At 48.0% G+C, this 71,597-nt stretch overlaps 2 protein-coding genes and 1 pseudogene across 2 annotated transcripts; 2 read left to right on the forward strand and 1 right to left on the reverse strand.

Annotated features, from left to right (window-relative positions):
* Positions 1-699: 699 nt before the first annotated feature.
* Positions 700-3,291, reverse strand: LOC149360705 (uncharacterized; annotated as a pseudogene).
* A 2,498-nt stretch (positions 3,292-5,789) lies between these two features.
* Positions 5,790-24,475, forward strand: LOC149360706 (neprilysin-1-like). The gene is made up of 7 exons (XM_089567897.1): positions 5,790-5,837; positions 6,679-6,780; positions 9,585-9,863; positions 13,482-13,663; positions 16,387-16,953; positions 17,368-17,444; positions 23,334-24,475. The coding sequence occupies exons 1-7, from the start codon at positions 5,790-5,792 to the stop codon at positions 24,473-24,475; spliced, it is 2,397 nt and encodes a 798-aa protein (XP_089424023.1).
* A 16,990-nt stretch (positions 24,476-41,465) lies between these two features.
* On the forward strand, positions 41,466-59,128 carry LOC149360707 (2-acylglycerol O-acyltransferase 2-like). The gene is made up of 6 exons (XM_089567898.1): positions 41,466-42,080; positions 44,051-44,309; positions 48,603-48,835; positions 54,375-54,549; positions 56,068-56,267; positions 58,977-59,128. The coding sequence occupies exons 1-6, from the start codon at positions 42,041-42,043 to the stop codon at positions 59,126-59,128; spliced, it is 1,059 nt and encodes a 352-aa protein (XP_089424024.1). The 5' UTR covers positions 41,466-42,040.
* Positions 59,129-71,597: the final 12,469 nt, after the last annotated feature.

Below are 71,597 nucleotides of genomic sequence, written 5' to 3' on the forward strand. Positions count from 1 at the left end.
AACTCTATTTTCTGCTTCACACTGTTTCGTCTTTCATATTCTGCATCAGTAAACGTGGTTGTGCTCTTCTTTGGTGCATACAACCATTAAGGGGAGAGGCTCCTCGAAAACACTTTTTCTTTAATATTGTAACCATGGTTATGAAAATATGTTCACTGATAAGAGTTTTTGATGCTGATTCCAAATATGCTTTTAGTTTGTATGTAGCTTTATTAGTTTTTGTGTAAGAAAGTCCTCAAACTACAATCTAGGGCTTTTTGTGCACACTTTTTGATAAGTAAATATATGTTTACAGCCGCTTGCAATAGCTCATTTTGCTGCTATATTAATGCAGTATGTTCAAATCTATTTCAAATGTATTCATATTATCCCATAATTGTAAAAAAAATTAGGAACATCAAAGTGTATATTTTGAGTCTAACATTCTGAATATTTTCAAAAATGTAGAAGAGATGTTGAAAATTCACATAGATATAAACATTTTGCACACTTTGAGGAGACTGTGTGCAAATTTTCATTCAGATCTGACTAGTATAAGTAGCTAAATTTGTTGCACAAAACGCAAAAAATGCTGAAAGCAACAAACTGAGAAAATTGCATTTGAAAGTTTCAAACGTGTTTATTTTTCAGAAAGAGGACAAAAACACTTGAAACTTCTTGCCAAAATAGAGAAATATGTCCCAAACATATCCAAGTTAATCAGATCTGACCTGGCCCATAGGTTGGCCCCTCAACATTTTCTCGAATAGAGTCAGTCAGACGCGCTCTCTTCACCATATTACGGCGCTGCGTTCGGGCTTCAGCGGTTTGGCGAAACGACATTTTTTCACCCTTCTCTAGTCCCGGGGGTTACCCAGGAGAACATGCTCTTCTGGTGGCAGCACACCAAGCTCCTCAAGCACTTATTCAAAGCTTACATATCCCTTGTTATACCAAAGAACAGCAATGGCAGTTGGTGTTTCCACAGCAGTCCTGGAAGCGAACTAATACCCCTGTCACACGGGCAAGTTTAGTGACACTTTAACGAAGTGCACTTCTCCAGAACGAGTGACACTTTCGGGGCGTGCTGCTACACGGAAAAATAAAGTGTCATTCGGAATTGATGGTGGTGACGATGGCTTTTCAAGTAAGGCACAAAAAATATTACTTTTCACGCTTCAAAGCTTTAATGTACAGCTAATGTACAGTAGATTGCAAACTGCAAGCACTTTTTTATGATTATCAAGGAGCTTTGTGCAATATTGTGACTTTTGCACCGTCACACCGAAACGGTTGCAGATGGTTGCTACCATGGTTGCTACGGTCGCCACGCTAGCCGCCATAGCCATACCGCTGCGGCTTCCTAAAAGTTATTGCAGCTGAAAACAAGAATGTCGGAATTTGTGCAGTATATATATTTAATAGCAACACAAATAAGTTTACATGAACAAGAGGGCAAAAAAAAATTAGCTGCGTTCAATAAAACGCCATTTTTATTGCCGACGTTGTATTCTAATTTCGAAACGCTGCTACCGACGCTATACACTTCGCCCCTCGGCAAAAGTGAAGTGAGTTCCCCAAACTCACTTCTTGCCGAATGCGTTCAGCAACGAGTGTCATTAAAGTTCATCGTGTGACACGATGCGAATGACACTACGGGCGAGTGTCACTCGTTGAAAATGACACTAAACTTGCTCGTCTGACAGGGGTATTAGTCTTTGGGCATAGCAGCCAGTTTTTGCTGTTGAGGGACTCTGCTGCATTCTGTGTCTTCCCCTGCAAGCAGCGGGCGAGGAGCTTTTGTTCGGTGAGGCGCTTGTATATAGGCAGCAGAGCTATATAGCCCCTGTGCCTTTGTCAGAAGCGGGGTGTGGTCCGGTGCAGGCCCTCCCAGTGCTTCGGCCTGTCGGTGCTTGCACCATGATTCCGCTCCTTCCGGGCCGAACTTGTGGCTCTTAGCATCATTTGTAGAGCATGAATGAAAGCATGATGCCGAAATGTCACGATACATTTTCTGAACATCGCCCCTGTTGCTTGTGATCGCTATCCGGTAGTAGCTTTGCAACTTCTGTATCTGCCCATCCTTCAACTTCTCACCACGTGGAAGAGGCGTCTTGAGTTTTGCGAAGTGCAGTGCCTAGGCGCCTGGCCACTTGGTTGGTACAATTCTCCTTCTCGATGGAGGTTTCACCGTACACTTTTGCCTGAGAAACAGCAGTAAAAGCCTTGCTGTCCCCGTCACTTAGAAATTTGGTGAAGCGCAATGCTGGCTTCTGTGACGGGGTCCACATCCATATGTGCACTGCTGCCTCCGTTTCCATAGCGTGAGAAGAGCATTCAGTGTTTTTCTCACAAACAGGTCCATGGTACGCTTGCCATATTTCCTCTTCTTCGGTCCCAAGGTCTCTGTTCCGACTGCATGCAAGGCAGAACTTTGACAGAACCTCAAAATCGAGGCATAAACCACTGTCTACAGACACAGCTGTGCCAATGCCGTTATAGCTTTGTGGCCCCGTTTTTGCAACGTGCCGTCAAACATAACGACAACATCGGTGTCACCTACCATCTCTTGTGTGAAAAGCCTTGCTTTCTCCATGTTTTCTGCCACGGCTTTCATGGGCGCGACATGAACTTTCTTACCGATTGCAGTAAAGTTCTTGTGATGTAACGGCGTTGACGAGCCGAGAATGGCACAGAATCGTGAGAGCTGTTCGTGACCGATGCCAATTGCGGGCGCAGTCACCACCACCTTCACGTTGACGGCAAAGCTGTCGCGAGAGCTCCCAATCTGATAGTCCCGACTACCGCTGGCGCCATCCGCTAGTTCACTGGGCACAACACGGCTCGAGGTGTGCACAGCAGAACGTAACGATGCTGGACACTCACTATTCGCACAGTGCAGCCCAAGGAAAGCCGAAAGCCCCTTCCGTTTTTCCGCCGGTTCGCGTACTCCAAGAGTACAGGCGCGGCACCTTGGGCACGCAGCATTGCTCACCAGCACCGTAAACGTGCTGATTTCACATATCGCAGCACTCGTAGAATGTCGGCCGCATGCTGCTCTATCTTTATCGAACAGTCCAATCTTCACTTCCGAGGCGCTAACAAAGTTCACCGCGGCGTCGTTTTCGTCCGAGTCGCCGTTGGCCTGGTTAGGGCTAACTGGCGTCGGGTGACTGCTTTCCGTTGTCGCCTTCCGGTGAAATTCGCGACGGCGTCCTCGGTACGGGTTCTTCGTTCGAGACTTCCGAGCTCGGAAATCACGCTCCTGCAGGTCATTCATCGCAAATTAGTTCAAAACAATTCAGCGGGCACTTCGGCTCGCTAAAGTGCTGCAAGGCGAAAGCTTTTCCTGGCGCCCTGTTCGTTTTTTATTTTATATTTTTCATGTTATTTTTATTTTTGTTTCTTTTCCTATATTTATTGTTTTTTTATATTTTATTTTCATTCTGTTTTATTTTTTTATTTTCTTACTTTGTTTTTTGTTTGCTTTATTTTTCATATTTTATTTTTTGTTTTATTTCCAACTTTTATTCCTTTTATTTCATTTATATAACCCATGCATTTACTAGATGCGCCTTTATTCATGTTTAATCCTTCAGCCTTCGTGCCGGAGTGGTGGCGTCTCCGCTTCAAACGCCAAAGGGCTTGGTTCGATTTCCAGCCTCGACGCAGTTTTCTTTTTAAGTAGTGATGCCGAAACGTGGACAAATCTGCCCACACGGCTGCTAACGAAAGTATGAGGAATTGAAGGCTATCGCCTTAAAATGCTGATAGTGGTGAAAGGCCGCAGAGCTCGAACCAGGCTCCGTAAAATCCGATAGCAGAAGAGAGCAGGAGTTGGGCTTCGCCTCAGCATGTTATCAGCCTGGGCCAATGGCGGCCTCGCTAGAGCCACACGTGATTTAAAAGTCCAGTAGCAACGCTCGAGACGCGCATCAAAAACGTGCTTTTTTAATTATTTTTAGCCAAAATACGAAACGGCGGGAGATGCGGTCTGCAAGAAAAAGGCTTACTCAACCTCCCCAGCAAACGGCAATGGCGGGCAGCGCCCCATTCTCGAGATGCACACGCTCGAAAGTTGACGATGTGCGCTGAAAATATCACTTATCTGGAACCACCATGGTTGAATAAAATTTACTTTTTACTAACTTCGGGTTCGAATTCTGCCTTGATATTTTGGAAAGTTGTAGCTGAATGCCCAAAGATAATTTTACAGGCAATAACTCAAAGCTGAAAAATTACTCGGAAAACTCGCTTTTTCGACGCGCATCTTCCCCATGGGGACCAACAACCAGACTCCTGTATAAATAAGCAACACCTTGAACTCTCGCTAAAGGCTCGCAATGCTATTAGATTCCTCTAGCAGAGTGTACTTCTAAGCTGCGGAAAGTTTCAAGCACAAAACACGTAATTTATCACAGTGAGTAAATAAAGAGCGGAGACACCAAACCTTTGAGCGCACAGAAAGCTTTCCGAAAACTTTCTGCGCGTTTCGAAGAAATGTAAAAGCAACTGCCAATGACACCGAATGCCTATAACACATTTTAGGTTGGGTTTTTGATACGCACGGCCGAGTTTGGCCTTCAGAGCCTATCGTAAACGGCAAAAGTATGGAGGCTTAAAAGAGAGTTTGAAAACGTCCTTCAGGGTAATGTCCCCTGTGCACGTGTGTACGGCGTCATAAGGGAAAAGAACGCCTCCTGAATTTCATTACTAGCCTAATCCGCTGGTTCAGACAAATAGCGTCCTTCTACTACAGTTCCTTACGGTCTCCTGCAGGGCGAGTCAAGATCTCGCGCTACAACATAAACTGCTGCTTCCCATCAATGGCGCCCTTTACTACGGTGTCCCTCATAGCCTGAGTCGCTTTAGGGGGTTAAACCCCTATACACCAAACTAAACCAACAAGGGCTCTACAGCGCGAAAAGCAAACGTACAAGGACGTCCAAATTGTTCCCACCGCGAGCGAAAGAATGATATGGCTGGCGGACAAGTATAGGACTCGGCCGTCAAGTCAGTGCGAGATGAAAAGCGTCATTTTTGCTTCTTCGCTAAAATGAAGTGATGCTCAGTTCGCGACAGACAAAAATCCAACGGTAAGCTTCTGCGTCACAAATGCGTCATATTAAGGCGAAAGCCTTTAATGGCTCATGCTCGCGGTGTCCGTCCATGCTCGCGGCGTTCGTCCGTGCTCTGGAATTGTGCCAACTGTGGCCCCTCCGCGCAGCGGCGCAACCTCCTCCCCTCCTTAGCAACCGGCGCGCCAGTGGGGGGGCGCAACAGTGCATAGCAACCGTGACGTCATACAGTAGCTGTAGAACGAAGGTAGAAAGAGCGCGCGCGCGTCGGCGGTGGCAGCTGCACCGCCGCTCCTTCGCCAGACGTCTCGTTGCAGTCGAGTGAGTGAGACGCATGCCTCCGACGCGTACCAGTGTTTCCGCGCCAAGCGGTTCGGGGAATAGGCAGTGGGTTGACCACAAGGCTTTCGCCAAGCACACTTTACAATTTACAAAGTTTCTTCGGTAATTTTTAAATCCTGAGTTGAAATGGCGAATAATATACCGGCTTCTGGAGCTGCTTACTCCATACGAAATACTTAGTGAAAAAAAAATTAGGTTAATACATTTAATTCCTTTTTTTTTAACTGAAACTGGGAACATTCGTAGACGATAGACAGCTGAAAAAGCGTTCTCATTGAGGTGGTGTGGTAACGGATGCCACTACAGGCTCAGTATTCTGTTTCGCAACATTTTTAGATCGAGAGCACTACTCCTCGGGGTACAACTTCCGATTTCGATGTGGATGAGACAATGACCCTCAATTCCTCACAAGGCCAAACCAAACTTAACTGCCTGGCGGTATGGGTCAAGTTATGGTAGCATGACTACGTGATCATATGACTGTGACCAGTGGGTACCTGCCCTTAACCTTTGACCTTGACCTTGACATATGATTTGAGACAGGGGTGACCTTGCTTAACACAGCTTTGGCTCGTATATCTAGCTTCAAGCCACATCGAACCCGAGCCATATTTTATCGAATCTTTAAAAGATTCAATCTTGAAATTAACCCTTGTTCATGTACAAGTTACGATAACTTTCCTGCCACATACACTTCAAGTAATAAATTTTATAATTTGGTCTCTACCCCGCTTTTAAACCATAAACCCCCGTTTTTGCACTCACATCATCTGCGAACGCAATTCCATTACCATCGACATCCCTGAGTCAGCCTCGAAAGTATTGGCTCTGCTTGAACGGACATTTGGAGGGATACTACACCATTATAACAAAATCCGTTCAATTTCCTCTTCAGATTTACCTCTAGCAACACTCTTTAGATTTACACGTATACACACACTGGGCTACAACGACGCTCCGCTGTTTTATTAGAGCTTGTAGCGTCGACAATTCATGGTTGTATGACATGCAGTGGAGTGAAAAATAATATTAAACTAATCCATGGCAAATTAAAATAAAAAAGAAATAACAACATCCCACTGTCATTCAAACTGTCGAAATGTCATCATAGAGTAGTAAATAGACTTTTTTTTTCCTTTTAATCTCGTTAAACGCTGGAATAAAACCTAGCCACATGCGATGTGGATCACTGTCTCCACAGGAGGTTATAGCGTGACAAGACAGTGTAGCCCACATCCTAAGAGTGTTGTCCTTTTTCCTCTCACATCGGTCGACCCAGAGAGCGACGTTCGGTGGGGCAGCTCCCGCTCCGACTCCACACCGCGACTCGTCTCCACTGACGTTCTCCCGCACCCAAGATGATGCTCAGGCAATGGAAAAGGTGAGAGAAGTTGCACCACGCCATATAGGTGTAGGCGCTCTGCCGAATATCGCTACGCAAGTGTGTTCTCTATTTAAACTTTTATCCCCAGCACTTCCCAATCCAAACCTATGAAAAAGCGGTGAATAGCAATCCATATACTCTGTCTCCTTGCCTGACCTCCTTCTTGCCTGGTAGGATTGTGCTATGCTTTTTACTGTATTTTGGACCGTTGTGCTTTTTTGTCTGGTGACTCACTCCTGATGAGCCTGTAGAGGCTTACAGTATTTTTAAATAAATAATAAAATTAATAATAAATGTATACAAGTGCTAATGCTTACACCGCACATGCTATTTTCTTTCTGTCAAGTAGTTTTTGCCAGGACCTTTGTCACCGGACACTGTGAAAGTATCCGTCATGAACGATAAAGCCTTCGTCGTGAAAGATAAAGCCTCCGTCGTGAAAGATAAAGCCTCCGTCGTGAACGATAAAGCCTCCGTCGTGAAAGACAAAGCCTCGAGCTCACCGAAAGCTCACACGGTAAGCAAAGTGAACACTCGTGTCGTTTCGATGGCAGCTCAAGCTTTCTTCTAGGTACGGAGCGCGGTGGATGCAGAAAATAAAAAACAGATATTTTCTGGGTGCAGATAACCCAGAATTACCTATGCGTACGACACGCATAACAAATGACGCGACTACCTGAGCTCTTGGACAGGCGCCACTTACGCCGCCTCAGCATTAACGTTTAAGTGTAAGGTCCGGTTCTCAAGCGTGGCTATTACTTTGGTTTGGTTTATGGGGTTTAACGTCCCAAAGCGACTAAGGCTATGAGAGACGCCGTAGTGGAGGGCTCCGGAAATTTCGACCACCTGGGGTTCTTTAACGTGCACTGACATCGCACAGTACACGGGCCTCTAGAATTTCTCCTCCAAAGAAATTCAACCGCCGCGGCCGGGATCGAACCCGCGTCTTTCGGGTCAGCAGCCGAGCACCATAACCACTGAGCCACCGCGGCGGCTGGGCTGTTACTTTCACTAACGCTTCAGGGACTACCAAAAGTTTGGCATTCAACACGCGCGGTAAGAGCCACTTCCCTTCGCGGTCAACGTCGCCGGTGCTGCTAGTTCTTGCTGGCTTCTGAGTTTTTCAGACTGAGTCGAAGAACCACTCACAAGTGTTTTCTGCCCGCGCTGGTTGCGTGGAAATGATGTGATTCTTACAGAGGGACTGATAAGCTTTCAATTAAGCACTGCCGCGGGGTTTTATGAAATTAAGCTACGAAGCCTGCACTTGGATAAGCATACGTCTCGCCGTTCGATCCACTCAATTTGAAGAAATTTCCATGCATAGCGAGTGTGTAAACAGACTTTGTCGAGGTCGGAGGCCCGACATCACGCACAGAAAATGTATATAGATTACAATAGCCATTTTTTCTTGTTTGGGTCTTTTCGACTAACATTTTTAGTAAACTAGGGCTCTTTTTAATATTTTTCTAGATAATTTGCACGTAGCAAAAGGGCCAGTTTGAAACAAAGTTAGTTTAATAGGGGTTCTTTTTCAGGGATTTCACGATCGGCGCGTGCTTCAAAGTAGTCGCGTCGCTCATTCTTAAACCCCGCTGCGGCCGGGGTTCGATCCCGGCCGCGGCGGTTGAATTTCTTTGGAGGAGAAATTCTAGAGGCCCGTGTACTGTGCGATGTCAGTGCACGTTAAAGAACCCCAGGTGGTCTAAATTTCCGGAGCCCTCCACTACGGCATCTCTCATAGCCTTAGTCGCTTTGGGACGTTAAACTCCATAAACCAAACCAAACCAATCCAAACCAAACCAAAGGGCTCAAAGAACTGCTCAAATGCTGCATGCGCTAACGACAGCGACGCAATGTACATGAGATGAGGACACTTCGGAAGCGTACTAGGTCCTCTACAGGTTTTATACTAATTGTCACTGTATGCAGAGTGTAACGTCTCGAAGCTGCTGATTGGGTAGAGAGACGCCTTCCTGAGGTGCTTCGAAGACGTTCACCTGAGGTTGTTTACCGCGCACTCACATAGCGCAGCACAAAGGCATGTTAGCATTTCGCTCCAACCAGCATGCGTCTGTCACGGGCAGGACTTGGGCCCGGGATTTTGGGGTCAGCTGCCGAACGCCATAGCCAGTGAGCCATCGCGGCCGTTGCATTTCAGAGTGACTCTAATGCATGTAAACAATTGGGACAAGCAATAAGGGAGTAATTACTCATTGACATCCACCCGAGCGCAGCCATACGGCTGCAAAGGAAAGCTATACAGCTTTCTCAGTAACTACGCAGTTAAAGAAAAATTCGTCCTGGTCCGGGTTTCGAACCCGGGACCACCGCTTCACCTGAGCAGTCGCTCTACCAATTAAGCTAACAGGGACGGCAAGCTTATGGTAGGGCGAGAGCGAATTGATCAATAACTCCAAGTGGGAACTGTGTTGGTCAAATGTTTAGGGGAATCCCCTAAGGTGGAGTAGATTTGTAATAAGGGAGTAATTACTCATTGAGTAATTATTGATCAATTCGCTCTCACCCTACCATCAGCTTGCCGTCCCGGTTAGCTCAATTGGTAGAGCGACTGTTCCGGTGAAGCGGTGGTCCCGGGTTCGAACAGCGGACCAGGACGAATTTTTTCTTTACCTACGAAATTTCTGCGAAAGCTGTATAGCTTTCCTTTGTAGCCGTATGGCTGTGCTCGGGCGGACGTCAGTGAGTAATTACTCCCTTATTACAAATCTACTCCACCTTGGGGGATTCCCCTAAACATTTGACCAACTGGGACAAGCGTTTCCCCCTCGGGATTTCAGCAGCCCATCCCTCCGAGGAAAAAGAGCACACCGTACGTGAACCAGGAGGGCCTTCAGGACTTGCTGACGAGCCTCCCCAGCATCCTCAGCTCATCGTCCGTGGGGCACCCTTCGAGGAGCACCCCGCTGCTACCGGGAGCGCTGCAACAGCGCCTCCTGACGGCGCTGGAATGCGCCTCCTGCTGCATCTTCATCGCCATGCTGTACTTCTTCTTCTTCTATGGCATCTCCAAGACGTGGTCTCTGTGCAGCTCCAACGCGTGCGTTTCCTACGCAAAGGTGCGCCAACGAAGAGGTGGCACTTCGCCGCAGCAAGACTCTGCTCTTTCTCAGCTTTCGTTAACCCAGTGTGGGACAGCTGGTTATGAACGACCTTTCGGCTATCTTAGCTTCCGCAAAGCTTGTGCGCGTTTTGGAATGACGTAAATAAAGTAAGTGCAGGTTCCTGAGTCGCCTGTACCTCAGTCCTCATAAGAATGCGTTCAGCAAGACCTGAGGCACTGCAGCTCTCTTCATTGTTACAAAACAATCAAAGAAATCATTGTGAGTAGAGTACCGCATACTTGTGAGAAGTGTGTGGAAGATGCTTATGACAGCCATGAAGCTCAATCGCTATGCAAATAAAGTACTGTGTTTCGCGTTTAGTACTTTGCTAGTCCAGGTATGCCTTCTCGTTAAAGTCCAAGTCGCGAGTCTACGGGAACAGTGGAAGAACTGTCCATCAGCGCCATCTGATGGCGTGTGCCTGTTGTCGAGACATGCGCAGTGCGCCCTACGTGACTCATTAAAGACCTGTTTTAACGGTTCGAGTGTGCTAACTCGATCGCTTGGAGAGTCTGTCACCGGAGAAGCGAAGAATAGTCCTTGGTGGCTTTTCTGCCGGAAAAGCCGTTTCCACCAGTTTCCGCCAGATCAGATTTTAACTTGGTTAAAGCGATTACAGTGCGCAAGCACAAGCTTTTCGCCTTACTTGATGGCTATGTTTTGCCTTGACTTAATTGCTATTTTTACACGATACTTGCCTTATTCTTTTACACTTTTTCCCAACGCACTCAATGAACCGGTTCATCATTTTTATTTTGAATGGCCAATACATCAACTTTGGTCCAAATCGGCCGAGGTCAAGTTTTGGTGGCTGGAGTGGACCAAATTTTGGAAATTCACTGGGCCAAACTAGGAGGCCACCATCGTGTTAGACACAGTCAAATTAGGTTGGACATCAATTGTGCTGCACATTGGCCAAGGTAAAATTCGCGGTGGGGTTTGCCAGATTTTGAGGGTTACCCGGACAAAACTTGAAGCTCACCATCGTGATGGATACAGTCCAGTTAGGCTGGTCGTCAGTTTTGCTGCAAATCAGCCAAACTCAAATTTTCAGGGTGGACCGGGCCAAATTCAGAGGCCACCATCGTGATGAGTACAGTCGTATTAGGCCGAACATCGATTTTGCTGAAAATCGGCCTTAGTCAAATTTTCGGAGTGGACCGGGCCAAATTCAGAGGCCACCATCGTGATGAGCACAGTCATATTAGGCTGGTCATCGATTTTGCTGAAAATCGGCCAAAGTGAAATTTTCGGATTGAACCGGGCCAAATTCCGAGGCCACCATCGTGGTGAGTACAGTCGTATTAGGCCGGACATCGATTTTGCTGAAAATCGGCCAAAGTCAAATTTTGGAGGGGGCCCGGGCCAAATTTCGAGGCCAACATCCTGCTGGGCACAGTCAGTTGGGGGTTGCCTGGGCCAAATCTGGAGGTAACTATTTTAATGCTTAATTAACGTGGCGCCGCTGTTGCTAGGCAACGGCTCAAAACCATAAGATTGGTTGGCAAGGCTCATGGTCGGCGTTAGTGAGAGTATCAGTGCTTTCGCACTAATAGTGTGCGAACGAGCCAATGCATTAGGGAGGGCGTGCTGCGCATGTCTCAACATGCACGCGTCGTCAGATAGCGCTGACAAGTAATTCTGCCTACAGTTACTGTAGTTACTGTAGTTACTGTAGTACTCTACTTTTGCTAACGACTGTGCGTACTAGTCGCGGCTGTCTTGTCTTGGCTGTCAGCGCGAAAAAGACAAGGACGCAGAGAAGAGACGCACACAGCAGCGCTGGCTTAGAATTATTTATTGCGAATAAGCGCACTGTTATACAAAAAAAAATTGATAGAAATCACACAAGGAGGAAAAAGAGTAATAAACCCTATCATCATGAAAATTTCGTTTCTTAGCCAAAAAAAACATCATTTCTTTGTCGGATATCAGCACTGATGCCGCGCTAACACACGTGTACTTATTTCATAATATGGCGTAGCCTCCTCAATCACTTCTCTAGTGAGCTGATCAGCATGCTAACCTATGACATCAGAGTTCTCGAAATCTGGATGACACTTACTGCATATTTTTCAGTGGGCGGCTAGACGGCCTTTCACACCATTATTTTCAGTATTTTTGTGCTTTATTGCTCGGTGCAAAGCTCTACCCTTATCACTATTTAAGGTAATCCTAAGTTCAAAATAAAACTATCGGGTGTCTACTTGCGCTCAGAAGACGCAAAGTTCGCTCTGGAGAGCATTAATATCCGTCGGTGCCATCAAGAGTTTTGCTGCCCGCAAGACGCTCACCACAGAACAGTCAGAAAAGTAAAGAATTCCAATGGCAAAAAATTGGACAAAAAGCGTTCAGAAAGCGTTCAGAAGGAAGAAGAGCTAATTGTACAACACATTCTAATAATGGAGCAAGCTCTGTAGGTATGGCCTACAATCACGTGGGAAACCATCGTTTTCACGTACTGCGAACCGAACCAAATCGCATGTTCTATTGGAACGGCTCAGCGAAAGAGAAACAGCTGGAACACTAAAACAGAAAAAAGTACCCACGAAAACAGGAATCGAAAAGAATCATGTAGCAAGAATACAGCCAGGCTATCAAACTAAATAGTTTTGGGTTCTTTTTGGATGAAGTGTTGTTCGCCTTAGGGGTAGGCTCAGAAAGGTTGTCTTGCGGTCCATGGGCCGAACTTAATGTGCATTAATTGCAAGTGGGAGTGATATCTTAATTTCGAAAGGGCATTTCATTCCGCTTTGTTCGTTGTCTCATTCTGCTACGCTGGTGTTGCCAGATTACGAGATTTTGAATTTTTTTAATATAATTAAATATTATTGTCTTCCTTTCAGATGGCCTTTTAACGTTTAGTGAGCTAATGCCTCCGGTACTCACCTATGGGGCAGAAATGTGGAGGCTAACAAAGAGGGTTCAGCTTAAGTTAAGGACAACGCAGCGAGCTATGGAAAGAAAAATGATAGGTGTAACGTTAAGATATCGGAAGAGGGCGGAGTGGGTGAGGGAACAAACGCGCGTTAATGATATCCTAGTTGAAATCAAGAGGAAGAAGTGGGCTTGGGCAGGGCATGTAATGCAAAGGCAAGATAACCGCTGGTTCTTAAGGGTAACGGAGTGGATTCCAAGAGAAGGCAAGCGTAGCAGGGGACGGCAGAAAATTAGGTGGGTGGATGAGATTAAGAAATTTGCGGGAATACGGTGGCCGCGGCTGGCGAAGGACAGGGTTAATTGGAGAGACATGGTAGAGGCCTTTGCCCTGCAGTGGGCGTAGTCAGGCTGATGATGATGATGAACTAATGCCAAGAGGTTTGTAAATAATTCAGCAATAACTTTGTGTGATGCTTGTAAATAATATAGAAGACGACGATTTTGCAAATTTGTTTTGGGCTCTGATCCACTCGCCCTTTATGTCTCCTCTGGCATTTCAATTTTTATCAACAAGAAGCAATAATGACGACAAACATTGAAACTTAAGCAAGCCTTCTTTCACCATTGATCCCAATTCAATATTCCCCTGTCGGGTGTCGTCCGCTTAATGAACGCGCTTCCCGATTTTTGCAGCTCCTCTGGGACACGCTCAACCTCTCGGCGAACCCCTGCGACGACTTTTACGGCTACGTGTGCTCTAAGTGGGACGCAACTCATACCTACGCGTTCAAGGAAGGCATATACTTCAAGTACGTTTCAGTGTTTCCTTCTGGAAGCTGCCTTTACGCCGCGCTTAGACATCATGTGGCCATCCAGTCTGGCGTCGTGGCCATGCACTGTTGCTCGACCGATTTGAAAGACGAATAGTGTATCAACCGGCTTTATTATGTTTCAATATTTTATTTTTTGCTGCAATTTTGCCAGCTATAGGGGTAGGTGCCGATGAAAAGGGGACAAACCAAGCTCTGACGACAAATGCGCACCTTGGCCTTTTGGTAGAGTATCCCCCGCAGTTCGATCCCCAGTGCCACCGTTTACCCACCGGTTTTTTACCGGGTACAAGATTTCCTACGGCCTTGTGCTCAGATCTTCTGAGGGGGAAATGCTTGCAAAAGAGCCTTTGTTCTCCTCACCCTCCCTCGATGGAAAAAGGGAAGTCGCAAAGATGCCTCGGGCCATTGCTGCACCCTTCACTTTCAGCAGCGTTACACCAGTATTACGTATTAAGCCATGAACGCTTCGGCTTCTAAAAATGCTTCTCCCACTGCAAGCATGCCGTCTTAGGACGCAGAATACAGGCAAGGTTATCAAGCCTGTAGGTGGATAACCGCTCAAAAGAAGCGTGTTGTTGGAGCAAGGAGCAACTACTGGCATGAAAGCTTAGGGACACTAAAAGCTAAGCCTTACTTAAGGGCCTAGCAACCATGAAGCAGACGCCTCAGTTGAGTTGGTTTGGTGTAAATTAGTTAAATTCATTGTAGATGAACATGAACAACTCGCAGTCCCTCCACACGCACGCAACTACACGCTGACTAGCTCTCTCCGCCGCAGATGATGTATGGGATGTACCGATCATTCAAAATTCTCTCTGCGACACGTTGTGGCAGCCGTGAATACTAAACCTGGTTGTCCAGGTCTTCTGGTTTTGAGTCTTCCACTTACTCGTGACGTGTATTACACAACATGTGATGCTTGTTATCGTACGTGGTAGAGTCGGGCAATTTGGTCAGGCTCTTGTTTGAAAATGTACTGCTCAGAGCATTCAAAAGACTAGACGGAAGAAACCTACAGGACAAGGCGCTGACTCGTAACCATACCTTTACCGCAAAAGGGCAAGCGTATAAGAGGGGTAAAAAAATACGGCAACTTCGCTTTCAGGCAATGAAAAAGGATACAGAATGTGAATGTGAGTACAGATGACGTACAGTCTTTGTCAAAAGTAACAAGGCTGGACGTTTTTTTTCTCAGTGGTACATTAAAGCTATTACGCCAGCCCTCAAGCTCTAAATCTCTGTATGGTAAGAAGAACCCCTGTTCTCACCTCCAAAGAACTTTTTTATCTTTAGGGAAGCCGTGAGGGGTCCGTTGTACGATTGAGAAGCAAACCATGCAGCCTGGTTACTTTTGACAAAGGCTGTACGTACATGTCACTTGTACCACGATGTCGAAATTCCCGGCGACGTTGCGTAGTCGTCTTATGAGCGTGAAGTGTAGTCTGCGTCAAATCGTTATCGGCTCGCATAGAAAGCTGTTCGCGCTTGTCAGTGACAGTCGCTGTCGGCAGACAGGGCACAGTGCAATAGCACCTCAAGTCTCTCTTCCTGGAGGCACCTCCCGCAGATCTCTCCCGAAACACACTACTCCGCACATGCAGAGCCTAAAACGATTGTCCATTAACCTGTTTGCGAACTCCTGGTAAGCTTCTGCATAAGATGGAGGTGCCTGGTATTCGCTGCTCTTAGCTTGAAGCATCGCTGTGCGATCGGCCGCTGTGTCACCTTTCGACAGTCCCGTACACCGATAGCTTCTTGAGTTTCTCTCGGGGCGCCTTTGTCTCAGCGAAACTTTTAAAGCATCGGGAATTCCGCTGCAAACCACGAGGCCCATAAACACATGCATTACCCCATGTTCATGTTCAAGGCTCATGTTTTGTTCACACGTGGAAGTACCATCACATGAGTTTCTTAAAGCATTTTAAAAAAGATTTCAAAGAACAGCGCCACTTCCGTGTGCCTACCACGCTTAACCTTGTACTATCCGCAACAGATTAAGCGTGAACAAGACAATTGAAACACGAGTTATGCCTTGTCCGGTATGCCTTATCGTCTTCCTCAACCCTATAATTTGTATTATATCGTTTTCTATTCCTTGATTTCTTATTTACTCTGTTGTGCTTAATTATTTTTCCATGTTATACCTAGCCTGTTTATTGTTCTTTTACTTGTTAATCATGCTTCTTATACATGTACTTTCTTTACACTGACCCCCCCCCCCCCCCCGCCACTCCTATATAATGCCCTCGAAGGAGGGCCTTTAGGGGTATGTCGAATACAAAAATAAATAAATAGCAAAATGAGATGATGCTGTCAGGGGAAGCTAAATACTACAACAGGCTAACCTGGCTTCGTAAAAAAGAAGACTGTATTTAAAGATGTCGTTCTACCTTGCTGATATCTCGTCTCTAGAAGATAATATATTTTTATTTTTGTGTTGACATTTCAGTTCGCTTGAACGTGTTTCGGATGTTGCTGATAGTGCGGTAAGGAAAATGGCATTCACGAAGACAGCTGGTATTAGGTGCATTTCCATTCATTTGATGTGTTCAGGTATTACCATGTTTGAGACCGTTACCATTAGATATGCCCAATTCTCCCTTAGGATTATATAGGCGCGTATCAGCGCCTATTCTTAATGATATTCTTTTTTCTGGTCATTTCTTCGTACTGCTTTTAGAACTCAAGAATTGCAAAAAAAAAAACAAAAAACGTCGACGGCTCGCGTCTGCTCAGCTGCCTGTGACGGGGCGTTCTCCGTGCAGGATGATCAGACGCGTGGCCGACAGGAACCTGCACACGGCCGTGCCAGTGCACGGGCAGAATGCGGCGCAGAAGGCCGCCCAGTTCTACCAGTCGTGCCTGCAGATCCACTCGACGGGAGGAGAGCGAGAGCAACGGGAGGTCAAGCGTCTCGTGGCCAACTTCGGCATCCACTGGCCTCGGCTGAGCAACGACTCCAACCTGCTGCACATCTGCTTCGCCATCTCCAACGTCCTCGGCTGGGCACCCATCATGCTCTTCTCCATGACCCGCCCTGGTCACATCCTGGTGACGCCGGCGTCCTTCTTCTACACCGTGCTTGCCACAAGGAAAGCCATGCTCAGCACAGGCAGTGGAGACCGCGAGTACAGGAGGTACTTCAAGCTCATGCTCGACGCATTCAGTCAAAGCAGCCAGTCCTCCGCCGATCTGCCCTACGGCGACCTCCTCGCTCTGGAGGCTGAAGTGGTGCCGGAGCTGCAACAAGCGTACTATGTGGACACCGTGCACGTCGTTGAGAATGCGACGTTAGACGACATCCTCAACCTAGCCGGTGACGCAATCCCCAGGTATATGTAGGTACCGTGGTACCCGATTTCTTCGCAGGGTAGCTTGCTGGGATCGAATGACTGCGGTTGCCCCCTACACTGACAGTGGGTTATCAACTGGAGATACATTTGACTTGTCGCAGGCATAACATGATCAATTTCGCAAAATTAGTTCAAGCTGGTGCTAAATATTCGGTCACATTTCACAGTGACAAGTGCATCATTGACGCTTTTCTATATTCCGACCACGGAGTAAGATAGACAGGAGTTGCCGAATGTGGCACGCCGCATGCATTGGGAAGGCGCAATTTTGCTACTAAAACGGCCAGCTCGCGCCCGATGCTCAGCATAGAGCTGTACTCTCTCCCTTCTTTCCGCTTTGCTAGGCGACGTGCATTTCTGCACGCTTTCTCCCTTTTGCTGTCCTCCTCGCAGAAATAACTACACCGACGCGCCATCTGTCGACGCTCCCGCGATACACAATGATGTGGCCATAGTTTCCGAGATCACACGTGAGAGACCTTGGAGGCCTTGCTGTGGCAACCAGCGGTGCAGCCACCATGGGTGTAGCAGACGCAGGCGAAGCGCTAGTGCAGCTCTGACAGCGCCACGAAGCAGGCGAGGACCGCGACGCATGACACTGCACATGCACGCATTTACAGAATAAGGGAAGAAAGCATTCGGCACCACGGACCAAGGAACCACCGGAGGGGCTGCATGGCGGGAACGTTCCAGCAGCGCCATGAGAGCCAAAACCAAATCCTCTTATTTGCGAAGGCAGCGCTCCTGTCTTTATTACTTCGTGGTTGCGATTTTGTTATGTCTTTATTTATATGCCAAGTGTATAAATGTTTGCGGAACGCAGTATTTCATGAGAATAGGTCCGGATTTTGACCACTGAGAATGAAGCATTGCTTATCGATAAGAGTACGCAGGGTCTGTCGCATGCGAACTTTGGTGCGGCCGCATTCAGGAGAAATAAGCCGTGTGGGGGACGATTTTATTATAATTACTCTTTTTTTTCCGCAGAGGTCCACCTTGAGGTTTCTATTTTGGCTATGCTTACAAGATATCGAATGAAAGGCGAAGGTTATTTTTCGCAATCTTTTAAATATGAAAACTAATGTCATGGCATATAAGCGGTTGTTGATATTGTCGCTTAGTGGTGACTGCAGTCCGGCGAGCAGGAAAACAGCGAGAATGACTTCTAAACGAAACTCTTTATTTGGGCTGACTTTCGCCCACAAAGAAGTGAATGATTCGGCGGTGGCGTATAGCAACAAGCGAGCAGAAAAGAATGCCCGCCGCTCTCGTCCGTGCTGAATTTAAAGCTGATAGCGAACATTCGAGACAAAACGTGCAAAGTCACTAGAACATTCTGGAACAACGTAGAAGCGGGTCCGCTTCGATACGATCAATGTAGATAAATCTGGTCGCTTCTTGCATCACAAACAGGGATAAAGCAGTGCGCCGGCAGCTTTGAAGAATGAACCAAATACTACTACAAAAATTCCCAGCAATATATCCACCTTATTAATGCATCACATGTCACACTTCAAGTTTTGCCAAATCATTCATACCCAAAACCATTATTGACTGGAACCGGCTGCCTTCCACAATCGCAACTGAAACTAACGCGACAACATTTTATGAACTTTTAAAAAATTAAAGCGATGTGTAGTTTTCTTCTAGTTCTCTTCTGTTCACCATAATGTGTTTGAGTTTCGCTTTTCGTTCTGTTTATTCCCATGTTTTTATTTTTTTTTGCGTCTTGTTGTTCCGCCACATTTCGATTGTTGCTGACTACCAGTTATTGCTATTTTCTTGCTTCTTTTTTGCGCTGTTACTCATGTTAAATGTTCCTTTTATGTATACAATTTGCAATTTTTACCACCCCCTGTGTAATACCCTCGTGAAGAGGGCCTTTAGGGGCATCTTGAAATAAAATAATAAAATAAAAGCATTTCTAGGCTATGTCGGCGGGGTCGTGTCGCCAAAACGTCTCCGCAAAACGTGTCCGCAAAAGTTTCCGCCGCAGTTATGACGTTCTCAGAACAGGCAGCATGAAACGAATGGTTGCAATTGACAGAGCATGATGTGAGGATGCTGCGCAAAAACAATTACGCGGATAAGATGATTAGTTAATTAGTTGGAGGCAAAAATGTCGAAAAAAGCGTCGAAATAGCCTCGGACGTCGATGTAGTGAGTGGACGGGAAAACAGCCGTGGATGGCAAATAGTGAAAAAATAGGCAAAGGAGTGATAATAACGTTTGAAATGAATCCAAATGTATTTGATGAGTGATGTAATTGAAGGAACAAAAAGTTTTATTGACCGATTAATTGGTTAATTATCAGCAAAAACCACTGGGCTGTTGAATAGGCTGGATGGGGATATAGTAAGTGGACGGGAAAGCAACCACGGCGCCAAATTGGAAAACCAAAATGGTTGATTGAGATAAAAGAAGGTACAATGAGAGTAAATAAATCGATCTTCAATTAAAGCATAAGATAATTACGCTAATTCAGTAGTTAAATTAACAAGCAAAACGAAAATGATAAGGAGAGGCAAAGCGAGGCGACGAGTGCCGAGGAGGCGTCAACGCTTTCTCATTCTACAAATGCGGGTCGCCACAGTGATCTCTAATTTTTTTAGGTTGTCAAGTATACAGATTTCGCAAAAAAAAAAAAAATGTGCTTTCGAACCAACTGTCCGTGACGACTCGCCATATGCTTCACTACAGGTGAAAACAGTTGTATGACAATCCAGATGATTAGCTCACCCTAGTGAACTGAATATAAAGAATAATTCCCAATAAAAAGAGGGCTTGTATGTGGAGCAGAATATTTAGAGTGAAGGTTGATTTAGGCACCGCTAAGGGCATAAAGTGACAGAACACAAAAGTACGGCAAAAAAAGCCATGCTGAGGCCGCAGCAGCAACAAGCTCTACACTACAACAAATCCTGAACCATGTTCACAGTATTCTCTCCGCAGAGGACACAGAAGGACACCTAGTACAAGAACAAACTATGGCCGGCAACATACAGACTTCCAGATACCTTTGTTGTTGAATCGTGTTGATGAATTAGTCAATTTTACGAAACCAATGTCCAAACATTTTCTAAAAACCCTATTGCTCAAGCATGACTTTGTATTTGTGTAATTTTGTGCTGTTTCTTTTGTTTTGTTGTACCTGAAAATGTATGTCTGTTTTTAGTATTACCGATTTTCTTTAGTAATGTTTCTTATAACGACATGTCTTGCTTTCAATATATTATAGCTAGATGTTCTGTTATTGCAAAGCAATCAGCAATTCTATGTTAGTCTATTTTGTAAGTATTTATGTGTTCATGCATGGCGTAAATCTATATGTGACCAAAGATTGTGTGCTCTTTACCTGCTCGCTGAACGTCATCCGGAGCGAAAGCCTTTGTCAGGCACTGCAGCCTTTAGCTTTCGCTCCGGCTTTCTGTAACAGAAAGGACCAAATAAAGAAAGAGAGAGCATTCACAAGCGTAGGAGCTCAGCGGCAAACCGCAGCCTTCGGTAATGGTTCCCGGTCCACAGATTTTATGGCAAGCTTTGCAGTCGGGTTTATTGAGTGCCCCGCTTCGAAAAAGTCCGGAGTAATAATTAATATTACAATATGCATACGATTATTCATGCCAACTACAGAGCAATACAACGATAATAAGGCTTGCTGAAGCCAAATGGGGCTTCCGGGGTAACGCCTGGTAGAGTGTTGATGTGTCGCGACCAAAAAAAAAAGAAAGTGCAGAAATTATAACAAATCGGGCAAGGTGACCATTACAAGAAAAAAAATCCATTAACAATATGTATACCTAGTATGAAACGCATTTCAAAGAATGAGAGCATTTTCAATACACGCTTGAAAAAACATGAAAATCGTGTAGTAGGCAGTGTTCTTGAAAGAAATCGAAAATTGTATTAAGTAATGGACGAAATACACTTGACGGAAGGTTACTGAAACACACCGGGACGAAATGTTAGCGTGTATGCTTACCACAATGTGCAAAGATATGGAGCAGTAAATTCGCTCTGCGCCCGCCGCGGTGGCTCAGTGGTTACGGCCGCGGCGGCCGAATTTCCATGGAGGCGAAATTCTAGACGGCCGTGTACTGTGCGACTTCAGTGTACGTTAAAGGGAGACTGAGGCGGTTTTCGAATCAGCTAATTTTTTAGGGTTTTGAAGTAGTGTCATTGCTGATCACGTCTGTGAAATTATTTTTTCGATTTTGGCCAAAACAGTGGCGCAATCACCAATTGAAAACGCGATGTTTAAATCTCCCGCGCCGCGCGCGACCGCAGGAGAGGAGAACAGCGGAGAGGGAAACCTCGTCCATGTCGGCCAACGTGACGTCACGTTGAGGAGCCGGGGATACTCCGGCGCACCCGAGAGAGCTTTCAGCGCGCGTTGTTTCTCGTGCTGCATGCGTTGTTCCTCGTACTGCGTGCGTTGTGACGTACAAAGCGTGTCAGCCGACCTTGAGAATCAGATTCAACACGAGGTACTACTCTGCTTTCCTGTCCACGAACAACTACGCCCGCGACTGTGTCGTCTTCCACTGTTTCCCGCAAGATCATACGCTCGCAGCGCAAGCGCTCGCTGCTTTGACGAAGAATTCAAGCCGACCAAAGCAAGCGTACTCTGCTCGAAGCACTTTCGTGACACCTACATGCAGAGCTTGTCCCTAATGTGATCTCTGGAGATTTCGGTCGCTGCGGAACCATGACGCAGTTCCTTTCATTTCCTCGCGCATGAGAGGCGTGTCACCATTTCGAAGAAGCGCCTCTTCTATAAAAGCAGAAACATGCTCACTAGAAACACGCCCCTGCAGAAACCTAATAGAGGCTCAAGCATGTGTTGCTCTTCTCAGCTTATAGGTGCGGCCAGACCACCTGAGGCGTGCTCAGCAAGGCTCGGTTAGTGATTTTGTACTCGGTTCGACGTGTCCAAGCAAGCAAGCAAAGCAAAACACAATAAAGCAAAGCAAGCAAGCATTGAAGCTCTTCATATGCGGCATCTCGTTTAATCGTATCTAAGCGATTAAAATGGAAGCGTTCGACGTTCTGATTTCGGATGCAAATTTAACAGAGAAATGGATGTCAACCAAGTTTTTGCAAAAAACATCATGTCTCGCAACCTTAGCCGGTTTCTTCTTCAAGTTGTGGCAGCGGGCGAGTTGCAGCTATAGTTTGGCTTTTAAACACACATATAGTTGGCCACTACTTCACTGAACATAAAGTGCAAATCTAGGAAGGGCGAACGTTTCCGAGCCAGCGATTAATATTTTCTGGCATCTGCTGAACGCGCCACGAGTGAAGCAGCAGCCTTGTGCGCTTATTTAGCTTGGTTTCCAGCGCACAATGATTCCTTCAATATCCTGTGGTCACATGCCTCGCAGTGCTTGGCCACTGCGCTTCGCTAATTTTGACATCAGCTTTGTGCTGCTTCATCGTTTCCTTGAAATACTTTCTTGCCCCAACCTACGCCGGGTAGTGAGAATAGGATTTTTTGTACACAGCGCTTTGGGCCTTTTCTTTAGGATGACGCTCTTTCGGGCGAGCCAGGAGGCGTCCGGTGGTGGTAATTGACTTGAGTATTGTTCGCACCCCTTCCTTTCCGAGAATACCAGCCGAGGTTGTGCTGGCACCTTTCACGCATGATCTGCGTACGTGTCTTTCACGCTAGCGTATGCTTGGGCTAGGCGTAGAATTTTTTGCTCGTCTTTTTTGCTTTCAGGTGATGCGTGGAATGAACAAACTGTAGTATCCTTTTCTTTAGAGGTCAGTAAAAAAATAGTCGCCATATTCGCTTTTACAACGCCACGGAAAGCTGCGATCTGCACTCAGCGCAGCGCCGGATTCGCATCGGCAGCTTCTCCAGTCCTCAAAGTGACGTCACGACCTCGCTTGACCAATCACGGGCGGCGGCACGCCGCGCGGCGTGCCCCGCGGCAGAGGCCGCATATTTCTGCTAAAAAAGGCAATTCGCGCTTGTTTTTGCCTTATTTGGATGCGATATTCGAGCATACAGCATGAAAAACTATAGGACGCCGCTGCCAGCCTGATTTTCAAAAAAAGTGCTTCAGTCTCCCTTTAAAGAACCCCAGGTGGTCGAAATTTCCGAAGCCCTTCCCTACGGCGTCTCTCATAGCCTGAGTCGATTTCGGACGTTAAACCCCCACAAACCAAACCAAATTTGCTCTGCCTCAAATGCGTTGCTATGCAACGCGCGCGTACTTGTGCCTTGGAAGTCTTAGAAACCTCTCAGCATTTGTTCATGGCAGCGTTTAAGAGAGCCATTTCGTCTTACCACACCTGGTATTTTTCCCTGCCCAGGTCTAGATGGGAAGTTGAGCTTCTTGAACTCTTAAAAGCTGCGGACCTCGACGTCAACACGACGTACTCGTTCACAATCGACAACGTGTACTTCTTCGAAGCCTTCTTCAAATTGTGCCTCAAGCTTGGCGAGTCTCGAATGGCTTACTACGTTGGCTGGGTCGCCGTTCAAGGATGGTCACTGCTGACCAAGCCTGACATGATCCGCTTCTACTACCCTTCGTACAGCGAAGCTGCCGACGGCCACGTACTGCTTTGCGCGGTACTCACGCAAGAATACATGGGCCTGGCCTTTTACGGGAACTACATCAGGGAAGAACTGTCCGCTGAAGACGTTGGTGACGTGAATGCCCTGGTGAGAAGCGTTCACGAATCTTTTCGCAGCGGGTTCCGTGCGTCGGGGGCGTGGAGGGAGTTCACCGCAAAGAGTATGCTGTCTCTCGAAAAAAACACGCTGTCGACGAGCGCCGCGCCTCTCAGCTTCGTGAGTGATGCCGAAGAGAAACCGCTGAACGCGCTCTTTTACTTCTTCCCGGACATGAGCTCAAACTTGTTGAAGAACGCCAAGGGTGCCGCTGCTGCAAGGCGCGCCACGCCAGCCAACACGCGTATGGCGAGCTACCGCTCGAACAGCACAGTCCGCTTCTACTACGTCGTCAGAGAGGAACGTTTCGAGCTTCTGCCCGCCGCGCTGGAGCCGCCCTTCTACAGCGCCGAGGCGCCACCATCCGTCAAATACGGGACACTTGGAGCCGAGATAGGCGACGCCACTGCCGCCGTCATCTTCCGGAAGCTTCGGGATGCGGACGCCAACACGCGGGACACGGTCGGCTCCGAAGCGCTGTGCGTGGTCAACGCGCAGAACCCCGTGAAGAAACCACTGCCAGCGTCGCAACAGTGGTCCCAAATCTCGAGATGGCAGCTCGCGGAGAGAGCCATGTCGCTGGACGCGGTGCTCAGGGCCTTTCTGCATGCCACGGGCGGCGAACAGACCAGGCTCCACGGTTTCCAGTCGCTGAAGGGGGAGCAGATACTGTTCATCTTCTGGTGCATGGCGCAGTGTGGCGTCGCCGACGGAAAACATAAGTGCAATGACCCTCTGAAACTGTTCAATTTTTTCGCCCGCGCGTTCGAGTGCAAGGCGGGAAGTGCCATGTCTACCATAACTGAATGCATCTGACGAGTGGCTGGTGTTTGGAAGCGTGTTCTTTTTGGACTGATCACTATTTAGCCTCTGTGAACACTCTCACTTATGCTAACGGTATTGTCTTCCCTTTCTGTCATCCTGTTTTGGAACCTTCCTGCGATTCAGTGCTTTTGTGCATATTTCTAGTCGATTTACTTTCGTAAATGTTCTGGCTCATAAGCACACAGTAATCACTTTAATATAGCCCCCGCTAGGAGATATGAATGTAGCTTTCGTGAAGCGACTGTTGCTTCACGTGAAATTTGGATCAATGTTTTCTGCTAGTTTTTCTGAACCGACATTCTATCTCGTCTATTTGGCGTACATGGTGTACTGGTTAGAAATACGTATTAGTGATATGCTTTAAGCACCGTGGTGTACCATTTTCAATTTTAACGAATTATTTGTGAGTAACTTACAGAACTCTGCTGACTGCTTTTTGTTCACGGTCTGCACACCGCACTTGCATAACGTGGAGGATGCATTACTCTGCAACCTGCAATGGTGCTTTTTGATTGTATAGCTAACGTTCACAAGAAGTTCATCATGAACAATTGTCAACGATAACGAAAGTGTCTTTGCACACAAGTACCATTTCCGATATTGCTATAACCTTTGTTTGCACTCCACCTGCGGTTTCAATTTGAATGAATGAAAACAAAACAATATTATGCAACAACTGAGTAAAAATTTCTTGCCGTCACCTTTCATTCATTAACGATGATAGGCTGCTTCCACAAGGGACCAAATATGGTATCGTGGAAGGCACTTTTTCTGAGAGATAAAGAGAACATTATGATTTTCTCTTTCAGTTCCATCGTCATCATCAGCCTGACTGCGGCCACTGCAGGGCAAAGGCCTCTCCCATATCTCTCCAATTAACCCTGTCCTTTACGAGCTGCGGCCACCGTATCCCCGCAGACTTCTTAATCTGATCCACCCACCTAACTTTCTGCCGCCCCTTGCTACGCTTGCTTTCTCTCCGAATTTCCAATGGCGGCCTGTCCAGAGCCTGAGTTTTGCACCCTCCGCTGCGTCACAGGTGTCTTGCCTAACGCTAATTAGCGCAATGTTCAGGCTGCGCTAATTTGTCTTCGCAAAGGATTATGAAATGACTGAGTCCGCACAAAAAGCCGAACCACACGTCAGATGACGTGTGTTCCAGTGAATGCGATCACCTCGGGTTTGCAGAAAATTCTTGGCGGTGATGCGGGGAAAAATTATAGAGACGAGCGGCCTCGCTTCGCTGTATTTACTGCGTATTAATTAGTAAGCCCTTTCCGCTTGTACTATTCAGCAGGCCGAAGCCTTAATTGATGCAGTTAAAGATAAGGCAGCAGTAAACATACTGTAGCGCTAATTTGGTCAGAGTTGTGCAGAGTTGTGCATTCTCTTATAGCACCATTATAGTTCATGCGCGCCTTATACGCTACGGGGTCGATACCCTGAGAGCCAGAGTCCGGCAGAGGTGTTCGCTGAACAAACTTTTTACACTGGTCCCCCGGCTTAGAACACAGCGAAAGTAAAAGGCAGCAGTGTTTAGGACTCTAAAAGAATGCTATATAAGAGGTCTTCGCCGGAGGTCTTCGCACCTAGCATTCTGTGTCATACAATAAACCGGAAACATTTCGAAATACGCTGTCCGTTGTAGGTTTTCTGAACTCGGATTAATCCGAAAAGACTTCTTTTGCGGAGATTTCGGACTAGAAATACCAGCGCTTGTCCTCTTCATTCTGGCTGAATTTCGTCGCAAACACATCATTGCTTGGCATGCTGCGGCGAGCGTAGACAGTGTACGAAATAACAGGGCAAAAATTCATGAGGCTTCCTAGTACATCCCTTCACCTCAAGGTTGCTCGCTCTTACGCCCATCTCATGCTTTTCATCTATCTAGGCGTTCCGTGTACAGCCTTGATCAAAAGTCTTCAGGACACGTGGTTCGTTTTTGAGCTATAGAGCGGAGCACGTATGGTACTTGGCAAAGCCCTTCAAAGGTGACTACGAAAGTCCTCACAGTACATTGATTTATTGCTTAAGGGTTGCCATAAATGCTACTTCGCACGACTGAGAAGCAAATCAGCTTGCCTGTGGTTTGGCAAAGAGAGTATGCATCTTGAGAGACTGTTCCGTTGGGGGACATCGCTCCAGTCGGCATTTACGTACTCGCAGGCGTTGGGAATTAAATGGCGAGAGGGGACTTTCGCCTAAGGGCTGGTGAAAAGCAGTAGGTCTCTAACACTACGCTGACGTGGTACAAATGACGCCGTTGCGCACAAATAAATTTTTGCAAGTTAACTCCAGCACATTGACAATTAAGTTATCCTGATATCAGAAGGAAAAGTTAAGCCAAACCATACGTAAAGACTGAACTGCCTTGAACAGCGGAGATTTATCAGCCGTTATTGCGATTGAAATGTAGCAGTGTTTCACCGTTTTGATCTGGAGTTCTGATATCCTCTTAAAGGAATACCGTCCTGGCGAATGCGTGGACTGGCTCGTTGTTTCGCATTGATGTGAATCTGGTGGCTATTGTATCCTGCTGGAACTTATGAAAGGTATTCCGATATTTCTTGTCCTGTACATCAAGAAGCATGCCGCAGTAATTTGCAACGTTTGTGTCCACGTGAACCCCAGTAAAGACCTGAATATTAATACTCTGCACATTACAACGACATGTAATGCTTTTCCCGCCAGTTAGTGCATGACTTTCGTAAATGCGCTGCATTTTCTAAAAGTCAGAACATTGTTCTAAGAACTTTCGAACAACTCCGAACCTTGTGCATCAAAAATTAAGAACCCTTGATCCATAGAAAAAAATTTAGGGGTAGTCAATTGGATTGGTGCTGGGGATATGCGATAGCACGCCTCTCTTACTCGACAATCCATTACAGTTCTGTTTCGTTTTCGACATGCACATCCTCGAATAATACACCATTAAAGAACACGCCCACCACCCCACCTATCCCTACCCAGAGCAGACGCCCCTCATAGTGCCTCCCCCCCCCCCTCCCTCGGCAACCACCTATACCCCACCCCATTATCTCCTCACGGGAAGCTGCTCTGTCCAGCTCCTTCGTGAGCGATCAGCAACGGCTGATTGTGCGTGGCCGCAGAATAGCAGAAGCTATCGGATTCCAGTTCTGAGGACCGCGTCCAAGAGAACCAGTACTGCAGTCACCATTCCTAAAAATAAATGCTTTTCCGCGCAAGCACACCTTCATGCGCTGTGCATTGAACTCGCGCTGTGCATTGCACATCGTAGTCTTCATCAACTTCCATCTGCGGCGTGAACAGACCAGATCAGCTCAACCTCGATCAGAGCTTAGTCTGAGTCTAATATCCTCGCCAGACGTGCCGACGACTTAGCAAAGCGAAACCATGAGCCAATCAGGCTAAACATATGCTTTCGAATGTCTACTCGGTTTGAGTACGTTATACCCCTACCATTTTTTTCAGCACCATCAAAAAGGGCCAACATGTCTGATGACTTTCTTCATTTTTCATATATGTACACAAGCCAAGGTTATCACATACATTGACATTTACAAGAACGTATGACATGTGCAGGCGTTCTAGAAGTTATCCGCAAGACCGAGCATTTACATTACAAGCTCCGTGGTGCTTTCACACTACAGCGTGGGCAACAGTGGAGCAGTGACCGGACACGCGGAGTGCTCTTGTCTTCACTACTTCCTGTTTTCACGTCACACTTGACGTCACGACTAAATCAAATGAAAACGAAACGAAAAATTAAAAAAATACGGTCCCTGATTGGTTTCGAACCACCGCGACCGCTCGCATCGTGGTTGTTTGAAGCGCCTTGTCTCGAAAGCTCGCCGCCACATTTGCTTTGAGCGCGGCCGAGAAAGGCAAGCATCCTCGAGGACTGCCGCGTTCACTTGCTGCTACCGCCGCTGCCCAGTGTTTCTATTTTATGCGAAGCATACTAGCCGCACAACCGAGCTCTTCCTTGCTGCGCCGCGCGCGGCCGCGTAGCTACCACTTGACCTACATCGGCGCACCACGTGATATTGTAACGTAACGTTACAAAGAAGTCTCCTGCGCCGAGGAACACCGGCAGCCAGTCAGGTCAGCACGAGACGGAGCAGAGTCACTTCGTCTTTCTCCAATGGCCCGTTGCGTTCTTCCTCATCTTCTAAGGAAGGCATGTGTCATTGCCCCCCTCGTTTGCAGCATCGCCTCGATGCGGCCGACTAGGAGCATACTGGTGAGCTACGGGCTGACAGATAGTGGGCTTGGTTGGTACAGGAGGAGCACAACACAAAACGGGGTACTATCCGTCTCCAGATCGGTCAGCAGGGCGGCCGTGGTACGGTTTCATTCGGACGACGTGTACAACGTCAGTGAGCTTGCGTCGTCTGCGGCTTGAGGGGTCTCGGGTGGCAGATTCTACTTCGTAAGTAACGTCACTGATGCGGCGGAGGACACGGTATGGTCCGAAGTACCGGCGCAGTAATTTTTCAGACAGTCCGCGATGGCGAACGGGTGTCCAAATCCATACATAGTCTCCAGGCTCGTAGGAAACGAAGCGCCGTCCCTGGTTGTAGCGATCAGCGTCTAGTTGCTGTTGTAGGTATATGCGCTGCCGTGCCAGCTGCCGCGCTTCTTCTGCACGCTGAGCAAAACTAGCGACGTCCATATCAAGTTCACTTTCGCAGTCGGGGTATACGGGCAACATCGTATCCAGGGGAGTGGTCACTCGGCGGCCGAAGACAAGCTCGAAGGGAGTAATCCGCGTCGTCTCTTGAAGTGCCGTATTGTATGCGAACGTGGCGTATGGGAGAATTTGATCCCAGGTCTTATGCTCTATATCCACGTACATGGACAGCATGTCGGCCAGAGTTCTGTTTAGCCGTTCCACCAGGCCGTTAGTCTGCGGGTGGTACGCCGTGGCCTGTCTATGGCTAGTGTGTGTAAGATTCAGCACTTCCTTAGTCAGGCGGGCCGTAAAAGCTGCCCCACGGTCGGTAATAATAATAGCCGGGGCGCCATGGCGCAATACGACGTCGTGAACAAAGAATGCGGCGACTTCGGTGGCAGTTCCATTTGTGAGCGACGCGGTCTCAGAATACCGGGTCAGGTAATCCGTCGCGACAACAATCCAACGCTTTCCATTAGTTGACTTTGGAAAAGGGCCAAGAAGATCCATTCCCACTTGTTGGAAAGGAGTTTTCGGTGGAGCAATAGGTTGAAGAAATCCGGCTGGTTTCATGGGGGGAGATTTTCGACGTTGACAGTCACGGCAGGTTTTAACATAGGATCGTACTGAAGGTAATAATTTCGGCCAATAATACTTCGCCCGAATTCTGGCAAACGTGCGACTAACTCCCAAGTGGCCGGCGGATGGTTCGTCGTGACAAGCGCTCAAGATGTCAGGCCGTAGGTCCATAGGTACTACGAGCAGGAATGTCTCTTGTGATCTTTCAAAATTGCGCTTGTAGAGAACCCCACTTCGTAACGTGTATGACTGCAAGCCACGACGAAAAACAGGCGGTACCCGACCACCGCGGCCTTCTAGATACTCGATGAGCGGCGCCAGCTCCTGGTCCTTGCGTTGAAGGTCAGCCATATGAGATTGAGTAATGGCCCCAATGAAGGGAAAATCGTCGGCGTTTTCCACTGCAGCGGAGTCTAAGGGCGCGCGTGATAAGCAATCTGCGTCTTGGTGTTTAAGTCCCGACTTATAAACCACGGTAACATCATACTCTTGAAGACGAAGGCTCCATCGAGCCAAGCGTCCAGACGGGTCTTTGAGGCTGGCCAGCCAGCACAGCGAATGATGGTCGCTGACAATACGGAAGGGTCGTCCATACAGGTATGGTCGAAACTTGCTTATGGCCCAGATTACCGCAAGACACTCCTTCTCGGTCGTTGAATAGTTCGCCTCCGATCGGGATAGTGTTCGACTCGCGTAAGCTATAACTCGTTCTACGCCATCTTGCCACTGGATAAGTACAGCCCCAAGGCCAACGTTGCTGGCATCAGTGTGGACGTCAGTTGCTGCGTTTTCATCGAAATGGGCGAGTATGGGGGGCCTGTGGAGGCGGCTTCGGAGCTCCTGGAAAGCTTGTTCTTGATCGCCTCCCCACAGGAACGGTATGTCTTCTCTGGTTAGTGCTGTCAATGGTTCAGCTATCTTGGAGAAATCTTGGACGAAGCGTCGGTAGTAAGAGCAAAGGCCCAGAAATCGCCGAAGTGTCTTTTTATCGCTGGGACGTGGAAAACTTGACACTGCGGTAGTCTTGTCCGGATCAGGGAGAACGCCCTGTGCACTGACAACATGGCCGAGAAAGCGAAGTTCTTTGAAAGCGAAATGGCATTTCTCCGGCTTGATCGTTAATTGTGCGCCTTTGAGTGCTTGAAGCACAATGCGCAACCGGTCCAGGTGTTGCTCGAAAGTAGGCGAGAAAACGACGACATCATCTAAGTACACTAAGCACGACTGCCACTTCAGACCTGATAAAACCGTGTCCATCATACGTTGGAACGTGGCCGGCGCAGAGCAAAGACCAAACGGAAGCACCTTAAACTCGTATAGGCCGTCGGGCGTCACAAATGCAGTCTTCTCTCGGTCTCTCTGATCCACCTCGATTTGCCAGTATCCGCTTTTGAGGTCTAATGAGGAGAAGTACCTGGCATCGCGTAGACGGTCGAGGGCATCATCAATCCTGGGGAGCGGATAGACGTCCTTTTTGGTCACGTTGTTTAGTTTCCGGTAATCGACACAGAATCTCAGGGTGCCATCTTTCTTCTTGACGAGGACTACTGGCGACGCCCATGGGCTCGTCGAAGGCTGGATTACGTCGTCCGCAAGCATCTCATTCACTTGCGTTTGAATGGCTTCACGTTCCTTAGGAGAAACCCGGTACGGGCGTTGGCATACCGGTAACGTGGCCTCATCGGTTATGATGCGGTGCTTGGCGACAGGAGTACGACCGACCTTGGAGCCAGTGGCGAAGCAGTCTGCGAAATCAGTCAGAAGAGCCGAAAGAAGATTCTTTTGATCGGGCGTCAAGTCCGGGCTAATTTTAACGGTTTGAAGGAGACGGCAAGATGTAGCCTCCTCTTGAGGGTTGGCCCCGGCGGTGCATAAACGAGGCGAGGCAGTAACGTCGTGAAGGAAGGCAACAGCCGTTTCCTTGGCGAGGTGCCGCATCTCCTTAGCAAAATTCGTCAGGAGGACAGTAGCACAACCGTTACGGAGTTGAACGAGTCCTCGAGCAACGGCTATCTCCTTCTCGAGAAGTAGCGGGAGGTGCCCATCCGCGATGCCCTCGTAGTCGTGAAACAAGTCATGACGCACAAGAACAAGCACACTAGACCGTGCTGGCACCCTCACATCACCCGGGTTTCGGCACCAGTGTCTAGTAACGCCGTTACATCGGCTCCAATATGACGTCACAACAGCTGTGAAAGCTGGGGCTCGACTCGTGCGCTCGCTTGCGGACGCGCAGCCTCCACCGGCGGCCCAACTCCCGCTCTTTCCGCTAGGGGCGCTGACGTCGCAGCAGTTGTGAAAGCTGGGGCTCAACTCGTGCGCTCGCTTGCGGACGCGCAGCCTCCGCCAGCGGTATGCTTTGCATCCTAGGCTTAACCATAAGCTAAGCCAGGGCACTTTTTTCACGGGAGCAAGGAACGCCTCGTTCTCAGTGAATAGCGAAAATAAAATAATAAAAAGAAATGCTTGTTGATGTACATTCAGTTCCCGAGTCAAGCAACCCGGGATTTTTTGACCGCGTCACGACACGGCAGTACTATACACTAAACTGCGCCTTGTACGGCTGTATTCTCTGTGTGCACACCTTTCAGAGCATACGTTTTAAAGCGAAAAACTTCACTACGCGGGTCAAAGCCGAGCTTCGCGTGAGCCGAACTGGTAAGTTCTGCGCATGCGCGAAACCGAGTGACGTCACGCGCCGCGCAGGTGGTCGCTCCTCGTCGTTGCCGCAGCCGCCGCCGCCGCCTGACCTTTCGGCGCAGCCGCGCGCTACTGCGCATGTGCGCCGCCTTCTCACCGCCGCTACAGCTGCGCGCTTCGCCTCCTCGCCCACCGTCTGTCCTTTCGTTGCAGCCGCGCGTTGCCCGCGTCGCAGCCGGCAACCCTCCTCTCCGCATTCCTGCGGGCAGTTTTAAAGGGATGCTGAAAGGTTTTCCAAAAAAATTGAGTGAAGAGATGCACTTTACAGTTTTCAACCCTCGGAATTCGAATTTCTCATCGAAACTAGGCAGAGGAAAGCGTAAACCTATTTTATTTTGGCGAAAAGTGCAGCAGCAGCCTCGGGCCAGCTCGCGAGCATCGTTGCCGCCTGTGATTGGTTGGGCGCCTCGTGACGTGAACACTGGCGTTGGCTCGGTGAGCCCTGCTCGGCCGCCGCCGATGTAATACATGAAGCGCGTCGCGCGGTGGTTCGAGCTGTTGGTTTGATGCTTATATCACAATGGAACACATCGAAGATTACCAGGAGGATCTTGGCGTCATCCCCTGCATGTAAGAACCAATCACAAAGAGCAAACCGCTCCAAGGAAGCAACGATGCTGGCGCAAGTGGTGCTTTTGGCTTGAACGAAAGCGAAGTGTCAGCATCTCCACGTGTTGGAAATGTCCTTTCGTAAGCATACTTTTCTAGCCAAACTTCATTCAGAGATACAATAAATTAATTTTGAAGCGTGCAAATGTTGTATAGCACTGCTCCACGAAATTTTCCTAATGCAATGTAAGCGGGATGCGATCGTCGGCACTGTTGTCTTGCCGCTTGTCGGTGCCGCCGCAAATCTGCTTGTAATCCACACAGACCACTGACATGCGCAAGAAGTTATCAGGCTCTTTTTGCACGCAAATTTTATGCTGGCATCGCTTCACGGTCGCTGCGTGCCGGCTCGGTTCATAACACACGCGTAAAACAGAAGTTCGCGGCGCTTTGCGGCAGAACTCGTCGAGGTGACAAACGTGCGCCTTCCGTTCTGCGTGCCAAGATGGTTTCTGGCAGTAAATTAAAATCCTTGTTTAGGCGAGTTGCTTCATACTGCAAGCCCTTGTAGGAATATCTCCATCCGTTTGCGGCCGCCTTTATCGTGCTGTTCTCAGATCAAGCGACAAGTGATTTTTTTCACTAACTCGATGGCCTCGGGCTGCAACCGAGCAGGCCGAATCGCAAGGCTGGCGTAGCACACGTGGCGCACAATTATATATTATTATTAATGTATGAAGCCATGCTGCACTCGGCAATTTTTTACGACTACATGTGTTATTATAAATGTATTCCTGGCAGAACACTTTACTGGTATTGGCTGCATTAGAACTTGAACAGACTTGTCAGCACTTTTACAAAAGTTCAGTGCAGGGTCCTCAGCAGCATCTGCCAGTGGCATTCGACTTGTTGCACAGTCCTGATTTGTATTGCTGTTTGGTGTGCATTCTTGACTGTCTGGTGTGCAGCCTCCAGGTGTGATGTCATTTTCCATGCACTCTTGATTTGCACTATCGTCTGGTGTGCAGTCTTGATCTTGCAGCAGTCCGGCAAGAACCTGAAAGGCATAAGCCATATGATGTTATTGTTGCAAACAGAACAAAAGTGTGCTCCAGTATGAGTAAAATCTTCTGGTTTATTTCATAAACCATTTTGTTGATTGGCGAGCTCCGTGCAAAGTGAGGTCATTTATTATATATCAGGTGTTTGTTTAGATGGTCCAAAATTTTTTTTAAAAAATGGGTAACTAACCATGTATTAATTTTATCCCTGGGGCTATATTGGGGGATATGGAAGACACCAGTAATAGGCAGAAGGCTTCCATTAGCTCACTAAACTGCATATCTTAATTAAATTTTTATTTTCATATTATGTTGTATTTGCGGATTTGGAGCACCTCCTGCAAATACTATAGCCAAGCAATAAATATCTCTTCAAAAACTTACACCCTGGTAGGCAACTTCACGCGCTAACACAGCGCCCGCGGGCGCGTGTACGCTTTGGGGCCGGACTGCAAGCGCCATGACTGCGCACATTGGGCGCTGACGAGGCTGCTATCAGCCAGGCCCCAGGCGAAACCAAATTGAAAACCGCCGCGCGCCCGTATACCAGAAACATCTGCAAAGAGTTTTGTCGGCGCTCCGAGCACGAAGAAAAATGTGCCGCGTATTACTCCCTATGTTCTCGCCACTGAGGGCTACGCATGAATCCTAGAATATGTGAGCTCCAACATAATTGAGTAAAGAGGCTGCATATAACGTCTTTTCACGTGCTCGCTTACCAAACGAAGTTCTCTGCTCATGCGCGGTGCGCAGTCTCCAGTTGTGAGGCGCACTTCGCGTCGCTCCAGCTCTTGCAGTATTAGTAGCAGTTTTAAGATTTTTATTCAGCCAAAAAATTTAGGGCCGAGCTATGATATGAGTAATGCTGTACGAGATGCATGATGCATGCCTGCAAGCATAAAAGCTAAGCACTTATTTTGTACGCTGCAGTTTGCTGCCGTCCTGACGTTCTCATTCCAGCGCCGTTCATCTCACTACTACCGAAAGTCTTGCACCCACGAAATAACGCGCCATACACTACACAGAACACCGGTTCGCGCAGTCAAATTCTCATAGAGTTAATACACAAATTCTTACCTCGAGCTTCCTCCTTTTCGCGAAAGCTGGCCTCGATGGCGGTGACGAGCTCCTGTGCGCGAAGACAGACTGTATTGCCCCGGATTTCAGTCGAGCTGACTTTGTTGACAGGCCCAATGAACGCATTATCGACAGGCTGGTTATATAGTCTTCATCACGAAAGTGGTCAGAGCATAGCACTGTAGTCTTTGAGGGCTTGAAATCCCTTCGCTTCACAGCAGCGACCCACCTCGCGAAAAGCTTCTTATTTTGCCGGAAATAATGAAAGACCACATCGTCGCGGCCGCTGGTGTTAGTGCAGCCGAAGGCTGCGCAGAACGCCGGCATGCTGGTTCACCGCTTCATTCGATGGTGCACACGTTTCTGTACGTCACCACAAACATAAAAACGCACAAATAAAGAAACACACGGCAGCTAGAAGCAGCTTATGATGGCACGCACGCAGAAACAAGCACGGTCGCGGAGGCTACGTGGCGACGGAACACCAACGTTTACGTCACCACCCCACGGTTTCCGGTTTCGGCTCGCATCGTCAGTGTCATCAGCAGCGCTCGGCGGACAGCGGGAGGCGGAGCTACCGGGCAATTTTAAACGGCGATTACGTTGCTCCTAAGTGATTAATCTGCAAAAAAATTTCACCCGCATGATTTTTAAGGTTGTCACACACATACGTGAGCATCTTAATGAATTCGAAAATCTCTTCAGCTTCCCTTTAACCGCGCCGATTTCCGTCTCCTCCTCCGCACAGGCAGTGTGTGGACGGCCGTCAAATCAGCATAACTGAAGCTTTTCGCTTGTATATCCAGGCTTAACCAGAGCTAAGCCACTGCCTAATTTTTTTATGCGATGGCATAGTAGCTTCGTTGGAACGAAATCCCGGGGACCGTCGTCGTCATACCTGAAATCTCCCAGCCGTCCTCCTCACACTCCCATCGCCTCTCTCCTCCTCTGCACTTATAGGGCAGAGGAGGGAGTCTCCGGATTAAGAACGACTCAGCTCATTTGAAACTAAGACAGACGCAGCAAAAATTAATAAATGAAGCCATCAAAATCAGAATAGAATCAGAATTGGAATAGAAGCAGATTTGTAATATAATCAACAGCGGACTCGTAGACTGGAATGCTATAGCATTTCCTATGCATCAAACCAATTTACCAGTCCCAAATTTCTGTATGTGTGTATTTTTCTTGGTCGTTTCCTTTTCTTCTTTTGGAGTGCAACCGTGCGTGATATTAGTCGCCGCAATGCAGCCTTTCCCTTTCTGTATTTTTTCCTGAAATGAGTTTGTGCTTTACAGACGCAATTCTTAGTGCGTTGCAAAAAAAATTCTATATACAGCTGTACCGTTGCCTGCAGCGTTACGTTCACCTGTAGGGTTCGAAGACCTCGTCAGCCTTTACGTGTTTGCCTCGGCTATCGAGACAGGATGATCTTCATGATGGCATATGTGTATGTATAGCTTGTCTGACGCCGTCGGAAATTGAATGAACGAATTTTCAGTGACAAGATAGGACCCTCTCCCTACGGCGCTGCTCGAGAGCACTTTTACTCCCGGGGTTCCGGGTGAGAAGGAATGTTTGCACCATTTCGCCGCTCCGCTCGGTTGAGTCCGCAGCTGCAGCAGCTGTCCAGCTCCAGCTCTCGCGCTCCGCTGTTGGGAAGCTGCGTGGCATCGGCGCCGCAGACGGCTGCGGGGTCTTTGTTCATTTGGGCCGAAGGTCCGAAACGCTGCGACTCCAAGCACAACAGGTTGGTGAGTCGTGAATTCAATGCGGCAGTCTCTACACACTTTGCTGTTGCCGTTTGAAGTGCATGATCTACCCTGTCAGGTTGCCATGAGCAACATCCTTGCACAAAAATTCCTAAAATTGCAAAAATGCGACATACTGGCATAGAAATATTGACGGCAATGGTCCATTCTTCCGATAAGTAGGAAAATCTTTCTTTTATAGTGTTTCCATCGCTCGAATCGAACCCCGCCGCGGTGGCTCAGTGGTTACGGCGTTCGGCTGCTGACCCGAAAGACGCGGGTTCGGTCCCAGCCGCGGCGGCTGAATTTCTTGAACGCGAAATTCTAGAGGCCCGTGTACTGTGCGATGTCAGTGTACATCATTAAAGTACCCCAGGTGGTCGAAATTTCCGGAGCCCTTCACTACGGCGTCCCTCATAGCCTGATTTGCTTTGGGACGTTAAACCCCAATAAACCAATAAACCAAACAAACCTCGAATCGAGCAGTTAAGACTTCGAAAGAAAAACAACGGGGAACGATTTTCACGATAGTAAAAACGTTAATAGCAAAAATTGTAAGCCTGCCGACGGAAGATCTGCGGGTATATTGATTGTTATAGCGAGGTCTTACAAAAGGGGAAAAAAATTGCGCTATAAACTCTTTCCTGTTCAAAAATGTTAAAGTCCAAAATTGTTGGGCATGTAAGGAAATGTTGTCCTACCTGGACATCGCTGGCGTTCCAACTAGCGAGTGCCCTATTTTGGCTGGTAACTTCTTTGGCAGAGAAACGAGGGCTGGACAGTTTTAACGTCATAACGTAAAGGGCCCCGTTGAGAGGAAAAGCCGGCATCCTCATCGCCGGCGATGTGAGAGAAAATCCCCACAGAAGCAACCAAGTTTTCAGTTGGATCACATAGATCACGTAACGGTCTTTCAGCAGTGAGATAATGTCTGTTGGAGTGGTATCTGGAACTGCAAAAATAATTTTCTAGCCACTCGATTGGAACCCGTGGCATTCATAACGACGTCGAGACTGTTACGGATTTCACAATCACCATGGATGGATGTGGATGGCGGAGTGCTAGCCTCCCCGACCCGCATGTAAAAAAGCATTGGTACCACAGCAGTTCACTTGTGAAAACATCAGGTGAGAGAGATACGCGTGTTTAATTTATTTGCCTTTTATAGGTTAAAGTGCTCCACTTTTTCAATGAGATTGAACTCTTTGCCGATAAAACGCAGTAATCAAAAGACGCAGGCCAACCTCAATTTGCTCCCGGTGTGCCTCTGCATAAAATTAAATGGAGCACAAGGGCGCGGACTTGCACATTTGTGTGTGTGAGCGAGCGCGTGTGTCCTTGCAATATTTTCATTTTGCCTGAGCAAGTCTGCGCAACCTGACAGAAGCTGAGGCTTCAGTGGTGCGGCATAGGTGTTACAGCAAACGCTCTCTAAGCACCGCGCGATCGTGTCTGGGGATCTTCAGATGATAATCGCGGTCTCGAGGAAAACGTGCCTAGAGAATTCAGTATGCGTTGCGAAGCTGCTCTCATTTCATGTCTGAGTTATGTAAGTACTGGCGTGTCAGGTGATAGTGGTCCACACTCGTGCCTAGGGATCTTATAAGGCGCGCTTTGGTATCATACCTAGCAATTCTGAAGAAAAGCATTTTTCTGCGGGAAACCTTTAATTCACGCAATTATTTCGTATAATGTAAGTGCTCACTATAACAATCCATATGTCCGCAGAACACCCGACGGCAGTCTTACATTTTTTTTTTGTTCTATTAACGTTCTTGCTTTCCTCAAACGTGTTCCCCATTGGTTTTTCATGGCAGTCTTAACTATGCGATGCAATCGATTGAAGCACTTTAAAAAAACAAGATCTTGCTACCTATCAGAAGAATGGACCATTACCTTCAATATCTCCATAACAGTATCTTACAATTTTCCGATTTTCAAAATTTTTGCCCGAGAAGGTGGCACTTGACATGGAGGTTCGATTTTTTGCTTTAAACCGAGAAGAAAAAACAACAAAAGTACGCCGAACTCACTTTTAGAAACTCGGTTTTAGCCGAAAAAGGGCAGTATCCTCGACATGCACGCCACAGCTAGATAGCGATTGACTCGCAGGTGCTCACAGACACAGGAGAAAACTAACCAACTATAGAACTTACCAGCGTGGTGAGACGATGGTACCTTTAGATTAGGTAGCTGAATTGTGCGTTTTGAGGCATTGCTCAGCTACCGTGCACGCCACCGCTAACCTGGACACTCCACGCCCTCGCTGTCTGATAGAGAAGTGTTTTCTACCGTCATCTCATGGTGGTTAAATAGGCTTCTCCACAGCATCTTAGGACGCTGACGTGAAATTATGCACAAGCGTGAAGAAAAATTGACATGCTCCGGCCACCGCGACGGTTCGGAGACAGTCCCATTTTCCATTGCTGCCTTCAACGAGCAGACCATGTGCCGCCTCACTCTCTTGCCCAGCCCAGCGCAATTGCCCAATGATAACAAGACAACCGAGATTTTAGAAGAGAACTTCCACTTAAGCTTTTGTCTGAGGGCTCCATCATTTTACTTCTGCTATTTTTTTACATAGCGGATCACGTATTTCTTTCCGCATGCGCAGCTCTAAGCACTAGCTTATTTATGTTAATTACTGGCAAAACGGCTGTTCGTGCCGAATAAAAAAAAAACAAGATAAACAAGTGACTTTTGACCGCACAGGAGTTCCATATTGTCGTCGAATCATCCGGTAACTCATCCGCGGAAAATAATGTTCAGCAAGCAAAACCGAATATTGCGTTCTGAAATAAAAACACCCAGAAAAGGTACGCGGAATTTTCCGGAAAGAATACAAACCGAAATATCCACCCCCTTGGTATTGAACGGCGAATTCTCAATTTTTTTATTTGCGTTATTAGTCCCTGTGGCATAAGTGGCATTTCCCACAGCCTTTAGGGTTTTATGTAAGTTTCTGAAGCACACAAAATGTGCCACGACCAAAACGACAACTCATGCGTGAAATGATCTTGTTTCGAGTCCTAGCAAATCGTAAATAAGCCGCCAAGGTTGTTCATTAGTTAATGATGCTGTAGATACTGGAGGGTGTTTGGGAAGCATCGGTCTGATTCGACGCCTTTCTGCAAACACTCTCCAGCGTCGTAGACAAGGAGAAGTACATATGCGTTGGCAGGAAGTAGCGTAGCCATTAGCACGCTCGGCTGCGGTACGGAAAGATGGTGGTTCGAATCCCGTCGTGCAGAAATATCTTTTTTTTTTCTGGTCTGACTAGAAAAACCGTGACACCTCTGCTGACAACCTTCTGTCGACAACGATGAGGCAATAAAGGCTTTCGCCTTAATAAGGGCATTTGCGTGTGATGGTCCAGCGAAGCTACATTAGTTACATTCCAGCCGAAAAACAAAAACTGGAGGAGACAATTACGCTCCGCTTTAAGGGTATGACGAGGAAGATGTCTGACGCGTATACGCGTTAATGGGTTAATTCCCGTATAAGCGGAATCGGTGATTCCATATTTTACCTTCATAGATCATTGGGAGTTGTCATACCACTCCCGGCGAGTGTTGCAGCGATCAAGCGACGCGCCACCGCTCTTTCGTGGCAGGTGCTGCCAGGCGTGGAGCTTGTAAGCTGGTAAGTTGGTTGCTCTTCCCCAGGAACCTCTCGCGACCAATTATTAGTTTAACTGTCACCTGCCACGGTGGTCAGTTTGCTCATAACTCGATGGGCAAGTTGTGATGACGTCACAAGGTTATATGACCAAGGTGTACCACTTTGGTTGCTTCTCGAGGGATTTAGCGTGAATTTTTAGCTCGCGGCCAACGAAGATGACGCCGGCTTTTCTGCGACACGAGGACTCTGAAAGCTGCATCGTTAAAATAAAAGCGCAATGCTTGCACCGGCAAAAGGCTCAACGAGCTCCACCAAACCTAATGTATGACGTAACTAAGTCTGCAGTGAAACGCCGCGATCACCCAAAGAGATCCGCAGTGATCCCCCCCCCTCCCCCTAAAAAAGAATTATTCGCCACTTGCAGCTCTGATTTTTTTTTTTTTTCAGCAAGAAATTTGCCTCCCTGATTCAAAGGTCACGGTGCACTCGCGCTTTCGTTACACGACCTCTATAGCTGAAATTCAACGAGGGAGGAAAAAGGGAAAGTATTACACTTGCTTGCGCTGTCCTAATATCAATTGTACAGTGTAGGACGGAAGTAGATGTAGTGCGCTGAGGTCTTCTAAACCTCCACGTGAACGGCCTAATGCGCCGACCTTACAAGCACCGGCCAGTAAGCCCCGCCTCAGCGGCTGCGCTCTTAAAGACTTCAAATCAATTCAACGCGCTCTCACGCACAATGCTTCCCGACCTCTCGTACGAGAGATGTAAAGGCGCATAGCTATAACGCTTCATTCACATCCATCCGTTAACAAAAGCCAGGCCGCCGAAATCTGCTCCGAGTCTGCTGCCTCGCCGTCTCTCGTAGCTAACGGGGCCGTTCGACAGGTGACTGCCCGCTAACCTCCTTGTGTTGACAGCCAGAGGCGATGTACGCGGTACAACGCCGTCCGTCCCTGACCTGGCAATGACGTAACGTCGGCTGCCCGGCGGGACCGTCTGCGACGCCGGCGACCGGTTTTCCGCCTTTCACTTTCTGCCAGAGCCGCGTCGCCCGCGGAAGAAATAAGCGCACCTCGATCCACCAACGCTGTGTTTACCGTTCGATCGCGGAGTGCCGTTTCTCCTCGGAGTGGTATTCCGTTGCATTGGATTCGCCCTGGACCGCCGTGTATGCTTTGTGGCTACGAGTACGAGGGGTTTCGAACGGGCATACTGTTTCGGTAACGTCTTTGCGGCACCAAGTCTGATGAACAAGCGCGCTGTGCATTACTAACGCTGACTATTCCTACCACTGTCACTTCTCTGTACGACGAAATCGTCATCAAGCACCCTGCCACCGAAGATGGGAACGTGGACAATCGCATGGCATAGAGTATCCTTGCGGACTGCCTGCAGCGCTTCCTCCTTCCTCGAGTGTACTGATAGTTAGATTAGCTCATAGTTACGTGGCAGTGTAAACGTATGCAGAACCGACCTTCCTTGTGTGTGGAAACGTGCGTCGGGAAAGAGCCAAGAAGTGCAGCTCGTCGGTAGCGTGGCTTTTCTCCGGGTAACGTCAATGTCTTCAACGACTAAGCCCTTCCGGTCGGAGAAAGAAGGTAAGAGGCAACAGGAACCGACAACTTACACCTAGAAAGTGGTCGCTTGGCTTTGAACGTACGCTCCTTCTCATCGTTTGTTTACAATGGAGTAGTAGTAACTAAGGGTGCGCTGTGGCGGTTTCAAACAAGTCCAGTGTTCTGGCGCAGCCGTGATCAAGTCACCTTCAGACGCCCGGAAGCTCGCAGCTTCGGATGTCATTATGAGGAAGTTATGGGGCGGCTTGCAGAATTCGCGCATGTGCTCTTATGCTGAGCATGAGGCAAAGGGGGAGATGTGGCCAAAATAGAGTTATGGGGCTAAGGTGCCCACACCCCTTCAAAGTGGTGACAACCACTTTTTTTGCGTTATGGAGCGTTTGCGTTGCGTTAAGGAGTGGAAAAAAAGTTTCCACAACACAGCATCTGTGTTTCTTGCGCGCCAGAAAACTTTTCTGGAGCGGAGTCGGACGGCCCCACTAACCCTGGAGCGTGCTGCTGTCACAGCTAGCGCGTTGGAAGTCGTACTAAGTGCCACGAAACGTAATCGTATATGGATTTCGCCTGTAAATGCATGCAACTATGCCATAGAGCCGTGGTGCGGTCGTAAGCTTACCTTATATAAGCAAAGCAGAAAGTTGGGCAAGTTGGATAACGTTCATGATGTAAAAATAGCGCACAAGGAACACAAATGATTGTCTGCGTCGTTTCCTTTCCGTCATTTGTGTTCCTTGTGCGCTATTTTTACATCATGTACCTTATATAGCCAAACAAGGCCTCCGTTTGACATCAACCCAAATGAAAACAGGAAAAGAGCTGTTGCTTCTGCATAGGTTTGCCAGCCTTTCGTGCGGTTGGAAACCAAGTCCAATTTGGTCTCGAACTTTACGCAAAAAATTCCACGACTATGTCATATCTGCATGTAAGGTTCCATGTTCCAGCGTAATAAAGTTCGCAAGAAACCGAAGAACCCACAGCGCGCCTCCCTTGCCTGCGTTTCGCCAGCGAGGGTCCCACGGCGTGCCTCCGCAGACTCTGGCAAGCTGTGCTCTGGTTAGGGAGACCTTTTAGCCGATTTATGTCCTCGTGCAATCTGTGACCGCTTAGAGCTCTGTAATCGTACAACTGTTTCGAAGCTCCCTATAGTACCCATGTGCCAAAATTTGACATTGTGATTGCTCTTAAACTTGGACCAAAGTGGCTGCCACGCAACTTCCGGCCCTTAGGTTAACTGCCCTGAGCTTCTCAAAACTACTCAAAACGTAGAAGCAGTGGAGAAAATAAGTTGCAAAAGTGGCAATCCGTCGCCAATACCCGTCTGCCGCTTTCAAAGGCGGCGCTAACATGCGCTAACCTCCACTATCTGGTCACAGTCTGTGGTCAGATTTTGATGCGTAGTCTGCTAACCGCTGCTAACAATTTGCTAATCCGAGAAAGGAGAACAGTGGCGCCGAAAAAACTCACACACAGCTGAAGAACGACGTAGGACAAGCGCACACTTCATCTGACTTTAATCTCTGAAAAGCGAGCAAATATACAGAACCCTAGGCATGCGCAGAAATAAACCTCATGTGCAATCAACAAAACCGTTAAAGATATGAAATCTCAGCTTTAAAAAGGTTCATAGATGTATCGCTGACACAACTTTTCCCTCTTTTTCTTATGTGGTACGCCTCCAAAACCTCCCGTGCCTTACTATCACTGTTCCTGCCCAGAATCTTTATCCCATCAAGAAGTTCTTCTAAACTATAAGTCTGCTACCCACTCACAGGTCACGTTACTCCACCGTCACCATCATGTAACGCAACCGGTTGGGCACAGACAGCTTGAAACGCTTTAAATCTCCCACGTGCATGCCTGTGCAAAAAAAAATAATAAATATTTACCCATCCGGTACAGCTGCAGAGGTAGCGGAGGCTGCATGAAAGAAAAGGCGTGGGCGGCTTCCAATCCACGCCCTGTGTTCGTACATCCATCGTGTTCTACGACAGGGATGCGGTTCCTGGGCATGGAGTGGGCGCCTCTGCGGCTGCCGCTGCACCGGCGCCTGGAGACCCTGGGGGCAGTCTACTTCACCTTCTCCTTCCTGGCCCAAGGCATTGTGGGCTGGCTGCTGCTCCTCTACGTGCTGCTCTGCACGCGCCTCTACCCGCTGTCGCTGCTCTACGCCGCCTGGCTCTACTGGGACCGCAACACGTGCGACCGTGGGGGGCGACGCAGCGACTGGGCGCGCCGCTGGACCATCTGGAAGTGAGCGGACCTTCCTCGCGGGAGCTGTTGTTCGCAAGCACAGATGTGGAGCTGACAGCTAAGCCGTTTTACATAAGTTCAATTTTGAGGGCGCAGTAATAGTATTCCAAAAACAGAAAAGTTCTGTTTTGTGCAGACGTTTAGCATAATACTATTCTTCTCGTAGGTCTTTCCAATTCTTAATTTAGAAACAAAATAGCACCTTACTACCCATCAACGATTGTCGCCACCCTTATCAAACTCGCCGGTCTGGAGGAGGCATCCTCTCTGCACTTCGCAGAAACATCATTGATAACAGCGTACACCTCACAGCAGCTATCTTCTATGAGCACAAGGGCAGACAGTGCGAAATTATTTGGTTGCCACGACATATGAGTACGATCAGAAACGAAGCAGCAACCTCGCTGGCCCGTACCGGTACTGACCGGTATCCAAGAATTCCCAGTGGGCCAAATGATGCGGAAAGTGAAAAGAAACGCAGCCCTTTGACAGCCCTGAAATATCTAGAGTACACATTCGTGGTGCCTAACAAATCATTCACAGGGGAACGAGGACCACTAGTGCGACAAGTACAAACCAAAGCCCTGATCACACCACTCGGGCACCACACAATGCATGGTTCTCCGCGGAGCCAACCCTCAACATTCAGATTTTGAAAAGAGCCACCTTCCTCCTCACATATTTAATGGGACGTGCTGCGATTAAAGAGGTTAACTGCCAAAACAGAAAGACGAAATATCACCCTCCCTGCAGACCTGCGAGGTCAACTCAAGCAACAACTTCAGCAGGCCAGCCAATTTGAGCTGAACAAATAAACCAAGCGCTACACCTACCGAATACTAAAAACTATGGTTCTTAGGCCCTGGACATAGTGTTCCATAACGCCAACTATCAAGTTTAGTGGTCCTCGCCTCCTTCTCCTGGGGAGTGAAAGAAATAGGCACTCGAGAGAACACGTGGTCAGTTACATGCATTCTCGGCTGCAGGTAACATATGAAACTCAGAATCAAATTTCATACGGCGATGTGTGCGACTGGTTCAAGGCATATTTGCTACCGAGTTGAAAGATTTGACAAACAAAATTTGTTGCATTCGCTAGGTAACACAAAAAAGCACTAAAGTTAAGGTTTGAATAGCGCTGAATCTTCAGCAAAGAAAAAAATTACTGCTAGCCGCAGCATGCGATTCTCAAAATATATGTGATTTCACAGTGTACACATGGCATCGTAAACGGTTTAAACGGCTTTGCTGTGTACAGTACGCTTTGTACTTCAATGTACGCTTGCGGGTTGAGTAAATGTATAACAGCAGATTTGAAGAAAACAGCGCTGCAACAGGGACATGAGAGAAAAAAAAGACGACGGGACAGGCGCTGACTAGCAACTGAAGGTTTATTGCAAGTAACACAAAAAATGTCTCCTCCGACGGGAGAAAATGTCATAATGGCCCTGGACATCAAGGGGGCATTCGATAACGTCAGCCACGAAGCGATCCTTACGGGCCTAGACAACCTGGATTGCGGACGCAGAATCCACGGCTTCGTCAAAGCCTTCCTGTCCGATAGAACTGCCACCATCGGCATAGGAGACCTTCGATCGGACAAAATTCGCACTCCAAACAAGGGAACACCCCAAGGATCAGTTATCTCACCCCTACTCTTCAACATAGCTATGATAGGCCTAGCTCGAAAACCAGAGAACATCGAAGGCATCAGGCATGCAATGTATGCTGACGATATAACAGTCTGGACAAACACGGGCTGTCTCGGAGAGAAGGAAGAAAGGCTACAGCAAGCGGCCTCTTGTGTAGAGCAATACCTCGCAGAAAGTGGACTCGCATGCTCGACCGAGAAATCGGAACTGCTGAGAGTCTGGAGAGGCAAGCAAAACCGGACCGTCCCAACCAACGAGGACCTAAAACTGAACGTCTACCTAGAAGGGACACCCATACCCGAAAAGACAACAATAAGAATTTTGGGCATGTGGGTTCAATCCAACCAGCGCAGTACTCACACTTTTACATTACTGAAAGCAGCAACGCTACAAGTCGCACGCATGATCACCCGCATCACCAACAGGCGACATGGCATGCGTGAAGAGGACACACTAAAACTAGTAAGAAGCCTAGTAGTTAGTCGAATCACGTACAGCCTGCTCTACCAGTGCCTCAACAAAAACGAAATACAACAAGCGGATGCCCTGCTACGCAAAGCGTATAAGACAGCGCTCCGATTACCACGCTACACGTCTACAGAAAAACTCATGCAATGCAGAAAGTTGGGCGAGTTGGTAATACATGTTGAACTTAGAAAAGCGCAATAAAAAGACAGGGACAAGAAGAAGAAGAAGCACGCAGGACAAACGCTTGACATCAACTAGTTCTTTAGTCGGGAAAAAACACATATATACAGATACATAGAGGGCGGAAACAAATTATTAAACAAACAATGAATCGGCTTTATCACAAGTGTGTTTAGCGTGAACAGGTATCAAGGTAAGCAATTTCCTTGCGTGATAAGGTCAGGGAAGGAGTGCTGATACAAAAACTCATGGCCCTGGGATTACATAACACCTTTGAGGAGCTACGAGAGGCGCAGCTTGAGTCGCAAAAACTCAGGCTGTTGCAAACAACGACTGGAAGAGCGCTCCTGCAGAGGCTCGGATATCGCGAGCAGATGCGAGAAATGTCGAGGACGGCAACAATCCCCGACGAGCTTCGCAAGACCCTCAAGGTAGCTCCAATACCAAAAAATATGGATCCCAACCTCCATCGAGGCAGAAGAGAAGCGAGGGCCGAATTCATTGAGAAAACATACGCTCCTCAAGCCACGACCGTGTATACAGACGCGTCTTGGAGAGGAGGAGATACCAAAATCGCTGTAGCGGCGGTGGTCGATTCGTCTTTACGCGAAATGACCAGCGCGTCTCTCCGAGGCTGCACAGCTGCAGAGTCCGAGGAAGTAGCCGTTGCTCTAGCGGTGGCGGAGGGCTATAGAACCGTGCGGTCACTAACAATACTCACGGACTCTCAAACAGCCTTCCGAAATTACATGAATGGCAGGATAGGTCGTCACGCGCTCCGTATACTCCTCGCAGCGAGCGACAGAATTAAAAACCAGGAAGAACAAAACGACAAGATCCCACACAAAATTGTGTGAGTACCGGGGCACACGGGGGTGGCAGGGAACGAAGAGGCCGACAGGATAGCTCGAGGATACATTACTTTCCGAGCATCCGACGAGACCGCCGAACTCGCGCCAGCACCCAGGGAATACTCGGCCATACTACAAAACTATAGAGGCAGAAGAATGCGATATCCCCCACCGCACAAATCTCTCAGCAGAGAGGAAGCTGTCACTTGGAGACAATTACAAACAGGCTCTTTCCCAAACCTACATATACTAAACAAAATGCACCCTACGATATACACGGACAAATGTCCCTGGTGCGACGAAAAACCTACTCTATACCACATCACATGGGCCTGCCAAAACATACACGTGGTCCCCAAAATACAAAGCCCGAGTACGGAGCAGTGGGAGACTCTGCTGTCCAGCGACCGCTGCGAAGACCAACAAGGTCTGGTGCAGCGAGCTCAACGGGCGGCAGTGGCCAGCGGAGCCCTGGACTGAGGGCAACCGACCACTGATTAGAGGCGGACGACTTCGACAGAGAAGGCTCCTGGGGGTAGAACCAAGACGTCTCTGAAGATGCCCCCAAACCGCAGGAAAAACCATCAGTGTAAATAAAGTTTTCCCTTCCTTCCTTCCTTCCTTCCTTCCTTCCTTCCTTCCTTCCTTCCTTCCTTCCTTCCTTCCTTCCCTTCTTCCTTCCTAACAACCAGGAGCACGCATGATCTACCCCAACAACACTGATAAGATGTCAAAATCAGTCATGATGGTCAAGATACGGTATTTCCCAGTCATGAACGAGGACGGATGGGATACTGTCTGCTGCGACCTTCCGCAGCTAAAACGTAAAACCGCGACGCATGTGTAAGCACACCATCCGTCCTCGTTCATGAGTGCGAAATTTCGTACCTTGACCATCATGACTGATTTTGACATCTTATCAGTGTTGTTGGGGTAGATCATGCGTGCTCCTGGTTTTTAGGAGAGTATATTTTTTGTGTTCCTTGCAATGAACCTTCAGTTGATAGTCAGCGCCTGTCCTGTCGTCTTCTTCTTTCTTGTCCCTGTTGATGCGCTGCTTTCTTCAAGTATGTACCAACTCGCTCAACACGCCGTTTTACTACAACAGCAGAAAAAGAGGCAGAGCGAGAGAAACGGCGCAGGTACTTCCGGGACTACTTCCCCATCCGGCTGGTGAAGACGTGTGAGCTTCCGGCCGACCGCAACTACCTGCTGGGTTGCCACCCGCACGGCATCATGTGCGCGGGCGCCTTCTGCAACTTCGCTACCGAGGGGACCGACTTTAGCGGCACCTTCCCGGGAATCCGGCCCCATCTACTCGTGCTGCGGGGGCAGTTCGCCTTGCCTCTGCACCGTGAGCTGATGCTGATGGGCGGTGAGTATGCTGCCCGCCTCTAGTCTGACAGCCGAAGTTTCCTCCTGAATGCTTGGTTTGGTTTGGTTTATGGGGTTTAACGTCCCAAAGCGACTAAGGCTATGAGAGACGCCGTAGTAAAGAACCACCTGGGGTTCTTAAACGTGCACTGACATCGCACAGTACACGGGCCTCTAGAATTTCTCCTCCAAAGAAATTCTAGCCGCCGCGGCCGGGATCGAACCCGCGTCTTTTGAGTCAGCAGCCGAGCACCATAACCGCTGAGCCACGAATGAACATTCATGTAGGCGGAATGTATACCCTACAAGCTATGCCATCCAAATGGCAACGAAACGTTGCAATAATGTTGTTTCAGTGCGAAGCACTATTTCACGATGCCTAACCGGCTCATCGAGTTTTTGTGATGCTTGACCTTGAAGATGACCTTGGCGAAACCGAGCACGGAAACAGAGCATGCATAAATAAAATAAATATTGCCGCGACTGGGTTTCGAATCCCTGGCGGCGCTAACAGATCCGCTTCGCTGGCCACTGCACGAGGGCGCTATGCTATCGCCGCGGCCGGTTACGCCCCGAGTTAAACTAACACACTCTCGCGCTGTGCATTGTACATCGTCGTCCTTGCATCTGCGGCGTGGACAGATCAGATCTGATTAACCTCGATCAGAGCTTGACCTGAGTCTAATATAGTCGCCAGACGTGCCGACGACCCAGCAACATGCTTTCGCACGTCTCGGTTCAGCGACGTTAAAACCTTACCACTTTTTATAGTTGCGATAAGTGTTATTATGGTGGCCTTCATTTCATTTTTGTAAATTTTCCTAAATGTTACGAGCAAGCGTCAGAATAGCTTATTAGGCAACTTTCGTGTTAGTGAACGTGAGATATACAAAGTACGTTGTGAGGATAGCTGGTTCCGCATTATCCAAAACAGCGCTGGAAGACACGGACAGAAGGATGAAACTCACCCACATACACACACTGCGATGAACTGACAGGATTTTATCCATGAATCATTTATACGTTACAGTGCACACATAAAACAGTCGACAACCAGTTCCGTCACATGTTCCTTCGATGCGCTCATTTTCCCCCATCTGGCATCATCTTTCAGCTCGGAAAATGATCGGGGCTAAAACAATCTTTGATTGCAAAAACATATGCGTGAGCAGCGCGTCCCTATCGCTTCTAGCGAAAGAAAGGGCATTTTTTGATGGGAGAAAAGATAAGGGTAACGAAGGAACGTGTGACGGGGCCGATTGTCGACGCTTGAATGTGTCTCATCCTTCTGTCCATGCCTTCTAGCGCTGTTTTGGTTGATTGGTTGGTTTATGGGGTTTAACGTCCCAAAGCGACTCAGGCTACGACGGACGCCGTAGTGGAGGGCTCCGGAAATTTCGACCACCTGGGGTTCTTTAACGTGCACTGACATCGCACAGTACACGGGCCTCTAGAAGTTCTCCAAAGAAATTCTGCCGCCGCTGCCGGGATCGAACCCGCGTCTTTTGGGTCAGCAGCCGAGCACCATAACCACTGAGCCACCGCGGCGGCCGCTGTTTTGGATAACAGTGAGATATACAGCAGCAGCATTATTCTTTGTTGCCGGTTTTCATATCGCATACAGGTTATGCCTTGGTGATTATCTTTCAGAGTCATCGACCGGGGCTAATGTAATTTGCATGCGCTCGATCTACAGTATTACAGGTATTCGAATTTAAATACCTAGGCGTTTATTTTACTCCTGATTTGAGCTGGCGCCGTCACGTCGATTATATCTCTGCTAAAGCATGCAGAAACTTGGGATTTCTTCGCCGAAATGCAAGCACTTTTCCACTGTCATGTCGTGACATTTTATTCAAGACTTATGTCAGGTCGGTTCTGGACTACGCGTGCACTGTCTGGGACCCGCCTACTGCTAGAGATAAAGATAAGTTGGAGAGGGTGCAGAACATTGCCTCTCGTTTCGTGTCTGGCACACGCGGGGCTCGTTACAGTGCATCGCGTACGAAGGATGCACTCAACTGGGAATTGCTTGACACGCGCCGAAAGAAGTTGCGTCTGAAGCTGGTTCATGCTGTTTATTATTCAACTGTTCGGGTTGAACGCGAAAGGTATGTGCAGGAGCCTTTTTATAGATCCAACCGTGTTGACCATGTTTTTAAAGTCCGCGAATTTGCGGCAAAAACTGAATTGTTTAAAATGTCTTTCTTTCCGAAAACCATTAGAGAATGGAACAGACTACCGAGCGATGTTGTGAGTGTGACATCAAATGATGCGTTCTTTCGTTCTTTAATGATGTGATGCGATTGTGATGTGTTCTTTTGAAGTGAGATGTACATGGTGAAAGTTTTGTGCTTGTAACTCTGCCTGCGAGCGGAGGTGTCATGTGTGCTTCTTTGTTGTACATTCCCCCCCCCCCCCCCCCCCCCCACTGTAATGCCACGGCGCTGTGGGTTCCTTACTAAATAAATAAATAGATAACAGAAACTATCACCTAACTATTCACAGAGAGGAGTACAGACCATCAGAGTCCTCGTCGTCAATACAAGCCATTGCGGCATCAGCACTTCTGTTAGAGGTGCATTCAGTACACCCCACTGAGAAACCATTCCCTGCTGAGGGACATCCTACGCTATTTCTATCAGCTACTTCACTATACTTAGTTTTATTTTTACAAAGTGCCGATCATGCCCATTCATGCAGTGGAAAAGCAGATCTTACAGTGGTCAAGTCATCGCCGACAGTACAGTACTAAAAGATTTTGTGGTGATAATGGCTTCTTTTATAAACTTCTGTTGCTTGAAAATAACACTCACATATTATTGGTTTTCGGCATACAATGCCGTTACTTGAAAAAAACACTCGCATCTTGTTGGTTTTCTACTTAGAATACTGCTATTTTACTGCGCTCAAAATTCGGGAGGAATAAGGTTCGAGTGTACAGTTTCGCCAATCACCTGAAACTCCAAAAGTTCCGCCCAGTTTACTTAGTCCATAGCGATGTCTCAATGTAAGGACGGGGCAGTACGGAAGAAGCGTTGTGCTTTTTAATCCATAACAGCATTCACCTACGGAAGCAAAGTCTAACATGATATAGGTAACCTCCTTCGCCGTTTCCTCATCAAAATTCACGGAAATTCGAGCGCAGTGATGTAAATGCCACTCCACGTGCGTGAACGCATACAAAGTAAAAGACCCGCAGTCAAGCATCGGTTCGAGAATTGTCCGATGCATTAGCTGGAGTACAGTCGTTTCATTGTGCATGCCTTGCTTAGTAGTCGAATACATTAATATAAAAAGATTGAAGTGATTTGTATTGATTGACAGTGCATATCAGCTTTCCATCATCATATCCACACGATATCAGAATTTATAAAATTTCCTCCAAACCACTCGATGCTTATGAAGTCGAAGTAGTGTACTGCAGCTGGCGAAGACAATTCAGGCGCCTGGAGTTGGCAGACATATTGTTTTTGCCTTGTACATTAACAGTGCGCTACAGTCGATTTCAGCCAGTCTTACGCTGTAAAGTTTGAAGGATGTGAAATGCATATATGCGCTGTAATAACTGAGAAAAGGCCTAGGTCACAACCTAACACTCTTTAAGTTGCTTTTCGGTGATAGTTATTCAAGTGGATGCGCAGTTCTAAGTGACCTCTCTCTGAGTTCTTTCACTCTCTTCGAAAGCCATCGCAGAATTTCGCCATATTCTGTTGCAAAAATGCCAACGGTCACAATCTCACCTTGGTCGTTTCCACCTTTAGTGATGATAAGGAAGCAGACCATACCAGTCTCCAACGGCCTGTGCTATGAATAAAACCTCAACTAGCAATCAAATTACCTCTGCAGACCCTCCTCTTGAAAATTAATATCTCAGAGTTCAGCCTTCCCATTAGTAGCAGGAGAAAAAAAGCACGATATTCATTCTAGAACACTGTGAATGTAGTGTACATATCATTAGGCGAAGCTTGCTTCTCGAACTCAGAAGCTAGATGTTCGGGAAGTCCTTCAGCGTTACGGTAATGCACTCACTTTTTCAAGCTCCTTGTGCTTCCTGTCTGTCGAATGCTGCAGCACTGACATTGCCTTCCTTCCTTTTTTGACTAATATGGTGTTGCAGCAGGTGTCTGCAGAAACCTTCAGATAAAACACGATTGTGGTTTATGATAAGGGGCCGCCCTTGCTGGCAGCCAGGTAAATGATGAATGAGCTGTTTTGTTTTGAAAGGCCACAGTGAAAGATGTTTTAACAATATACCCCGAAAACCCTGCAGCAAGTTGCCTGTAGAACACATAGCTGAAGGAACGAGTCGCCCCCCAAATGTAATTTCAGGCTGATTAACTTTGCACTATTTCTGCAACCAGCTGCGTTCTGAAAGCGCATTCACCGTCCCATTTGCTGTCGAGTATACTTTGAAGCTTTGAGGTGGAGCGCTAGCAACACGTGTACCAGCCGCGCATTACGCGACATTCAATTCGCCTCTCTCACTAGGCGCTCCGGGGTTGAGGTACTGCATGCATCCTTGTAAATCAACTAAGTTCGTCGACCTTATGTTAAGCGCAAGCTAACGATGTTCGAATGACTACTCTCTGATGAGCAGCAATGAAATAACTGCTAACGTGAACTTCAGATCGTGGGAAGAAAAAATGAATTTGTGGGTCTGATGCTTGTGGGCAGCGTGTAGGCTGTCGCTGCTTAATGGGGCACTGAAACTAAATAGAGGTAAACCTGTACCAAACAGGTATCGCGTTCTAATCGCAATGAGGCCGCTCTCCCTAGAAACGGAGCTTTGAAAAGACGAAAGAACGAAAAACAGGCGTCGCCATCACCAGCCGATTTTACAAGTGAAATGCCGGTGTAGACACCGATGTTTGTGTGCGGATCCCGGAGGCTACGCTATAACTTCATTCAGTTAAAACCAGCGGCAACCCGCTCTTTTCGGTAAGGACGTCACGAGTTTTAATCGACAGCGGGAAGATATTTAAATTCAAATTTCTCGGCGATAAATGTATTTATTGCATCATCCGACACGCGCAAAACAGCTTACCACAAGACTCTCTCCGCGGTCTCCGGTGCTGAGAGCCGGCTGGCAGGCGCCCCCTCCTAACTGCTGCGCCCCGACCGTGAGGCCCCATGATGACGGAAATAAAGTTCATTCATTCATTCACATTATTGCCGCCGCACAAACGTCAACAAAGGGTGAAAGAGAGAGAGACTCGATTTTTACGTAGAACAATAATGTATGGCGTTATCCTCACCGTGCCATTAAAGGGGTACTCGATGTCTGTGCTCTCGTAAGAACGGCATAGCTCGCGCAGCTGTCCTTTTGTTGACAGTGCGGGCTGCCTTCTCTCTACAACGAATCACGTTCACTGTAAAAGCAGACAATCCTACTGCGCTGCGTGGGGAGTAATGACCAACAAATGAATTTCTGATGACCCGCACGTGCGTGCAACTCCTGAGGAGCGGGGAAATGTCCTGCTTTATGTGCGGCGGAGAGTCGTGTTGTCGGCGAGCGCTCACTCCGTGGTTGTTTGCAGGCATGTGTTCGGCGACGCAGGAGAGCCTCGACTGGATCCTGAGCAGACAGGCATGCGGCAACGCAGCCGTCCTCGTGGTAGGAGGAGCCATCGAGGCCCTGGAAGCCCGTCCCGGACGCCACAGGCTGTTCCTCAGTCGGCGCAAGGGCTTCGTCCGCGCAGCAATCAGGCACGGGTGCGTAGGGGCCGCCACGACCTCGGGTGTTGTACTGCGTGTTTACGATCCTCGTTGCATAACCGCTGAGCGAACGAGCCGATCCCGGCAATCAATCAAGGCGGAAAGCTGGGCTAGTTGGCGTGTCATAGTTAATTAAAAGACTAGCGCATAAAACTGGGACAAAGACAGAGAAAGAGACAGGACGAGCGCTAAACATCAACTGAAGGTTTACTACAACAAACAGGTACTTAAAACACTTGAGTGGCACATGCGCACACTGGGTTACAAGGAGCACATTTTGATTAGTTTGTGCTCCTTGTAACCCAGTGTGCGCATGTGCCACTGAAGTGCTTTTATGTACCTGTTTGTTGTAGTAAACCTTCAGTTGATGTTTAGCTCTCGTCCTGTCTCCTTCTCTGTCTTTGTCCCAGTTTTATGCGCTAGTCTTCTAATTAACTATAACAATTAATCGACCCCGGCGTAGCGCAACTTGCACTAATCACATTTTGGCTGCCGTCAAAAACGTTAAAACGTTCCCCATTGGTTTTCTACGGCTGGCAGTCTTAAAAGCTCGATGCGAGGGATGGAAAAACTTTAAAGGAGGAGAAAGAACTTTTATGTCCAACAGAAATGGCATTCCCCCCACCCCCCTAGGCACTAGACCGGGGAGGCAGGAGGCACCGCTTTAGATGCTCGCCGGGAGGTCTTGCGTCCCGGCGGCCTCCTCAGCCAGTCGGACGAGGCGGAGCTGGAGCTCAGGGTCCGAACTAAGCAGCAGGGTCTGCCAGAATTCTTTATAGTTCATATTTAGTGCTCTCCCAGGAGAATTTGGGCATTCCCAGATTATAGGTCAAGGGACCCTCTCAACCCGCAGGGTGAACACTCGTATGATGTCATCTCCGGGAACGCATGGTTATAAAGAAAAATTTTGCTACGGCTCGGAGGAATGTACTACTACCTTCAATATTTCCATAACAGTAGCAGCCGCCGCAGTGGCTCAGTGGTTATAGCACTCGGCTGCTGACCCTAAAGACGCGGGTTCGATTCCGGCCGCGGCGGTCGCATTTCGATGGAGGCGAAATTCTAGAGGCCCGTGTACTGTGCGATGTCAGTGCACGTTAAAGAACCCCAGGTGGTCTAAATTTCCGGAGCACTCCACTGCGGCGTCTCTCATAGCCTGAGTCGCTTTAGGACGTTAAACCCCATAAACCAAACCAAACCAAATCATAACAGTAGCTTACAGAATTCCAATATTCAAAAATTTTGTCCAAGAATATTGGACATAGAAGCGAATGGCAAGGCGCATGCAGGGTGCAGTCAAGCACCCCCCTCAATTGTCCACTCGATCCGCTTTTGTCGGACTCATAGATATGTAACCGCCTGAATTATCGCGTGACCCGGTGGGTCATACCACGGCCGCTTGATGCAAAGCGCTCCAGTGGTTGCTTATCAACCGGCCTTGGTCATACAATGTCGCTTTCAGTTGAACGATCGACGACTGGCCCTTCGGTAAGCGAGCGTGTTTTTCCCCGGCAGGACTCCGCTGGTTCCCGTGTTCTCTTTCGGCGAGAACGACCTGTTCGCACAGTTGGACAACGCGGACGGGTCGCGGCTGCGGCGTCTCCAGACGTGGCTGACCCGCAAGCTGGGCTTCTCTCCGCCGCTGTTCATTGGCCGGGGCATCTTCCAGTACAGCTGGGGCTTGCTGCCCCACCGGCGGCCGATCGTCACCGTCGGCAAGTGTTGTACTTCCCACCGGCTGTTGCCTGCTCTGTTAGGTTGCTGTGCACGGTGTGCGGCAATCTAGCGTGAAAAGTGCGAACGCACTGTTTTCAAGTCCCATCATGCAAAGCCGATGATATAAACCACATGTGTGAAATGCAGCAAGAGACTGAGAAAAATAGCATCAACAGTGGCGACAGGTACGCGAATTACCAAAGTTGCAAAAGCCATGACATAGCTAAAGTCTTGATCTTGAATAAGTGAATAAGATAAATATTGCCGCGATTACGATTCGAACCCACAGCAGTGCTAACCGATCGTTTTCCCTGGCCACTGCACGAGAGCACAACACTATCGCCACAGCTGTTCACGCCTCGCGTTAAACTGGAACCCACTCTTGGGCTGTGCATTGCACATCGTCGTCTTCGCCAACTTCCATCAGAGGCGCGAGCAGACCAGATCAGCTTAACCGCGATCAGAGCTTAACCTGAGTCTAATATCGTTGCCAGACGTGCCGATATCCCAGCGAAGCAAAGCCGTGAGCCTTTCAGGCTAAACACATGCCTTCGCGCGTCTACTCGGTTTGACTACGTTAAAACCCTACCACATTTTTTTTCACCACTTCGCACTTGCATCCCCTTAAAACTTGCCGGTTGTCATCACAGGTAACTTTGACGTTATCGTACTTCGGGACACATAATTCACCGTATCCGAGACTACAGCACGCGGGCTGCGCTTCATCTTTGAGCGTGGTCGAGCATCGATGAGGAACCGGTCTTTATGAGATTATTCTGAAAAGAATATGCATAGCGGTATCCGCTGTGTTGATATTCAATTACATTTCACCGACCGTGAGGGAATGTCATGTGTTGTCAAATAAGCACATCCAATGGCACACGTATTCTGCAAGGCAATAAAACAACACAATGTTCATGTCACTTAGAGCGAGCTCAGGACAGGACAACAGAAAAATGAGAAACAACAAAAAAACAATCGCATCAGTCTTGCTAAATGAGCTCTCACTGAGTGCTATACTCGACCATAACCCAGAAAAGAAGGAAACAATTTCATAAACACGATGTTAAAACATGTTAGCCCGACTGTCGCCAGTTTGTTCGTTTGCAAGCAGAAGGAATAACGATATTTTTTTAAAGAATGGTTTTCAGTACTTTTCACGCACACCCCGCGGCACCGCGACCGATTCGACACAGTTTTTCATATTACTTTCCCGTCGCCACTGTACGCGAGGCGCTGGCGAAGCGTCATGAGGAATATTTTTTAACCTTGTCCCGGCCGAGCAACACCTCCAAGATCCCCGTGACCCCTTCTACGCATCCCCTAGACAACCGAGTCCGTAGAAGTTGATCAGCGAAGCTGCAGAAAATACGGGCGGAGTGGCCCACAATTTTCTGTCTCGTAGTCTTGAGCCAGTACGCGTGAGTAATGACGTGCCCATGTATGCACGCTGCGCTGAGTCATCGCTCAACCAGCGGGTGTCAACCAAGTGTCCCGAAAACTTCCAAAAACAAAAAGTCAAACCGAGCACGCGACATGCGACAAATTGCACCGCATCGCGCTCTATAGCAGCGGATGTACTACGTACTGCAGCAAGGGTGCAGGAGGCTTTTACATCCCTCGGATGCGTGTACTATCTCGCGTAATACTCTCATGTTCGCCTTATCAGTACCCCGGGCGAAGAATCTCTGCTATCACTAGTGTGCGTCTGGAAAGCTTTTGACGCTTCGTGAAAGGATAGGAGCCTCTTTGTTACGCCCACGACGTGTGCGCACTGTCTGCTTGGTCAAGAATGCGAAAATCGCCGGAGTGATTCCGTGCATGTTTTGTTGTGTGGGGTTTAACGCCCCAAAGCGACTCAGGCAATGACGGACACTTCGGATAATTTCGACCTCATGGCCTTCTTCAACGTGCACTGATACGCATAGTACACGGGCCTCTAGCATTTCGCCTCCATCGAAATGTGACCGTCACGGCCGGGACCGGACACGCGTCTTTCCAGTCAGCAGCCGAGCGCAAGAACCACTGAGCCACCGCGGCGGCTTGATTATGTGCATGCACGCCATTGTCTCTCGCTTCGTCGTGACCCTGGCGCCCCTGACGGGCACTGCTCAAAGTAGAACTGCTCCGCCCGGGGAGCCGATGACACAATCAATGAATGCAGAGCACGGGTTCGCCGGATGTACAGTCAAGGAGAAAAGTTTGCCGGATGCGAGTTCGCGAAAAAAAAAATTATTTCTGGGCTTCTTCGCTAACTAAGCAGAACGTTTTCATTTCAGTGGATGAAGAGAGATAGGGGCTTTAATGTTTCAATGGAAGGAGCGCACGTGTCTCCTAATGCTTCTATAGATTTCATCGACCTGCTTTGCTTGACCGCGCACAAATAAATGTTTTTTCTGCGAATCCGCATCCAGCAAGCTTTTGTCCATTATTGTACAGCCCGGCCCAGCAAGACGTTCTTTTAAGCCTGCGCCCTCACGACAATGCATGTATCTTCTATAACCTGTAACGATGTTAGCCCAACGTTTGCCTGCTCCGTTTATCTTTTTCGGCGCCTGTGCGTCTGCTAAAAAAATTAGAGCTACTAATAGCGTTGCGTCAGGACGACCGTCTAGTGCACATAGCCATGTTGGCTGATAGTGTAAAGATATGTGGCTTATATAACGCCTTAAAACATGAGTGCGTTGTTCCTGTACTCTCCGCCGCAGTGGGAAGACCGCTGGACGTGTCCAAGTGCGCGAATCCTAGCGCAGATGAGGTCGAGCGCGTGCACCGGCAGTACGTGGACGCACTGGTGCAGCTGTTCAACGAGCACAAGGACAGGTACGAGGCTCCGGGAGCACAGCTCATCATCACCTGAAACCCAGCAAGACTGCCCGAAGGGTCCGCCACGTGTCAGCGCCCCCACTCTCTACACTCTCGCCCGGAAGGTGGCGATATCGTTGGTGTCACTGCCCCACGTCCAGATACCACGCGTGTGGTGCGCTGGACACTGGAATGACTTCTCAGCTCGGAGATCGATGACTGATTCGATTGAGGCCTACGTGAAGGAACTACATATCCATTCGAGAAGCACCGCCCTCAACTCGTGTGCCCCGTGCAATGCTTCGTTACAGACAAAACCAGTTGCTGCAGGCTACATGCGCCTTGGACACGTAGTGGAATGGTGGAACAGTGTCTAAAGTGACAGTGGACAACGCTGCAGCAGTGATGTGCACGCCGTTTCAACACCGCTCTCGTCTTTAAACCAGAAGCACATGAGAAGCAGTGCCGCCAGGCCGGAGGAGGCAGAGTAGATCCGCGTGGCTTTGAGTCGTCGTCCTTTGCATGACCATGTGCGAAAAGTAATAACAGAGTTGCTATGCCTCGTTCGCCGCCTCTGCACACTCAGATCACGCCGTGTACATAGAGGTTCACGAGACACAACGAAAGCGCACAGTGTGCCTTCCTTAACCTGTCCTCGACGCAGACGGCAGGTTAATAAAAGCGTTATGTTCTGCCATAAGCGATCATTTTCTTATTTATTTCCACGCGAGAAGTTTCGCGAAACCTGTGAGTCAGAGCACAGAAATGTCGAGTCAAAATTGTATAACTTATTCATTGCCGCAAATTACACTAATAAGTTTTAACTTGATTGTATACTTTTATTCCAGCTCATCTGCCAAACTTATGCACTTTCCTTATGTATTCCTCATGGGAGGTCCCCCAGACAGTTTTCACTTTGGGACCTCCTACTGTACTAACTTTTTTATGAAACTTACAACTCATTTCTATTTCGTTTTAATAAACCTTCAAACCTTCAAAATATTATACAGCATATTTTGGGTACCTTTCAAACTGGCCCCAAGCTCTAAAACGTTAAGCGTTTTGAAACTGCTGATGTAGCGAGTCCTTTAACTGTGTATTCAAGAGCTCTTATCGTGAAGTCTTCACTCCAGTCCTCCAAAAATGCTGCCATGGTAATAAACCGTGGGTTAAAAAAAAATCTAGTTTTTTTTTTAGTGGCTTTTGAGGAAAGGAAATGGCGCAGTATCTGTCTCCCATATCTCGGTGGACACCTGAACCGCGCCTTAAGGAAAGAGAGAAAGGCGGGAGTGAAAGAAGAAAAAAAGAAGTGCCGTAGGGGGGGTCCCCGGAATAATTTCGACCATCTTGGGATCTCTAACGTATCGCACAGCACACGGGAACCTTTTCGTTTCGCCTCGATCGAAACGCAAATTTTGAAAATTCACAAACAGAAGCGAAATCTCAACAAAAGAGTAAAGAAAGTAGTTACCTACAAGATCAGTTTCGGAGTGAGAGCCTCATTACAACTCTGAGATTTGAAGAGAGCTTCGCAGGTAGTCAGATATCACGAACCACCTTCGGTACCTGACGGCCTTGTCCTAAATAGTCGTCATTTAGTGGCGTAGAATTCGTTAAAAATTCTGATAAATTATAATGATTCTGCCAGTAGGACACAGCCTACATTCGCCTGTGACGTATGTACACTTTTGAAGTTTTCGTAGGGTCTTTTTAGAGCTTATCGCTGAATTTCAATCGCGAGATATCTATAGAATAATAGGTCACAGGATATCGAAAACACTAAAGTGAAAAGGTAAAATCCATGCCTAAGATTAGTGCTTCACTGATTGCCCACATATATGACCTCGCTTTATAAAGGGTTCTTTTCTCAAGCTGAGGTAAGTTTTCTAGTTTTTGTTCGTTTGTTTTTTTAAGCAGAAGGAAATCGCCCAGTAACATACATATTTCTCGCGCACTCTTCGAAGGGACCAAAAATTATGCGATATTAACAAAAATTTGTGAGAATTTTTATCTACAAGCCCATTCCAGCATGGTTTTCTTCGCGGCATAAACCAAACCAGCTTTGCTTCAGTAAAAAAAAAATTAAGCTTAAGGGCCACGCATTCTATTTAATGGAGTCTGCAAGCCATGCCTCGCTCGACAAGTCACGCACACCAAGCAAGGGTTAAGGCGCCGGTTTATTCCACACTAAAGCACTGCAGGGGCCCCATTCTCAGGCCCGATCCCGACCCACTACATTATCTCTCTACTGAGCCCGGGACCGGCCCGCCATGCAAGCTCGTCGTGAGGCCCGGCACAGCCCGGACCCGTTCCCGCAACAGCTCAAGAGGTAAACCGCTCACTGCGAGCAAGTATTCTCCTACGGCATAAGTAAAAAATGTGGTCCGGAAAGTTCACCTAATCGCAATAACGCATGGAAAAATTGCCTTGTTAAACACAAAAAGAACAGGAGAGTAGGCTGGTTCAACAGCTCTTTTTTTTTTTTTAACTCGTGCGTGCGTAGCCCTGAAGTTCCGACCACCAAATGAAAAGGGTGGCGAACACAGGTGACAGAAACTTTCATGATGCAGTTAGCGTCAAATACGAGGACCAAGGTGGGAGAAAGACACAACACGAGCGCCTTGATCCTCCAACCTTGGTCCTCGTTTTTGGCGCTAACTGCATCATGCATAAAATTCAACTCGCCCAACTTTCCATCGTATAAAAACTTTGCGTGACATCTCAATGCTTAATCAGTTGTTTTTTTTTACGGTCCCCAATCGGTCCATCGGCTGACATTAAAACGTCTTCGAAGCTATAGCAGTGAGCTTTTTTTATTTTATGAGCACGATTTCACGAGTTAAATTCGAAGCCGCACTGGCAGCGTTTCAATGGAGGCGAAAATCAAAAGCGCCCGTTTATTGATTAGTATGTCTGATGCGGCCTCAATCGATGTGCTCTTTCCAATGGCGTTTCTCGAAGCGTAGAGTCGTATTCTTGAGAGGCGAAGGCACAAAGCCAAAGACTATCTACAGGAACAGACGGCTGCTCGATGAGCAATCAAATGAAGGTCCTTCTCTGTAGCGGTTGTTATGTGGCTTCAAATGTTCAGTCACGAGATTAACCACAGAATCGAGCAGATGCGGAGCACCTTTCTTCGTATTCCACGACCTGTGTGCCCTAATAAGTGTAACAGTCGAAGCCAGCAGTGTAAGTATTTAAGTAGGCGAACAGACTCATGCAAATGAGCCGTGTGTAAGGCGTTACAGCGCTCCACTAAAGACGCCGCAGTAGCGCTGACCGTTGCTGGATTTTGCGCTGTAGAACATGCGAGAGCGTTGTTTCCCTCAAATAATTGAAGAATGTCATTTAACTCATTTTGTATCACGCAACATGGCAGCCGTGCGCGTCCAAATTTAAATGGACACTGCACTGTTAGTGACGCTGATGAGAATCGTTCTACAAATGGTGTAGTTAAGCTTTTCCTCATTCCCCGTCAACGAAGAACTCCCAAGAAAGGTTGTAACGCCGCGATTCCTTCATTTCCGAGACGCTCTAGGTAGCAGAGAAAAAAAAAAATAGGGAGTCCTATTCGCACTTTTTCTCGCGTGAGGGAAATGCAATTACAGCAGAAACCAAGAATTAACAAGTAAGCTTTGAACAATTTCTTTCCCCGCCCAAATCGTAGCCGTGTTTAATCCGTGTCGCTGCTAGAACGCCCCAGATGTATTTATTTATTTATTTTATTTATTTATTATTCCTCAAAGGTCCCTTTCGGGACATTACATGAGGGGTGGGGATAACACGGCAAAAAAAAATATTATACATTAATAAGAAAATGGACAAAAAATTACATTGATGAATGGGCTTCCTCGATAGTGGTCTTGAACAGTCGGTGAATCATGATGGTGGCCACTTCAGCAGGGAGGTCATTCCAGTCACGGGCAGTCTTTATGAAAAACGATTGCTGGAATGTTGCGGTATGTGCACGTTCAGGGTAAACAGCGTTCGGGTGGTTATGGCGGGAAATGCGATGCACACGTGGAATTAATTGGTTGGCTTCTGTAAAGTTGTGGAAGAACTTGTGAAATAAGCAGAGGCGTGTTGTGTTCCGACGGGTGACTAGCGTAGGCAATTGCAATCGTGATTTCAGACCTGAGATGCTGGTATGATAGGAGTAGTCAGATGAGATGAACCTCGCGGCACGATTCTGAACTGACTCAATGCTATTAATCAGGTTAGCCTGATGGGGATCCCAGACAGAGTTAGCATATTCAAGTTTAGGTCTGACGAAACTCTTGTAAGCGAGCGGTTTGAGAGTGAGTGAGTGAGTGAGTGAGTGAGTGAGTGAGTGAGTGAGTGAGTGAGTGAGTGAGTGAGTGAGTGAGTGAGTGAGTGAGTGAGTGAGTGAGTGAGTGAGTGAGTGAGTGAGTGAGTGAGTGAGTGAGTGAGTGAGTGAGTGAGTGAGTGAGTGAGTGAGTGAGTGAGTGAGTGAGTGAGTGAGTGAGTGAGTGAGTGAGTGAGTGAGTGAGTGAGTGAGTGAGTGAGTGAGTGAGTGAGTGAGTGAGTGAGTGAGTGAGTGAGTGAGTGAGTGAGTGAGTGAGTGAGTGAGTGAGTGAGTGAGTGAGTGAGTGAGTGAGTGAGTGAGTGAGTGAGTGAGTGAGTGAGTGAGTGAGTGAAAACTTTATTAGCTCTAGATTCGGTTGTGTTCGGCGGTTTTGAGATGGCTTCGTCCATCTTGCTCAAAGGTCGGTTGCCCATAGTCCAGGGCTCCGCTGGATGCTATTTGAGAGAACTTGGTGCTAGAGCAAGGTTGCGCCGAAGATACCCAAGGACACTGTTTGCGGAGTTAGTTATATCGGTGATATTGAGAGTACAAGTTAGATCACGAGAGATATGGACGCCTAAGTATTTGTAATGATTGACCGAAGAAATTGGGCAGTTATTAATAGTGTACACTGGCGCGATGAAGTTGGGGCGACGGTGAAAAAAAAATCAGTGAGGTCTTTGAAATATTAAGAGACATGAGCCACGTGTTACACCAATGTTGCACTTGTGAAAGGTCTTCTGGAAGAGCGACGATATCTGAAGAATTTGTTATGGGGCGATATATGACACAATCATCAGCAAACAGTCGGACGTTGGAAGAAAGACTAAGTGGAAGATCATTAATATTTATTAGGAAAAGAAGGGGACCTAGTACACTTCCCTGTGGGACGCCAGACTTCACAGGTGAAAGAGATGATGAGTGACAATTAGCATAGACGAACTGATGACGGTCAGTTAAAAAGGCACGAATCCAATTAACGATGAAGGGGTGCAGATACAGACGGGAGAGTTTGTGTATTAAACGACCATGAGAAACTTTATCGAACGCCTTTTCGAAATCAAGGAACACAGCGTCACAATGAATATTACGGTCTAAGTACGAGTGTAAATTGTGTAGGAAAAGGGCAAGCTGTGTCTCACATGAGCGGCCTTTAAGGAATCCATGTTGATTAGAATGGAAGAAATTTACAGAAGTTAAAAAGGCAGCAACATGCGAGTACAAAATATGCTCCATGATTTTGCAGCAAACGCAGGTGAGTGAAATCGGGCGATAATTTAACGGGGATGAACGGTTACCTTTTTTGAACACTGGAATGATTTTGCCGATCCGCCAGTCACTTGGTAAAGATCCTGATGATAGCGATTGCTGAAAAATGAGCGACAAGATCACACTGCTAATATCTTTAGTATTCTTGAGAACTTTTGAATTTATGGCGTCGATACCAGAGGACGAAGTATTGGTTAGCGAGTCAATAATTTTTGCAATGCCTTGAGGTTCAAATGATATGTTTTCCATGACTGGATGATCCAAAAATGGGATATCGGGAAGGTTATCGGCAGGTTCATTAGTGAACACGGAAGAAAACGCAGAGTTAAGGACACTCGCCACATCAGAATCATTAATCGGAATTGGAAACCCCGCAATAAAGAATCAAACGCCGGATACACGCGTTCTATGTATGGGCACGAGCCCAGGCCCGGTGAAACAGCCCGACCCGGCCAGCAGACAAGGCTGGCCTGGATTTTCGGGCCGGCCCGAGCCCGTGCAGTGCTCTATTCCGCACCAAGAGAAAGCGCTATAGGTACCATTGTAGGAAGAAAGCCAAACAGAACACAATACTGCGCTCGCACATTAGCGCGATGCTGTTCGGACTGCTCCTTTTACAAGCAACTCCACTTAATAATGCATGGAATCGTACGACGGTTCTAAGTGAACAGCGCTGCGCAAATCGGAGCTCAACTCTGAACGCGTGCTACTTCAGCTTTCGACTCGATGCTGGCCACCAGTGAATCACAGTTCACAGCTGCAAAGCCGGGAAGGACGCCACTCCTCCAAACATGGTCCTTGAACGTCTCGGTAGCTGTCCTTCGTTAAAATGTGGTGGGAATTTGAGAAAAAAAAAAGATAGTAATAGTAATGCTGTGACCCACCGCAGCAGCAGCTACATTACTAAAGATCTCGCATTTCTCAGTGATGCGAGACGTGATGCAAAACAACGTGCATAAGACTAAGTGCTAATCATTCAAAGGAAAGCCCTGCCGGTGCATGTTTTTGCATGCATGTGCCTATATATAGGAGGCACTGTAAATGCACTCATCTTGTGCACTGTGCTATATTCGGAAACTTTGCTATGACCCGCGGCTGCGGTGGATATATAGTGCTGTGTACAGTCAAGCCACGGATTTTGGCGTCATAAGCCTATCGAACAAAAACACCGGTGCGGATGGAATTGGCTCTGTTGTTTTTCATTCAGTACTGCACGGGAAGTTCCCGGGTATAGCCTCAATGCCTTGGCGTATTCTAGCCGGTGATGGGAACAGAGCCCTTAATCCGCGAAGGAGCACAAAATCAGTCTCGGCTGATAAGAGCTCAGGATTTGAATCCAAATCGCCCGTCTCGAAGTGTGCTTTTCAGTTCGCGAAGCAAGGAAACGGGCTCCTGACCGCCTATTGGAACACACCATTAGATAACTGGAGCCAGCTATCAGCTGGCTTCCAAGTGTGGCCATGTTAAACACGACAGATATAGATGTAGTGCTGTGTCGTGCTGCCCGCAGGCACCGTGGTTCTCACGGTCTAGCGACAGAAAAGAAAGCCCGACACACACGCACAGACGAGAGACGCGTTAATAAGGAGAAACTTCATACGCGAAGGATACCCGGCTGCCGTGGTGTATACATCGTTTTCTCTCGTATGCGGGCTTTTTACAATCAATTTTGTGCAAACACTGTCTTGTTATTGCAGAGTGCTAACACTTTGATACAGCACTTTGATTTTTCTCAAGGATTTTCCTCTTGCTTTCAAAAACTCTTCGTTCATGAAAGGTATCGTGCGACGCCTGCAGCAGGCTACAATGAGTCATTTGTGAAATCGAGGGTCTGTGTAGCAACCCGAGCATGACGCTTTGTGTAACCTCCTGCAGTGAAGTGGCCTTGATATTTTGCATGCTGATTTTATTTTTGCCACAACAGCCATCGAATGCATTAAAATGGGCTGGCAAATAGGACAGAAAGGTGGCAAACGAACACAGTCGAGTCAGTCATGGGTAGTCAGACAAAACCACAGATGGATGGCTAATGCAGGCGACGTGTTTATTTTGAAACAGAAAAGCTTCTTGAGTAAATGTACTTGATGGTCGGGGCTTGTCAGCGCTTCTTGTCTGCATCCCGTCGTTTTCGTATTTTTTTTCGCTGGTAGTCTTAATGAATACTTAACAACTCGGCAAAATTACGACTTTCACCGTGTGCTGTTTTGAGCAACTTTAGTGTGCGCAGGCCTTCCTGCTTTATTCACTGCACTCTAATTAAGATTGCGCCTATGTGAGAGTAAAAAGGGAGTCAAGTGTAATCAAAAAGCTGTAAACTGTAATCAAAGACCTTCATAAAAAAATAAAAATAAAACTCAACAAAAACTAATGACGTCATCAATTGCCATAGCATGTCGTAACTGTAAACGTACTGCGCACACGCGTGACGTCACCTATGACGTAATCACCATAGTAACAGGGGCAGCAACAGAAGCGGAAGTGGCTTTCGCCTCATCGCACTTTAATACGAGCGAAGTGCCTCCCCAGAATTTTTTTTTTCATGGCGACTATTATTATTTTATGATTGGGGGCTGGAACAGGTATCCGGTTAACTTCTTGTGCCTGCACACTTTCTTCCGAACAAAATGTCTATACAGGTGTTGCGGGAGTACGTTGGACTGGTTGGGCTTGTTTTCAGTTCAAACTATTGGTCATACATGTCGTCGAGAAACTGCTTATGCTTGGCAGCCTCTGTGCTGCAGTAGCCGAGCAGCATGATCGTTCGGCGGATATTGTGCGCTACTTACAGTATAGGGACATACTCCACGATCGAAATTAACTGTTTTTGTTTATGATGTTACTCTGTGGACACGAATCAATACCATAGCCTTAATGACTACACAAGCGAAAGAAAACGCGGTCACATCTGCGCCGCATTGTTCGATCGGTCTTAGCCTCATCTGTGGGCGACTGAAAACTGATCGACACTACCTTTTTCGTTGTGCTTGCTCACAGTGAAAGTTTGTAGCACAAAATAAATGAGTTTTTTTTTTCGAAAATATAAACTCAGCGACGTGCCGCCTGGAAGTCAGTCCAAACACGCCACTTCGTAATGGAGCCATGACCAAGGCCCCATTACGAAGTGTTTCTAGCATTTAGGCGCCCTGCTTAATTATTTACATGGTCTGTCGCCTATTTCTTTCCCCGCACTCAGTGATGTGTGGTAGCACGGCAGCACTTCGACATTACTGTCGGCTTGTGCTCTGACAAAGCAGGCAGCCTTTCCGTACCAGATTTATTTCATTTTTTAAACAGTGGTGGAGACACGCAAGGCACCATAGAGATGACGATCGGCACGATTTTATACGCATCTATAACTGACGACGCTCAGTAGAAAATGCCGGCCGTGCGGATAGCGGTAGGATAGCGGTAGTCACGTGAAATCCATAAATAGATTTGTAGCTCTAACTCCGTCACTTAAAATATCTTGAGAGCTAGGGTTCCAAAAGACCGTAGAATTCTTCAGATCGTTCGTTTCGCACTAGTTCGCACTCACAAACTTCAGGTTGCCGCTATGTTCTTCTTCAGTCCTCTCGTCTTAGCTCTCCTGTGGTCTCGGATCGCAACCACGACTTGCCGTGTAGGATCTCCGATGTGGGACCTAATGAAGAAGCTCAACGAGACGAAAATGTACACGGTAGTCTACGCTACTACGCAAGATATCGCTAAAAACGGGAGCGGCTTATTCAATTCTCCGGTACCAATTGCGTTATGGACGTCTTTGCAGCCAGATGTGTTCTGGGAAGCAACGGCGGACAGACTGACTGGAAGAAATATTGTTGTTTTTGTCCCATCTGTGGAAACGAAAACGGATCCTGTGCTATCCTTTTTGAAGGAGTCATGGGTACTGCGCAGGAATGCCCTCTGGATTTTCGCGGTGGAACAAGACCAGGACGTTCTGCGCCATCTTACCCCTGAGGCGTTGTGCGACGTGGCCACAGTGACCGCTACACAGATAAACGCTCCGTTCGACAGGTATTATTCGTGCCGCAAGCGCAAAATGGCGACACCCGCAACCCTTTTCATCAGCAGACTTGCCAAAGACTTCTATCCTCGGAACAGGGTCATCGGTTACCTGCAGTCGATGGCGTACGACGAATTCGTATTTCCCTTACTCTACCCAGAGATTGCTGGGCTGATGGAAGCCTATGAGCACCTGAACAACACGCTCGTGGAGTGGAAGACGGACCGAAGGGACACCGCTGAGATGCTTTACGACAAGCTCTACGACATTGTCTTGCTTCCTCCTCCGCCCGACATTCCACTCCGGTACGCTTTCTTCTACAGGGACGCGCAGTTCTCCCCGTGTCACGTGTGCTTCATCAGTCGACCAGAAGGTCTTCCACGAGCATCGTTTGTAGACTCGTGGATGTCACTAGTGGTTCTCCTCTTTGGTCTCACCGTTTCTGGGGCGTCAGTCTTGGTCATAGCGGCAGCTCAAGGACGCCTGTGTCGTTCTAGCCGCAGACCTGTCCCCGTCCCATCCGGATTTGCAATGTTCCTAGCCTCGACGCTTCTTGGCCGATCCTCTGGCGCCCCCCGCTTGCAATCCGCCTCCGTGCGCCTGGCGACGTTCGTCTGGATGGCCGGAGGTCTGTTCCTGGCCGTCTTCTTGCAGACCAGCATCACGGCGTCCAAGAACGTGCCGGCGTCTGTGCCTAACTTGGACACCCATCAAGAACTGGTCAGCGCCATTAGCAGCGGGAAGTATCGGCCCTGCGCCCAGAGAACTATGAGGCGGTACATGAACGACACTGTGACCGAGGAGTTCAAGCTTTTTGGGGCTACGTTTCAGCGATGCGGATTCCCTTGTTTCCAGGACCACGGGTCACACCAGTGCTACCGCAGGGCAAACAGAGGAACGCACGTCTACATAGCAACGTGCTGCGCCCACGACCTCCTGGTCGCGTCTACGTATGGATTGGTAGCGGGAAAAGAAACGCTCGGACTTTCCTTACAGACTTGCCTTGCGAACGGCAAATGGCCTCTTAGGTAAGTTTGCGATGAAAAGGTAGTAGTGGTTTTTAAGAAATTTAGTTATTTTACCTCATGGACCACGTCATGGGACATTAAATGAGAGGCGGGCATCGAAGGCACGGTTACAAATAGGCACTGTGACAAGTCGTCACCGACAGTCGATTTCAAATAGGACCTGCCTGTTATCGTAGCTTTGTGGGCGAGAAGGCCGTGACAGTCATTGTCTTCACGTATGGAGAACTGCTGCTGTGATGTCTGAAATGTCATAATGTGGCCGTTCTCAGGATAAGCAGCATTTGTATGGATATGGCGGCAGGAGCGATGCGCTTGTAGTGTGAGGTGGTTGTCCGCTCGAAGGCTTTGAGGAAGTCTATGATAAATTGTGGAAATTAGCGCGCTGGCAAATTACTACAAGGACAGGTCTATTTGCGAAGACAGGACTGACACGAACTGTGCGACAGTTTCGCGTTTTATTCGCCCAGATTCAATGTCTCCCTTTGTAGTACTTTGCTATCGCGCTCTTTCCACGAGCAGCTAGCCCGCAACGAAGCCTTTTACACGTAGTTTGTGATAAATGCGCAGGTGTGATATCACACGGCGTCAGGCAAGGATGGGAAGATAAAGGTACGATTATAGAGCGGTGCTGAGGTCATTCTAAGAGCAATCCACCTTTTTCACACGATGTGGCGCCCTCTGCGGAGGGGCAAAAATTAGGCTGCTACTGGTTGAAAACAAGCGAAGAAAGCAGGCGCGATGCAATTCAGATGCGCCAACAAAGTCTGCTAAGTGGCAAGAGTATGCTTTACAGTTGTCGCCATCTGTAGCATGCGCCCGTCACTAACATGAACTGCGTATGCGCAGAAAGAGTTCGTGGTTGATTTTCAACTAGTGGAGCTGGTTGAGGAGAGGTGCGCGTGCGCAGAGCAGCCGTGTCAAAAAGAAGATTAGAATGAATCTCCATGCGCGGTTTTGGGTGGATCGTGGAAAGTGAATGCGTTGCATGGTTGGGGACTGAAAACAGCACGGAAAGTTTCCGTCGTGTTAGAATACGAGCATTTTAATAAGAGAGGGTGCCAGGAAAACCACTTTGGGGTCGTTTAATGGCCACTGACATTACATAGCACGCTGACGAGCTACTGCGAAAGCTGTCCTACTGCACACACGCGCTACACGCGCCCCACAATGCAGGTTCGCTCACAAGCGGCTGACGCGACGGGCGGTGGAGACGTCGCTGGGCTACCGGAACCACTCCTTCTACCGCTGGCTCCCGAAACCACCCGCGACGGCTGTCGTGGAACTGCCTTTCTTCGAGTACTTGGAGCTGTACCTTGCCGGCTGTGCATTGTCGGTTTGCGTTCTTATCGGCGAACTGGTCGGCAAGTACGCGAGGGTCTGCAGTGCCGCCCGGGCTTGCAAACATTGTGCTAGATTTGGTCGCCGACTAGGCAGAGGCCTATTCATGGCATTCCGTCGCGCACCGATTTATCCGGCCCCTTCTGAAACACTGAATATCGGTTGTGAGGAAAGGAGAGGCGCAGTAACTGTCTTTCTCTCGGTGGACGCCTCAATCAACTGCGCTGTGAGGCAAAGGATGAAGGAGAGAGTGAAAGAAGACAGAAGAAGGCAATCAAGAACATTGCGAATGCAGAGGTGGCGACAAGCGCAGTAAAGCGATGAAGTAGCGAAAATGGCTGGTGTAGCCAGGAGAGAACGGGTGTAGCTAGAGAGGGAAAGTTGTGACACGGCCGCTCGATCTTTCTTGGGGAGGAGAGATCGAGCGGCCGTGGTTGTGCGGAAAAGTTGGTTTTGAGGTAAGAAAGGGGCACATTAACTGTTTCACTTCACGGCGGACACCCCAACCACGTAGGAACAAAAGCAAAATTTGTACTAAGCAACAGTAAGACTGCCATTCAAAATTTTGGACGAGGCAGGG

The sequence above is a fragment of the Amblyomma mixtum genome, chromosome 2, assembly GCF_055824585.1.
Source record: "Amblyomma mixtum isolate Tamu chromosome 2, ASM5582458v1, whole genome shotgun sequence".
NCBI classification, from domain to species: Eukaryota; Metazoa; Arthropoda; class Arachnida; order Ixodida; family Ixodidae; genus Amblyomma; species Amblyomma mixtum.

Excerpts from the sequence above, each read along its gene's own strand:
- LOC149360706 (XM_089567897.1), top strand. The coding sequence starts at position 5,790 with ATGACCCTCAATTCCTCACAAGGCCAAACCAAACTTAACTGCCTGGCG. Across the intron at positions 9,864-13,481 it reads CGTGCGTTTCCTACGCAAAG|CTCCTCTGGGACACGCTCAA; the intron begins GTGCGCCAACGA and ends CGATTTTTGCAG. Across the intron at positions 16,954-17,367 it reads GCCGGTGACGCAATCCCCAG|AAATAACTACACCGACGCGC; the intron begins GTATATGTAGGT and ends TCCTCCTCGCAG.
- LOC149360707 (XM_089567898.1), top strand. The coding sequence starts at position 42,041 with ATGTCTTCAACGACTAAGCCCTTCCGGTCGGAGAAAGAAG. Across the intron at positions 48,836-54,374 it reads TGAGCTGATGCTGATGGGCG|GCATGTGTTCGGCGACGCAG; the intron begins GTGAGTATGCTG and ends GGTTGTTTGCAG. Across the intron at positions 54,550-56,067 it reads CGCGCAGCAATCAGGCACGG|GACTCCGCTGGTTCCCGTGT; the intron begins GTGCGTAGGGGC and ends TTTCCCCGGCAG.